We start from the raw sequence: 72,089 nt of genomic DNA, 5'->3' as shown, positions 1-72,089 counted from the left end.
AGGTGATAAAATTATCAAACACTTCACTCTTATGAGCAAGAAAGAAGACCTAGGTGTAGCGAAAAAAATCATCAATAAATGTGAGAACATGGTGGGCCTTACCAAATGATGGTACTAGAAATGGGCTAGCTACATCACTATGAACTAATTCAAAAATAACAAGAGCTTCCCAAGACTTCCCCTTGTCATATTTCTCTTTGAGATGCTTTCTTGCTTCACAACATGGACATACACCCTCTGAATACTTGACTTGAGGTAGACCAATGACCATAGAATCATCCTTGAGATTTTTCACCACAACTATATTAGGAAGGAACTCCACTTTGTTGCCACATCCATAGTGAGTTATTTGGTAGATGGAAAGAAGGTTCATGCTAAGGTTAGGAACATGAAGAACATCCTTCAAGATGCCATTGTCCAACTCAACATTCCCTTTCCCTTAAACTTCCACATGAGTGTCATTTCCTACAAAGATGTGAGGTACATTTGATTGTTTCAAAGAGGAAAAATGCTCCCTTGAAGCACCCATATGATGTGTAGCTCTTGAATCAAGAACTAATTCCTTAGCATTTTTTGTATTTTCTACCATAGGTTTTCCCTTTCCTTTTGAAGTGGTTGAAGATCCCTTATCTTTATAGGCAATTTTTACATCAATTTTGTGTTTCCTCATTAGTTTTACCAATTCATCAATCTGCTTATCCTTACACTCATGTTCATCATGACCATTCTTCTTATAGTAAACACAAGTTTTCTTCTCCCTTTTGTTGGACTTGTTCCCCTTCTTATGATTTTTGGAAAAAGACTTTCCTTTTTGTAAGGAAGATTGATGTGAGGAAGATTTTTGTTAAGAGGAGGATTGTTGTGTGTCATCTTGTGGCTTAGCCTTCCACTACTACTTCTTGTTGGAATTTTTACCACTTGAATTCCCCTAATTAGCTACCAAGGCTTTGGTCTTGGAAGACTAGAGAATTCCCATATCCACTAACTTTTCATGTTCTAAGACTAACATTCTTGAAAATGACTCGAATGAGGGCTTAGTGAAGGCACTACCCATTATCAACTTGTGAGTATTATAACTAGAAACAAAAGCTGCATATTTAGGTGGAAGATGAGTCATCACGTGTTTGATCAACTTTACATCCTTTATGGGTTCACCATAATCCTTAATTTATGCCCTATACATGTCTACTTGAGTAAGATAATCTTTGATGGTGTCAAAATTCCTAGGATCCAACTTGAGAAGTTTTTCCTCAATGGTGTAGGCCATATAATCATCTACAGTCCCATATGATGATTCAAGTTTAGCCTAGAATTCTATTGGATTGGTAAGTTTCCTAATGCAATATTTAATGGGATCTAAGATATTCTTTAGCAAGGTTCTTAGGGCCATTTCTTGCTTGGATTCCCAATCTTCTTTTCAAGCCTCATCAACATCGGTAGGAGGTTTCTTTGCTACACTAGTTACATAATGCAACAAACCTTTTTCAACCAATGCTTCCTTTATGTTTTCTTTCCAAGTATCATAATTATGTGGAGTTAACTTTGAAAAAGAACACATAATGCAAGAGCACAATATCAAGGAAACAGAAAAACACAATACACATCCCCCTTTTCACTCAATCAAACACCCCCCCACCAAATAAAAGATTTTGGCACTTTATATTTAGTGTGTTTACAATAGGCCACTTATAAAAAACGGACAAAGTGGGCTTCTAATTTTTCTATGTACAACCTCTTCTTAGAGTTCAAATTTGGAACTTTACAATGTAGCTCAGAAATCCAACAATTTTGAAGCAATACAATGTAAATTAGGACCTATTTCTACAAGTAGTATTTTTGTCCAGACAAGCCTATAATCTGATTGTAGATCTAGAAAGTAGACAAAAAAAAATGTGCTTTCAAAATAATGGAACCTAAAAATGTGTACAAATGAGCCCATATAAAGCATTTGAAGTTGCAAAATGTAAGATTGGATAGGTATAGCTGCTAAAAGATGCTATTTCTGACAAATCTATGTACCAAAACTAGAAAGAATAACACCACTAAAAAGTTTAGGAAATTCTACCCAAATTTAAAAAGATTACACCTAATTTAGAATTTGGATGACTAAGATATGGCCTCCTAGAGGCAAACTATTAAATCAAAACTGAATCTGGAGAGAGGTCTATAGAGGGAAAAACTATGTTAAATTTGATGTCTAAATGGCCATCATGGTAGTACAATCTAAATTGCTAATGATGATCAAATAGCTATCAAATTTAACGCCCTAAAAAGCTAACATCAACAAAAAATAGCCTAGCTAATGTGTTAGATGACTAAAATTTTAGTGGCTAACAACTAAAGTTTTGTGATTAGTGGGACATCACTGGAGGAGGAATTTTAGTTACTGGCTTATTGTAGAAGATAGGCCAAATTTCAAATGTCAAATGCTAGGGATGCATGGGAAATTTCCCACATTCACAAAGTGAAACACACAACAAATGTATTAAAAAAAGCCTTATCGGGGTTGAAACAAAGAAAAGGCCGTAGGTGGCTTGTGAAATGCAGTCCACTAGAGGGTTATATGCTAGTGTTGTCACTGAAAATTGTAATGTAGTCCTCAAGATTTGTGAGGAATTTTCTCACTAGTTGGAATATGTAGTCGTGAGTTGCAAGAATTATAGAGTATATTCCTCAAATATGGGGGCTAGGATTTCACCACCCAGTTCCTACAAAAATAATTTCTCTGCAGGCTTGATGGCCTAAATTTTTTTTTGAAAAATTGCTCTAAAAAATGTAGATGAATTACAGAGAAAATAAATTTAGATCTAAAGAATAAATTTGCAAATCTAAAAAATGATCATACTGGATTTGCAAATCGAGCCTTTGGGTATGGGTTTGCAATAAAAATTGTCTCAAATTTGACTAAAGCCTACAGTAGGCATATTTATAGTCAAATTTCACTAAATTGATGCTTTAGATGCAATAGTGAGGCCCACTTTAGCTCTAGATGCTACCAATGATTGTAGATGCTTTGGATCTAAATTGGGTCCTCTGAGAGGTGAAGCAACAATTGTCTCCAATGGCTATGTAAAGAGAATATCCCTCAACTCTGATACCATGTAAGAATTTGCCTTTGAGAAAGATAACAACAAGATCAAGAGGCTCAAACACTAGCAAAGAAATGGCCTAAAGTATGATTAGTATAACAATAATGAGAATTCTCTCTATTGTACAATACACACTAGGAGTGCTTCTATATAAAGGCCTCTAAGATGTCTCTAGAATAAACTAGGAGATGACCATGACAACTAAGCACACATCCATCAAAAGTGGATTATCCTCCATTGTGCATGAATGTACATGAATCAATGAGAGGATAAGTATGACAAGGTGTATCTTTTGTAGAGATGTTGTAGACACCATGTGCTTAAATTAGATGCTAAATCATGTGTTGTAGACACCAAGTGCATAAAAGAGTTGCTAACTCATGTGTTGTCAACAAGACAACTCAAATGAGTACACATACTCCTAGGTTACTACCTAATAAATGATAAAATAATATGTTAACCTAAGTAAACTTAAGTAAAGTCTAAATAGTAAATATGTATTTACATGAACACTTTTATCAACAAGTTTCCATAAATGCTTGGTACAAATGGTAGATTGATTTACATCAAGTTGATAGTGTGTTGTCCACTTTACTTGCATTGATCACTCACTATAGTCTTCCATCACTCAATAACCATATAAAGTTTAGTTATTTATGACCTCACTCAGTAGAGTTTGTGACCCAACCTCACTCGGTAAAGAAAGTAACTCGATAGATACTAGTACCCCTTTACTCGGTGATCCCTTTGTATCTTTAATATAGATTTGGATCCTTTTGTCCTTTCAACTAGAACTAATTTGAATGTTATCTTTGATAGACTAGTTCCAATTCTCCTTTGAGAGATCAAGTGGAAATAATGGAGTCACCCAATTCTTGAGTGACTTGCTCATCATTGTTTAGATTTGTATTCTTGGTAGACTTTGAAACCCATTGTTGTCTCATCTATTTTCTTATGCTATCATCCTTTTCCTTCTTTTCATCTTTAATTCTACTAGTATTCATAGAGCTCTTAGCAAGATAACCAAGTTTTGTAGAAATGAAACATCTTTTAGTAGTGTCTCTTTTCCTCATATGATGTTTTACACAATTTATTCCAATGTGTCCAAATTCTCCACAGTAATGGCATTTGCACTAGGTGTTGTAGTCCCAACCAAATATAGCTTTTACAATTTGTTCTATAGGATGCAATATCTTGGTGTTACATTCTAATGACTTGTGTCCATGTTTCATAATTTGTGACATTTGCCTCCAAATTTTTGTTTCTCTTTGCATTCATTATCCCTATGACCATGTTGGTTGCAATTGTAGCACTTTCCATTGAATTTTCCTTTTCCATTGCTCCAACATTTGTTTGATCTATGACCTATCTTACCATGGTGATTGCAAGTAGGTCATTGATTCTTTTGAGCTCCTTGTTTAGAAGATTCACCTTCTTCTTTGTATCCAAATCTTGTTTTTCCTTTTTATCTATAGAGATTTTTCTCATTCAACTTATTCATGTCTGCTTGGGATTTGATCGTTCTTTCATTGATTTTTCTTTCAAAGTTTAGATCATTTTGTAATCTTTCATTCTCAGATCTTAGGTTCATGATTTCTTCATTTGCATTAGTGAACTAATTAATGAAGTCAGTTTACTAAAGAGATAGATGTTGAATCTCATTATCTTTTCCTTCTATTTCTACTTTTATATTGTTCTTCTCCTCCATGATTTCACATAGCCTTACTGACTAAATTACTTGCTCTCTTATTAGTTTTCTCTCTTCTTCTTGTAGTGAACCATTCTTTTCCAAGAGTTCTTTGATTGCTTCATTTGCTTCATTTGAGCTTCTTGATGGATGAAGGTCTTCAATTCTTTCTTCAATGTAGAGATGATCATTCATTTGAATTGCAAGATCTTTTCTTCTTTTTAGGGATTGAGAGAGTTTCCCCTTTTCTTTTTTGAGTTTTGCAATAACCATTTCCAAATCCAAATTCTCATTGTCAATAGCCTTGTCAAGTTTGAATATCTCCATGGTCTTTGATCTTTTCTCAAGCTAATAAAATTTCTTTGAGAACCACAAATCTCTAATACCAATTTTTGGAAATATTAAGAAAGGCTAAGTTACTGAGAGGGGAGGGGTGAATCAGTAACTTAAAAACTTTTACCTTCAATTATCCAACTAGCATTTAATCCTTCATATATAATCTGATCTAATTGTATGCATAAGAAACAAAAATTATGAAAGCATTCATAACACATTGACACATGGATTTTGTGACCTAGATACCTTCAAATAGAAAGTAAAACTAGGGTGGGGATGATACCCACAAATTTTAGTACTGCAACATAAAGTTGGCCTGTTAAGGCTTACATTGATCACTTATGATGATCTTCTCTATTAAGAGTAATAAGGACTAATAGGCCCACCTTGTTAAAGTATTTAAAAATATACAATGAAGTATACACTTAGTAAAGAGATTTGCAAAATACTATTAGGTCCACCTTGTTAAAGGATTTGATTGATCCACCCATTACGATGAAGTAGTAGCTAATATCTAATCTGCAACTTGGTTTGCTGAGTGAGATTCTTTTATGTTAAAATCACCTTGGTGTGATAGATATGTCTTTGTTGCTCCTTATACTATTGTAGCCTTTATAATTCACTCTTTCTACTTTCCTCTTATTACATTCAATTACATTGCATTACACACACACTTGGATATGTTATAATTCATTACATATATACCAATCCAATTATATAATTACAAAGTCAGCCATAATACAAGTTTACAGAAATATTACCAAGTCAGCTCAAATGTAGACACTCAGGTTCTGTAGACTGATTCAATGAGGTACTAATACTTGGCATCATCATGCACTTGGTAGACATAGAAGCTTGGTCTATACTAATCACTTCCAAGTAGTCTTGAACTTGGTTTGCACGGGTGACTTGGTGAATATTGTGAAACTCAACATATAGACTAAATCACTTGATTCACACTATGTGACTCGGTTAATGCTTCATCTATGAGCTCAGTATAAACTGAATCACTTGCCTAATACTAAGTAGCTCAGTTAACACTGGATTCACATCACATCAACTATGAACTCAGTAAGCATTGCACTACTTGGTTTACACTGTTGATATTCACACTAATTGTAACTACTTAGCATACACTAAAATTTGTCCAAAGGTCTCAATAGTAACTATAGATTTTGGTAACAATAAAAATGCTTGGTAAACGCTGATAACTGTAAAATAAGCATGGTAGATACTTACAATATGAATAAGTGTACGAAACTAATAATATATCTTGTAAGGGGTGCTTCAACTTTATCCCATGAGAGGTGTCACCCCTTGACCCCTAGCAAACCCTAATAAGATGAATTGAGGGGAAATTACACTAAAGAAAGTGGGGAAAATTAACCTTCAAGTTTAATTATGCTCCACATAAAAATAGTTCCTAGAGGATATGGTTCACATAATTGACTTTAGATCTCCTAGAAGCTTTTGACTGTAGGTTTTTCAATCTAAAATCACATTTCATATAGAATGTTCTTGTATATAAGGAAAATTGATTTTTTGTTGGGGTAGAAGCTTTCCTTAGTAAAGTCCCCATTTAGGAATTAAACTTTAAAGGGAGTAGTATCAAAAATCAAGTAAATAGTTAAGATGAATGCTACTATTTACCTTGATGACACCCTAGTTAGGAAGCGTTCTTTTATTGTCAGATATTTTTATGTTCAGTCTTCAATGAGAATTTAGCAATTATTCATAAATCTAATGAATCTAATCAATACCAAATCATGGATCCATGGATATATATGTGCAAAAACAAAGAAGAAGATTAATACCACAATGTAGATCTCCTCCCTTGGTGGAAATGAAATATTTTGAAGAGGAAATAATCACAATAGATCCTTGAATCTTGAAAATGTTTTGAATGCTTGACAAATACTTATAATATATTTTCTAAGAATACTTGTATTTGTGTATTTGAATTTCTTTGTATGTCTTTTTATGTCCTAATTAGCTTAAGATGCCAACATAAAGTGACCAAGCTTCCATATATACTAGTTTTTAGGATAAAAACATAAATCAAGCCAACTCAGGCACCACATTTTAAAATATAACCAATTGAGGAAAGATTAACCCCAACACTAAAATAGGGCATGGTACAGATTGACTTGGTCAACCTATACTAGTACTATAGACACCTATATCTAATTACATCATTTAAGGAATCCTATTTAGTAATCTCCCAAGGCATTATTGATTAAGTATTTAATATTTAACTAATCTATTATCACCCCCTAATTAATTAATCCAACTAATCAATTATAGCCCAATTGATAAAATCAAATGATAACCCAAAATCAATTTAGTAATTAAATACCTATTCTTTTGTTAAATTAAATAAATGCAAAAAGTTATTTAATCTAATCCCAAAAATTACCTTTGATTTAATAAATTCCCAACCCCTAACTATACCCAAATTCCTACTGTTAGCTAAATCCAACCCATTAACCCATGCTAACCCCGCTCAACCAACTAATTAACCTACCTCATAAATTCTAGCCCACTTGCATCCCTCTAACATGTCACTTGCACCCTAATGCCCTCCTAAGCTAAGCCTAATCCTTTCCCTAAGCATGTACAAAACTTTAACCAATGGTTAAGAAAGTCTTAAACCAAACCAAAGTCAAAGTTCTATCCTATCCCACTTGCATTCCTATCCAAGAGCCTTAAAGGCTCTTACACAACTTTTAGGCTCCTTAAATTCCTTTTACACCCATTTTCTACACTCATCTTCCCTCATCCACTCTTATCCTCCCTCATAACTCCCTTTGAACACTCATCTTGACCATCTATCCAATCCCCTTATGACAATTCTCACAAGGCTAGAGCTTTGAAGAAGCACAATCTAAGTGCTCTCTTCTCCTTACATCCTAGCCCTCCTTAACCAATTCCCCTTCCTTACATCTTGACGCTCCATCTCACTACCCGTTGGCCTATAAATAAAACACTTTCCCTTCACAATTCATAATCGACTTCCATGCAAACTTATAATGCCCCATCAACCACCATAGAATAGCCATTTACATCCTCACCATGTCAAAATCCATACACACCTCGATTGTTGAATCCTTCAACCACCTCCACACATGATTAGTTACCATTTGGAGCTCGAGTATATGTGAGCACACTTCCCACAATCATTGGACATATTGACACCATCAAGGTCACACTTGGGGAGCCTACCATTCTTGGTTTGCTTTCCTCAAACATGTTTCCTTCATCTTAGCATGAAGTAATGTTTAATTTCATTTAGTCTATAAACATTTACTTAAAATTCTAAATGTTTCTTTGCATACTATTTTAAATAAAGCACTACATTTTGGTACACTTGGTGGGACCAACCCACAACCACAAGGTAAATTATTTTTTATTTCACCTTTCATTTTTTATTACATTTTTTGTTGTTCATGTTTTCTTTAATATCTTTATATTTATTAAAAAAGAAATCATTTTGGTTACATGTTTTTCTGTGAAAATCTTGTGTGTGTGTGTGTGTGTGTGTGTGTGTGTGTAACATTTTTTTTTAAATCTTAAATTACACGACCACTATGCAACCCTAACAACTCTATACCACATGGCCCTCTACCTCTACCCTTTTCCTCTATGCCCTGACCTCTCTCCTTCACCGTGCCTTCTACCTACAACTTCCACTCATAGCCCTACAACCGTCAAACCCTTTTCCTCTATCATTGTCACCACCAACAACCTCCGTTGTAGCCTCCATTCCCTCCCTTCTATCTATACCTACCACTCCTCCAACACATGCAGAGCACTATCTCCCTCCAAACCCTTGTGCCACCACAGATCCACCCCTATGGCCACCACATAATAGCCCTAGCAACAATCTCCACCCCTCAACCAACAGTTGGCCACCAGACACATTTTTGGACCACCGACTCTTCTTTTCAGCTATCAAGCTTAAACTCATATATTGTTGATGTCATGAATGCATAAGCCTTCTACATGCTCTTTTAGGCCATAAGGAGTAATGTTTGGTGTTTTGCTCATAACTAGAGCATCTGGACTCCATTTTTAGAAATGAGATATCACCAAAAAGATGGTTTTGAGCCTGTCATGATGATGTTAATTTCATCAAATTTTAAGGTTGTTTAGATACTTGTTTTTGTTGTCAAAGGCTGAAATTTATTTTTAATATTCTCATTATAGGGTTATTTCATGTTTTTTATATAATTTTTATGCCCTAACTTAAGGTTTGTTAGGGGTATTTGCTAACTCATACTTGCAGGATGTGTAGCTAAAGACTTTAAACAAGGAAGAAGTCATGAGAAGACTTTAAATTAGGAAGGAATGAACTTAATGCTTAAACATTTTTCTCTGAATGTATGTTGCACTTAATTGGATAAATGCAACATGCTCTTCAATTGCTAAAGGTTAAAAAGAATGAGTGCAATAAACATTTAATTTCAAGTGGAAATGAACATTATGTGTAAACACCTTGACTTTTGAGCTTAAAATAAACAAAACTCAATCTTGAATATATTAAAGTGAATTTTCTCTTATTCTTATCTCTTTCAACACTTTCACTTGACCAATTTCTTTTTTGTTGAAGCAATTTCTTATGTTGACCCTCATTGTAAGTTGGAAATGAATCTTGCATGTTAAAATCATGTGTGTCTTCCAATTAGTTAGTAGGATACACTAAAGCCTTTCAAACTAGAATGAATCAGGTGCCTTTTGTGTCTTGAGATTGTGCCCTTTAGAACGTCTTTTACTTCTCTATTGTTCATAAATTAGAACATCTTTTACTTCTCTATTGTTTGAAAATTATGATCTTGCTAACTCCTCCAACATCTTGATCTTTTACTATGAAGCTCGATGAACATTGTATGCTTGGTAGATACTATTGGGATGTACACTCACTTGGTAGCTTCATGAATGCTTAGTATGAACTGCTTAAGTGATGAACCTACAATGTAACCACTGAATGCTTAATATACACTGTAGAATGAGTGATGAACTTAGTAATCATTCAAAATCAAATAAGTGCTTTTACTAATGAAAAATACAATATAATGCCAACAATCTCCCCCTTTGGCATTAGTGACAAAAAAACTTATGAGCCAAACATTGTGTACACTAACATATTGAATTTGATTTTTCAAAATTGATCTTTGTAAACCTATTGTATATACATTTCTTACATGTCTTTACATATCTCCCCCATACATATGGCATGGTATATACATAGCTTATCACTGTACATATATCAATATATTCTCTCTTATTTTCTCCATTGTCTCTTACTCACAATAATCCCCCTCTTTTTGTCAATAATGCCAAAGGTAATCATACTTATATAGAGACACCAAAATGTGAGAAAAACCCAAAATGTACCTTAAGAATAAGAGCCAATGTCTTATCCCAGTTCTCTTGCAAAATTTTTCAGGTGGAGAGAGCTACTTGAACTTCTACAGAAAGTTCAATCATTTGATCTGCTATACAAAAATTGTTATCATGGATCAATGTTTTTGAATAAGCAATGTGCTTTTGCATTGTGTCCATGATAGGAAGGATCATGTTTTGGATGTCTAATAGTGTAGACTGCATCCATGCTTCCTCTCTCAATAGTTCTGCCTACATATCTAATAGGAGTTTGATCTTTATGTGATTTGCGGAGCTTGAACTAGGGTCAAGCTACAACTTTTGAGCACCTACCTTCAGATATTCATCAATTTTACTCAATTTTACATTTATTTCTTTTGTGTACTTGGTAACATCACATAACTTGGCAAAAAGGGATGTTAGATTTGTAAAATAATTTTCAAGATTGCTCAAAATTGAAGATAGTTCAACTTTCTTTATTGAAATGTGTTGAGCAATGTGCTCAAGCACTTTATTTTCAAATTTCTTTTCTGCCTTTTCTATAAGCTTCTCTTGACCAGAAGTGTCCTCATTGAACTTTTGTACAACCTCTTCTAATTGTAACAAAATGTGTTGAGATGAATCCACATCAACACCTATTGCCTCAGTAATTATATTTTTAGCACTTACAATTATAGTGAATTCTTTATCTCTCTCATCTCTAAGTTGTTTCTGCCTTGCTCGTTGCTCTAAACACTGACTGACCAGTCTCATTTCATCAACTGTGGTAGTATCTAGATCTATCTAAGGTATAATAATTTCCTTATCCAAGTCTATATCCTCATCAATTATCTTGCCAGTAAGTAGAAGTTTTAGTGGAGTCTTTGGTTTTATTTCAGTGCTTATAATAGTTGATGAAGTTGGACTAGCAGAAAAAACTTGAATTGAGCTAACTGGAGGAAAACTGAGAGAGGTGCTAGCTATATTCAAAGTTGATGTGCTTCTCAAAAATGAAGTATTAATAGGTAATGTACTAGCTAGAATATTTACAACTAAATTACTAACTGGAACAAAAATTGATGCAGTTGAAGCTATGGATGACAAAACTATAGAACAAATGAGAAAAATTACTGTACAAGCTCCAATAGATGACTTAGGAGCTGATAAATAGGGTTATAGCTTAGTAGATGAAGTTCTTGACACTTCCATTGAAGATACTTGTAGCTGGGAGATTACAGGTGATGATTGAGCTATTGATGTGGCAATTGTGCTCATAGTCTCACTTGCAGAAGCTATCTCCATAGTAGTTGCAATAGTCTTTGGTGGAGAGTGAGGAAGGGATGCAATACAAAAGTGGCACATGGAGCATTATCTCCTTCATCATTTTCATTGTCATCATTATCATCTTTGATTTCTACAAGATCAATACTAGTCTTTTGCAGATGATAGATGTTCTTCCACATGTTTGTTGCATCTCTTATAACATGCTCAATGTCCTTAATTAAAATAAAACATGTGTGGAATCTAATCATCATTTTACCTTCATTGTTCTTCATTGTTGCCTTTATTTCTACTTCAGTAAGACTCAGTAGAAGATTCTTCAAGGATTGCTCATATATGTCCTTGGCCATTTGGGTGGCTGACTCCCACCTTGGTTGCAATCTCACCAAGAGCTCTTTGAGGATTTGAGGGGCAAGCTAGTCTAGGGAGTATTTCCATTTTACCATCTTGTTAAGTACCAATTCCTCAATCTGCATTTTCTCTACATTAGTCCTTGTTTCAAATTTCAATGCCTTGAAATTTTTGATGCTAGCTCCCTCTTCCATTTTTTTCAATCTTTCTTGGAAGGTCAGTTGGGGCTTGCTAAATACTAATTCACCTTTGTTCTTACCTTTTTCTCACCTTTTGAAAACAACTGTGGAGGCTTTAGGTGGCTTGGTAATGATTACCTTGCCCTTCTTTTTGACTGGCTCTACCTCCTTCTCTAATTCTTCCTCTATATCTTCTAGTTCTTGCTCCTCATCTTTTCCTTCAGTAATCATTAGGGGCTCAGTAGTAGTTTTTAACTTGGAAATCTTTCTCTTGCCTTTAATAATTTCTTGAGGAAATTTGATTTCAAGCTCAATTCTAGCCTTGGCCTCATCATATGTTCCAAAAATTGGTTGCTTTGGATCTACTAGCTTATTCACTAGTGCTTCAATAATATCCCTAATTTTATCAATATTCACCTCATAAGGAAGAAGTTTCACCCATGCAACTCAGGGCCTAATTGCCTGAATGTATACTTTATCACAATCAACCATAAAGCATACATCATCTTTGTAGTCTTCAACCAATTTTGGTGGAATTCAAAACTTGTTATTCATCCTTTTCTTGAAATCTTCAAAATAATTATCCATGATGCTATTAAAGTTTACACCCATTTCTACTCCAAGCTCATTTATTTGATATAGAATAGGAATTTATTTTCTCCACACAATAGTTCCTTTGGATGATTTTTGTACATAGAAGACAAGACATGTCAACAAAGAACCAAATTTTCAAGGGTTGTTCTTTGAAGTCCTAATGTTGTCCACATTCTTGTTTAGTTGTATTAACAGTAATTCTGACAGATCAAATTCCAAATTTTTCTTTAAAACCTTGAATGCCAAATCCATGGCCTCACAGGGCACATTGTTCAAAAAAATCAAGCTATAAATCTTGTGAGCAATGATGTGAATGCCAAACCTTAATTCAACATCAAAAATAGTGCTAACCTTCAAACGTCTACCTTCCCATTCAGTTAGGGTTTTCTTCTAAAGTTCGTCGCAACCTAGGGTTTTGGTAGTTTTTTCTTTACTTAGCATGGGGAGACTAGTAATCCTATGAATCATCTTCTTGTTGATTAATATTGGCTACTCTAACCATAGTTGACCATTGTGCACATGACTAAAGATGTACCTAATCTACTTAATCTAGAAACTTCTTGGCATATGCGAGATATGGGTTAATTCTTTGGTCTCTAGATGCTTATGCTTGGGTTTCAAAGAGCCATCAACACTCATTTCTCCTAGGGCATTTTCCATTTCTAGGTTTCCAATCTCTTGAATAGAACATCTAAAATGAGTACGAATATCATTGATAAGAAGTACCTTTGGTGGAGTTTGCGATTGAGCTCCATTGGGGTTGAGTGATTCTGTAATTGCTGGAACTAGTTTGAAATTTGGCGCCTTCCACTCCACACCTTTAACTAGAATTTTTGAACCTCTTTTTGTCTTGGTACTCCTACTACTCCTGGATGCCATTGATGCTTGGTAAAAGATAGAATTTTTTTTTCAAACAAATCCTTCACTAGAAAATTGCCTGAAATTGCTTTGAATTTGCTTGAGTGCACCTAAAAATCTCTTAGCCCTAAAATTGCGGTGAAGAATGAAATCAAATTTTTCCTTTTTGACAAAAAATTTGTTATTAATGCTTTGTACGAAAGTAGCTGAGATGACATAGTGATTGGCAATCTATCATTCATTTACTTTCTCGGTAGAAGCTTGCAACTTAATGATCGAACAAAACTTTTGTTACTTCTGACCTAGCTCGGTTGAGTATTTGACTGACCTTGCTCGGTATGACCTGATTTCTTGTGACCCTTTGTATTTGAAATACTAATTGGATTTTTTTCTTTCTTTCATTTGGAACTACTCTAGATATAGCTTGATGATACAGTTCTAAATCCTCCTTTATGAATCTAATTGGAAATGGTGGAGTCACCCATTTCTTGAGTGATGTGGCCATCATTTGAACTATTTTTCTCGCTAGATTTAGGAATCCATTGTTGTCTCATCTGTTTTTGAATGTTATTAGCTTTAGCTTTCTTTTCATCTTCAACTCTTCCTATATTCATGCAATTCTTGGCTATATGACCAAGTTTAGTGCATGTATAACATCTTACTGTTGTATCTCTTTTTCTCAAGTGATGCCTTGAGCAGTCTTTGCCAATGTGTCCATATTCTCCACAATAATGACATCTACACTAGGTATTGTAATCCCATCCAAAGATTGCCTTAATAATTTGTTCAGTTGGATTGAATAATTTTGATCTACATTAGAATGCCATGTGAGTATGCTTCTTGCATTTGTGACATTTGCCTTCAAATTTTGTTTTTTCCTTGTATTCATTAGCTTTGCAACCATGTTGATTGTAGTTGTAGCATTTTCCATTGAATTTTTCTTTTCCACTATGCCAAAATTTGTTTGATGTATGACCTAACTTACCATAGTGACTGCAAGTAGGTTTTTGATTCCTTTGAGCACCTTATTTGGAAGATTCGCCTTCTTCATTATATCCAAGTCCTGCTTTACCCTTTTGTCTATGAAGATTTTGCTCATTTTGTTGATTTAATTGATTCATATCTTCTTGAGACTTCATCATTATCTCAATGATTTTCTTTTCAACATTTAGGTCATTTTCCAATCTTTCACTAATTTTTCTTTCAATGATTAAATCAATCCTTAGGATTTCATTTTCATATATTAGATTCATGATTTCTTCATTTGCATTGGACAGTTGATTGATAAGACTTTGATTTGCATTGATCCTTTCATTTGTCACAGTTTTAGATTTGTTTCTTTGTTCCAAGATTTCACATAGCCTAATTAATTGGATTGCTTGTTCTCATTTAAGTTTTCATACTTCTTCCTGTAGAGAACCATTCTTTGTTAGGAGTTCCTTGATTGCCTCATTCGCTTCATTTGAGTTGCTTGATGGTAAAAGGTCTTCAATCTTTTCTTCAATATACTGATAGTCATTCATTTATCTTGCAATTTCCTTCCTTCTCTTCAGGGATTGAGAAAGATGTTGCTTTGCTTCTTTAAGTTGAGCCATGGCCATTTCCAGATCTAGCTTTTCATTTTCAATTGCTTTGTCAAGTTTGAATATCTCCATTTGTCCTTTAGCTCTTTGCTCAAGTTGTCAAACTTTGTCTTAAGAACCACAATGCTCTGATACCAATTGTTGGAAATAATCAAGACTAGCTAGGTTACTAAGAGGGGAGGGGTGAATCAGTAACCTCAAAAACTTTAAATCAATTCAATACTTGATCCATACATCATTCATTCATCTAATCTACTATATGCATGAGAAAGATAAACATTTACAACACATGAACACAAAATTTTGGTGACCCAGAAACCTTGCAAATAGAAAGTAAAACTAGGGTGGGGATGATACCCACAAAACTTTGTTACTGTAGTATGAAGTTAGCCTATTAGGGTATACATTGATCATTTCTGATGATCTTCCCTATTAAGAGCAATTTGGACTGCTAGATCCACCTTGTTAGAGGATTTACAAACATACAATGAAGTATGCACTCTGTTAGGAGATTTATACAAAGACTGTTAAGTCTACCTTGCTGAAGTATTTAAAAAACTAATTCACCTATTAGGATGAAATAGTGGATCTACTTACAACTTGATTTCTGATTAGATCCTTGAAGTACATATCACCTCTTGTGATTGATGAATCTTTAGTGCTCCTTGTAGACCTTGCTGAATAATCTGCTTTGTTGTTGATTCGCTTTTATCCTTCTCAAAGAATTACATGTCCATTCCTTTTCATACTCATACATTGCAAATGATATAATACATTACATATATACCATTCCAATAATTACAATTGTAAGGTCAGCCAAAACACAAGTGAACAAAATATTATTGAGTCGGCCAAATAGTAGAAAACTCGGGTTCTTCAAGCTGACTTGGTAACCTTCTGATACTCAGCATCCACTACATTACTCAGCATCGTCATGCACTTGGTAAAAGTAGAAGCTTGGTAAAAACTAATCACACAATGTAGCTTGGAACTTGGTGACCATTGGAGACTCGGTAGATATAGTATCACTCAGTAAAAATTGAATCCTTCATTTGTCTTTCTTTCACTTGGTAAACACTACACTTCCATCACTCAGTAAACACTAGCTTCCATCACACAAACTAATGACTCGGTAGACACTATGAACCTTGGTGAACACTATATGCTTGGTAGATACTACTAGGCTAGACACTCACTTGGTAGCTTCATGAATGCTCGGTATGAACTACATAAGTTATGAACCTACAAGGTAACTATTGAATGCTCAGTATACACTATAGACTGAGTGATGAACTTAGTAATCATTCAAAATCAAATAAGTGTTGTCACTAATGAAAAATATAATATAATGACAACAAGTATCATAATCCTTGTACAAGGATCAATCCAAGCAGATTACTCAAATCACTGAGAGATTTTTTACACCCACCATCTATACTCTACAAACTGCAAACTTTCATAGGGTTTCTTTGAACTTGAGGTTCACTCATCCCCCAACATGTTAGTTCTTGTGTGATACTTAGTGTGGGAAAGGATTTTTTTTACTAGATCAAAGTCTTATTAGGGCTAAAAATGTGCTTGAATTGTCTTACTTGTGCAAAAACCCTATAAAAAACATTTGTAGAACATACACAAATATGTGTTTACTATCAAAATCCATTTTTACTAAAGAGATCATTTGTCTATCTCTCTCAAAATTCCTTTGTCCTTTGATAGATTGTATGTTCACAATATGCCATATCCAAAAGATTTTTATTCTTGTTATCTCAAAGCAATTGTTAGCAAGTCTATTTTGAAACAAATTTAGTCTAGTTGGTTGTGCTTTACCTATTCTAAAAAAAATGTTGTTAAGCCATATTTTGATAGAACTTTCCACATATACATTCAAGATCATTCCTTTGTTAGATAAAATTTATCTTTTCCATCTTAAAGTAGTTGTTAGCAAGTCTATTTGCAACAATCTTCCTATGTTCTATTGTTATTCCTTGTAGTTAAACGAAACGCATTTGTCTTCTTTGATAAACACCATTTTCTTAGATCTATTTTGTCATCCAAGAGATCAATTTTGTCCAACCTAAAGTCAAAGGTATACTTACCATTTTCACTACCTTAAACCATGATTTGGATCAACCTATTAAGAATATCTCATATCAAACCACTCAAAACACAAGAGAAAAAAGATCAAGCTTCCATGAATTTCAATTTATATAGAGATAGAAGAAGAATGCAAAAAGCATACACCTAATCCATGACTTGCTAAACTAGATCAAATTGAGAAGGAAGGTGCTGAAGTTTCTGAATACAAACTAAGTGGAACCATAAAATTTAAAACTTAAACTTAAGATGCAAAGTCAAGAACAACCTTATCAACTACACTAGCTATACCAACTTTGACTAGGATCTCCTTCTTTTGCACATACTTTTACACTTAACACGTCATATTTTAGGTGTTCATCATTGCTTTAGGTCTTCATATATGTCTCTATCCTACTTAGGCATTTTAGAGCCATCATCTTTTGATCATATTTTAGAAATCCATAATAACACATCATAGATCAAAGTCCTACATTGCCCTCATCATACTTGAGCACTTTTTGTCCTATTGTTGAGAATTGTATACCCTATATCCTATGTCCATCACACTATCTTAGTTATGCTTTTTTTGGGGTAATCTATCTTCATCATGTGTGTCCCTAATCACCTTGAGAAAAATGTAGGGCTCGACACTTGATCATCATTTTGTCTTCCCAAATGTCATTAGTCTACCTTAGAGTTGACATCACCATCATATCTTGAGCTTACTCATAGGGAAAAATATCCTCTCTTTCACTTTGGCATCACATCACTTGTCTTTAGGATCATATCATTAGAGTATCATATCATTAGACATAGGATACTCCTTGCACATCTATCATACATCTTAGAGTATCCTTACATCATAGTTGTTATATCCTTTAGAACATTTTCATAAAACCATCCATCCATTTATCTATTACACCTTGCACTTCCTCCTTAGGAAAACTATCATTTCATGCCACCTACCACATATCTTGGTAAGAATAAACAAAAGAAGAAGGACATAGATCCTAGTCTTACTAGTAGTTCAAATAGTACATATTTATATCCCATAGTTTCCTCAACACCACATGATCCACCATCAAAAATTTCAGAAGAATTAGGTCCTACACTAGACATAGATGCTTTCATGAATCAACCTAGTCATGCAACCATTGTTAATGCCATCATAGATCAAAATAGAGAGACCATCATGGAAAATTTCTTAAGGGATAATGTCAATGCCTTTGATTTTGGGAGACCACCACCTATTAACATTGCAGATCCTACACATCCCTTGTTTGGATAGAAACCATCACCCATAGGGCCATTTGCCCCTCATGATCCCCTCCTTTTATCAAGATATAGATACCAATAATCACAAATAGAACCTGTAGATCCAAATATCCCTTCAACCCAAATTTGTACCCCTATCCCACAAAACAATGAACCCAACATCACTCAATCCTTAATCCACACCACAACCCAAACAACCACAATTATACCATCTACACATCCATCTACCACCCCTATCCTAGTTTCACAATACATTCTCTTAACACCTACCAATATTGCATCTTCTCTTCCTCCACAAGCCACATCCAATTATTTAGGTTGACCACTTCATCTTCCATCCCACCCAACATCACCATCAACCCATTTATCACTAGTCAAAGTACCACTTCTACATTTTGACTTGGACCTTGGAGTTTTGGGAAAGCATAAGGGTCTACCACAAGTATTCCCTTTCGTACTACATCCATACCTATGTTTCAGCCACATTCATTCCTTATGCCTCAAGTATATTCATTACCACTCATCACCAATTACTTTTCTATGCCACCCTTAGGAAGTAGCCAAACCATCCCATAGTCACAATAACTAGTTATAAGGACCATTCCCTACACCAACTATTTAGCACCTATTAATACCCAATTGTTGTCACAAGAAGGAGAACAAACAACATATATTGGGGTAGGGTATAAAATCTCAGAGCATGTCCCATGTATTACCTACACTACCACCCTTTTAGCCACAATCATCACACCAACAATATACCTAGGCAGTTATCTAGAGTTATTTATCTAGACATTAATCCCATACCTTTATATCCTAGCCACAAATCCCATACCAATAGTCTATCCAAAAAATGCAACAATATGCCCAACCTCCATTCCAACAACCCATAATGTCTACCCCAATAGTCCTACAACCCATATTCTAACCATCGCCATATGATAGCAAAGGTTTTCCATATCAACCTATAGTATCCACTGCATACCTCACACTAAGGGCACTAGGATTCAGGGTACCAATGTAAACACTAGTCAATTGTGAGTGGGAAGAGATGAAAAGTGCCCTAAAATCACTCAAGGATGAAATCAAGTCCAAAACCTTCAAATTTGAAAATGATTGTCCATATCCATTTGACAAGACTATAACAATGATGCCCTTCTCTAAACACTTTGAAATCCCAAAATTTAATAAATTTAGAGGGAAAGGTGATCTGGTCACACATGGCAAAGAATTTTATATGCACTACCAAGAGGTAGCTTACAATGATATATTAATCATGCATCTTTTTTCAAAAATTCTAGGAGGCCCTACTCTTGAATGGTTTTTTCACATACCCTAGGGCATTGTTGATCTCTTAGAAACCTTTTTTGCCTAGTAAGTTCATTTAGTCAAGACTAAGTTCTTTGTAGTGGATCTAGTTCATACCAAACAAAAAGGAGAGGAAAGCCTCACAAATTATCTACAATGATGAAAAACTCTTACCACTTGGATTTCCTACACCATACCTAAATGCCATCTTGTCAAGATGTTCATTAACAATGCACATCTTAGTCTTTCCCAACACATGGTAATGAATTTCTTGCAAACATATAAAGACATCAAGATAAGGGAATGGACCTTGAGCAAGGTCTCATTAAGGATAATGTCATCAAAATTTACAAGGAAACACCCAAGACCAAGGGCAATATAATGAAAAACCATGCTATTGGAATAAAAACAAGAACATAGTCATCAATGGTGCCATTGATACATGAAGTGTTCATATGGTGGGAGCTATGCCCAATGTACCTGGTGCTCCATATCAACAAATACCATAACCCCAATAGTCTACTTATCAACAAAATGTGTTCCAATAACTACACCAATAGTCTTTGTCACAATACAATCAACTCATTATAGAATCATCAAATCTTCCCAATTAGACTAATGCCATTACTCTCACAGAAGGGTCAAGGCCACATTTCCAAGGGAAACATTGAGTATACGCCCCTTTGGGTGAACCCCTTGATGTTATTTTTGAGAAATTATCCAAAGATAACCTTAGTCAACACCCACAGACACAACCATTAAAGAAAAATTAGTCTAGGGCACCCTAGTATAAGGAGAATAAGTTCTACAAATTCCATTGTGTCAAGTTACATGCCACCCTTAAATGTATGTAGCTCAAAGACTACATGCAATATCTTATCGATCAAAAGGAGATCATAGTGGGGGCATAAGCCTCACCAAATGTAGGTTTATTGATATATCAAAATGCATTTACTCCACATAACAAAGGTAAAGTTGCTGCAAACAATCACATCACCATCAAACCAAACAATGCTCTAGCACAACGGGGTGATAACTGTAATAAATCAAAAGACTATACTTTGTCCTATCTAGATTATGGAAATTTGATTGGATACATATCTCAAGAAGAGCCTTCTATTCATATCATCAATATCAAAGGCCTAGATGCACAATGCACAATCACAATTATAAGATCTCAACTCAACATAGTTGGATCATCTGTACCTACCCCATCCTGACCATCTCCATCAAGACCATCCCCATCAAGGCCACATTATAAAATCTTGGAATACCTTATAAATATGTTAGCCCAAATATTCATTTTAGATCTCTTGCGCACAAGCCCACTTTATCAAGAGATCCTTGATAGTGTTCTTCTTGAGTTAAGCATCCTTACTGATATCAATGCCCTAGAATTTCATAATCTATTAGGACATCTATCTACCTCATGTGTCTTATCTTTTAAAACTTTTGACATCCATGATGTTGAGCTAGATCATATACTTCCACTTCGCATAGTTTTCATGGCTTTTGACTTTGTTGCCAAAAGGGTCATGATAGATAATGGATTGTCCTTAAATCTTTTTTCTTTAAAATTCATCAAAAAAGTAGGGTACATCGAGGCTGATATTATAAATGAAGTCATCACTATAAAAGCCTATGACAACTTGGAATGAACCACCAAAGGGACTATCTTATTGCCCATTAGACTTTGCCCAACCACTAAAGAAATAGTATGTCATGTAGTTGACCTTAACCTTCCATATAACATCCTCCTCAATTGACCATGGATTCATTTTATGAAGGTCAATTCTCTCTACATATCACTAGTGTGTCAAATTTCAGCATAATGGCACTAAGATAGCCATCCACACCGATCCTAAACCCTTTGCTTATTGCAATGTGGTAGACGCCTCATAGGATAATCATTGTCCTCGAATCAAGATCGGTAATACCATGGCTAACTCCTTTAGCACTTGCCATGATCTAGATACCATCTTAGGCTCCACTCTTTCCATGGTTAAGATCAATTACCAAGGTTGTGGGGAATATAGTCTTTCATATTTTTTTGTCATTGGTGCTTTACCACTGGACCCACATACTAGAGGACACCCGATCTATATATTAGGGGCCAAAACAAGACACCACTCCCCAACTCACAACACTTGGGCATACCATAGTTACAAATGGGATCCTCAATGGAGAGAAAACAACTCCTAATATTAGCACATGGTTATACAAGGATCCACCTTCAAAAAGTGAAGAGCTTCTTGATCACTTCAAACAAAAATGCTCATGGTAAGATCACATTGCTATCGAGCAATAGGATTATCAAGGAGGTGGTTTAGCCATGAATATTCAAGCATTAGAAATCTTGTTGAAGCCTACAAAAAAGAAAAACATATAGGCTTAGGCTACATAACTCCCCGCAAATGGGAGCACTAATAAGGATGGTCATGCTTTTTCAAAAATCCAAAACAATATCATTGAGGTTGACGAAATTCCTAAGGAAATAGAAAAGAAAGCCTATGATGATATCTTCCTTGATGATCTTATCTTAGGAGCCTCTATTCTATACCAACTATCCCTTAATCTTATAGATCTACCACTCTCTCACCTTGAACTCATTGATTAGGACCAACCAAGTGTTATTAGTGTCAACGAACTCTCCATGGAGCATGTGCTCCTTAGATTCATGGGAGCAAAAACATCACATAAACAACTTCCACCACAATCAATATATGTCTACAAGTTGGATCCAAAGGGTTAATTCAGGGAGGAGGAAATATTTAGTCACAAAATGGGACAAAGAAAAGAAAAGAAAAAAGTTTCCCCTAGTGAAAACTCTTCTAGAGCACCATTGAATCATCCAAAAAATGAAAAGAAAATAAAGGATGTATCCAATGGTGAAAACCTTTCTGAGGCACCAGAAGATGGAGATTTCATCCTTCCCCCACAATATCATAGACCTATAGTGTCATCAATCCTAACAAAGGAAACAAGAATAGCCAATATCAATCTAACAAAGATATCGAGGATCATACACATTGCAACATCTTTACCACCTAAGCAAGTAGAACTTCTCATAGAGGTCCTCTGGGAAAATATTGGTCAATTTGAATGGTCCTACCATGACATGCTAGAGCTAGATCCTAAGTTGGTGCTGAACAATCTAGCCTAGATCCAAAGGCTAAACTAGTCAAACAAAAACTCTGAAAGATGCATCCTAAAGTTGCTTTATTGGTCAAGGAAAAGTTAGAATAACTACTAGATGCAAAGATAATTCACTCAATAGACTATTTAGATTGGCTCTAACATGATACCTACCACCAAATCCTTTGGTGATATAAAGATTTGAATAGACTTCAGAGACCTCAATAAAGCTTGTCTAAAGGATGATTTCCAATTACCAAATATAGACAAGATTATCGATCTCACTGTAGGCCATGAGTGCTTTTATCTCTTATGGATAATTTCTCTTGGTACAATCAAATATAGATAGAAAAGGAAGACCAACATAAGATGGCATTTACCACCCCTTGGGGAACCATTTGTTATAATATGATGCCATTTGGGCTAAAGAATGTTGGGGCAACCTATTAGCGAGCCATGACAGTCATTTTCCATGATCTCATTGAACTGCCTCACAATAGGTGTTTCATAGTCATGCGCTAGGCTTGGCTTAGGAATAATCTATTCAAGCTAAGGACTACTTTTCCCCTAACATGAGGTGCATTTAGATTGTCAACCCAAGGACATATACTTGAAATAGTTGGCACAATATGTGCACTAGGTACCTTGGTGAGTCATTATGCTTGTGTTGCAGGCAAGTAAAAATGCAAAGGAAGGAAACTACACTACTACTGTGGAAAGGAAAATACTAAATCTATGAATGTTGAAAACACAATGACAAGATAACAGAGATTCCATCTTGACTCATCCATTAGACTATTCTCGCAAATGCTGCAGGAATGTTCATGAAGTGTGATGCTATAGGAAGGAATTAACTAGCTACATCTTACTTAAAATACTGGTAATGCTAGTAAAATGAATCTATTCTATCCTAATCTAATCCACCTTCCAAGTGGGCCCCTTTGGTTGGCTTCTCGAATCTACCAACGCAGGATAGAAGCTAAAGAGAACTAATTCATTTCATTAATCAGTCATTACATAATTCAGAATTGTAAAACACAACTGCAACAAACTATGAATCAGTGTTCTCTCTTACTCGATAAAACTTATTAAAAACCAAAAACTAAAAAACTAAAAACTTCACACACAGGAGTCAATCTTGACATATATAGGGAATCTACTCTTTATTACATAACAAAAAAGTAACTATCCTAGGTTAAGTTCGTAGGAGAGAATATAGGAGAACAACTGAAATCGGAAAGGAAGGATAACAAAATTGAGGAGGGAGAAATGAAGTCACGGCATCCGCTTGTTACAACGTAAACAAGGAGAAGGTAATGGCTTGTAAAAGCTCCTCCTTATTCGTTGCCATGTTTCCTAGAGTGTTTATAACTTCCTTTTCGTGGTTGTTCCTTGATGCTCGTTTCTCCTTGAATGTTGTCGGCAACCAACTTCTAGATTCTTTCGATCATCCTTTAATCCTTATCATCAGGTTAGTTATGATATAAGACATATTTGCAAATAAACATCCATCAAACTAAATTCAAGCATAAGAATGCACATTTGGATATTTATATGAAATACTGTATATTAGATATAATTTAGGCAAAAGATGACACAATTTTTCTACCCCATAAATCATCAAAGGTTTATCAAACATAGGCTTATAAGTGTTAAAACAAGGATAAACAGAGTATCACAAAGTATCTTAAACATAACAAAATAAAGGCATTTTCTAGACTCATCATCTGCCCCCTGCTAAACTAATGCTTGCCCTCAAGCATTACACTTCTTTGTCAAAGATCTAAGCTCCCCAACTTCTGTCTTTCCATTTTTGCTACTCTTGAAGGTGTAATAGAATCCTCTAGTCCTTTCCCATACTTCTCGCCTATGGTCTTCCTGCAACTTATCAAGTTTTTCAACATTAATATCATACAGGGGTCATAAAAGCATTGGAGGTTGCATGGTTAAAGGACACCATAGCTCTGGCCTTAGTTGCTTTCCCAGTTCTAAATATCTTGGAACTCTATATAGTGTTGCTTCCAAATTAATAGGACTGTGTGCCTCTGATCTCTTGAGAGAATCAGGTAACCGTGCCCATCTACCTCTTACTTTGATCATAGCTCTCTAGAATGCAAAGTAGGGAAAGTTTTCATATTCGGCATACACTTTAGCTCTCACAGAAAATACCTTCTTTCTAACTTCTGGATTACTTTTCCCATAAGTTAATGTAAACCAGTCTCGAAGCATTTCTTTTGGTTGTTTACTTTCTGCCCTCAAGGGTAAAGGTTTTGTTCTCTCCTCATCTCTGTAATTAAGCAGTTGTCTGTTATAATTCACCTTATTAGACATCCATAACATTAAAGCTTTCAAATGCACATCTCCTATATAGAGCAAAGGATTCCACTTAGTTTTTGCAGGAATGACAAAATTATGAATATACAACTCACACAATAGATTTTGCTGCCATGGTGGTAAGGTTTGATACAACCCATAAAACTCTTGTGCAGTTTTGAATTTTGCATTTACATTTCTGAGGGTTAACATCAACTAAAACAAAAGATATTGTTCTTCCAAACAAAAAGCATATACTCAAGGAGGTGGTCTGCAAGAAACAACTTGATTAGCTAATTTAAGTGCATGTTCCATGTGTTGTTTCTGTCTTTCTAGTTGTTCTTTCAATTCTTCAATCTCCTCATTTTGTGATGTTATGATCTTGCTCATTCTTTTCTTCTCCTCTTTCCATAGTGCTTCAACAAATAAATGCTGTCCATATAATTGGAAAAGGAGTTTTTGCAAGGTGATAGCGTTGTTATCCTCTTCATAATCCTTTTTCTTTTTCTGTTCCTGCCATAGATGTTCTGCCAAACTATTGATCCATGTTGACTTATATGGGACTAAGGCAGTATTTGAATCATGACATTCAGGAACTACTTCATTCTCATGGCTTGAAACACCTGGTAAATCCATTAAGGTTTCATTAATTTCTTGCTCACATGTTGCAGGAGGATTACCAAAAGCTTCTGTCATCTCAGTGTGAAGGGAAGAATGGTCAGAAATTATCTACACAGGAGACTCTGGAGCAGGTGCTTTAGACAATATAGGATTTTTAAAAATCTGCCCTCTCATTCTAGGGCTTCTCCATGAAGGAGTCTCTTCTTGTACTACTATCTTTTTCCTACTTTTATGTTTCGGTATCACTACTATAGGATTAGTTGTTGCAGGAACCTTCTTTGTTTTCTTCTGTTGCTTAATTGCAGGACTAGGTTTTTGTTGAGCAGCAGTTTCTTCTAGTGACTTCCATTTCCTTTTAGCTTGACTAATAATGGGTTTAGGGATATCCTGTTCAGGTGGAGGCACATTCTCTTGAGTGGAAGCAAATTTTGGTTCAATCCCTTGTGCATTTTCTATTTTAGCTCCCTCAATATTTTGTTCTGTAGGCTCACTACTAGGAACTACATTTTCCTCACCCTACCATTCACTAGGGTCAACTTGGGGTTGTAGGGTTTTAAATTTCACAAAGTCATCCCATGTCAAAGGGGATACATCCCTAAGAGACCTTTCTATTAACAACTTAATCAAGGCATGGTGAGTGATAGAATTATCTTTCCCTTTTTTAGTCTCTTCCGCACTAATACAGAGCATATTATACAAAAAAATTGGAAGATTTACAGAAATATTATGCTTTATACAACTAAGCAACTTAAAATGGTGTGCATGTAAGTGAGAAAATTTGCCTTCACAAGTAAAATACCTGATGACATGCATTGTTAGGTCAGGGTATGGAGGCGGCAAAGACAATCTCTTGCACCCCTACTTTGTAACATCCAATGGAGGGTCATGTGGGGTAGTGAATTGGGCCCTTGCTGACCTACCGTCATGCGAGCTCGGATAATGCTCTCCAACAGGAGGTAACCCTATTACTTTTGTAATTTATTCTTCTGTTGCAATTACTGTCAAACCCCACACAGAAGCTTCACCTTCATCAAATGTCTTGGTGAATTCTACAGCTGCTTCTTCATCATATGCTGTTAAATTCAAACAATAACCTAACCACCCGCATGCATTGAATCTTCTTACTAGTTCTACGTTAGAGAGAAACAAAATGTGCTCGACCAACTCTTTTCTCTATAAACCTCCTTCCATTTCTTGATACTTCTTCTGCTACTCCATTTACCTCTCCCTTTTTGAATGCAAACTTCAAAACTCTGCGTTATTTCTCAGATGCTTCACCGCTTTTTTTGGGGAACATTAATTGCCATAACCAATTGTTATGTGCCATAATTAAACTTTAGGTAAAATTAGATCATAAATTTGCATGGAAATCATCTGGAAACATGGTTCAAATGCAATTTTTTTTTAAAATAGGTCACATCATGGCTTAGCATGAAAAATTTGGCACGGAAAAAAATTCATTCAGAAAGTGGGAGTACAATACTTGACATGGCATACTTATGGCAAAAAGTTCTCATTAATAAAGGTTAATGCCAAGATTTTTGAAAATCATCACAGTTAATTAGGCATGTCATTATATAGTATGACACTCCCTTGCCCCTTGCTAATTTTACGACAAGTGTCCTCACTTGTCAGACTAGTATGGGTGAGGGACTGGAAGATGTCATAATTATACAGACTATGCAATATTATATATAATTAACAAAATCTGCAAACTTATAAATGAATAATAGTTTGAAAATGTTTATACCTATCAAGTGGATTGTCGCATGCTCCAAAAAAAAGGTGGTAGAAATAATGTAAACTGCAACATCTATCAGCATGTGCAGATTTGATTGAAAACACAAAAACTTAAGTATGTAGAAAGTGAGTGGATGGAAGATTAAGAAATGGAGTGGGGTGGGTGGATGGAAGATTAAGATATGAATGGAAAGAAATATCATGAAAAGAAAATGGACTTTATGTGAACATAAAGTTATTATTATGGACATGCAAATTAGAATTAATGTTGAAGAGGAGCAGGCGGAAGGTTTTCACCTTCTGCTGTAGGAAGAGATACTTGAGTTGTTGTTGGATCTAGTTGTTCGAACTATTGCATGAATTTAGCTTTTGTTTGAGGTTGTTTGTAAAGTTTAAGTCGATGACCGTTGATCAGCATTTTGAAAGGCACATCATCAATTGTGGTTAGTTGAACTATTCCATTGTCAAAGACATGGATGATTTGATATGGTCCTAACCATCGCACTTGCAGCTTCCCTGGCATATCCTTAAAGCAAAAATCATACAATAATGCCCAGTCACCAACTTTGAACTGTTTGTTGAGGATATGAGAATCATGCCAATATTTTCTCTATTTTTGTACCAGTTCAGTGTGTTCTAAAGTGGTCTTGTGCATTTCATCCAAAGAATTAAGATGTAGGAGGCATTCTCTTTGTGCTACAGGAAGATCAATATCTAAGGTCAAGGCTATTCTTAAAGTCTTGTGTTCAAATTCAATTGGAATCATTGCCACTTTCCCATACAAAAGCTCAAATGATGTGAATCCAGTAGTGGTTTTCCAAGTTGTTCTATAAGCCCAAATAGCTTCTTGTAATCGGCTGGTCCAATCCTGATGATGCAAATGGACAATTTTAATTAGAATATTTTTTAGCTTACGGTTGGTAACTTCTGCTTGTCTATTGGCTTGTGGATGATAAGGACTAGATTTGAAATGCCTGATGTTATACTATTTCATCAATTCTGAAATCAAGTTGGAAGTAAACTGTGTGCCTTGATCAGTAGCCAATTCTTTAGGAACTCCATAGCATGTAAAAATCTCTTCATACAGGAATTCGGCAACTTTTTCATCACGGGCATGCTTCATAGCCTTAACCTCAACCCATTTGGTTAGGTAGTCAGTACAAACTAGAATATAAGACTTCCCATTGGATGGAGGATCAATAGGACTGATAAAGTCCATTCCCCATTTGTCAAATGGTGTTAACACCACTTGAGGATTCAGAAGCATTTCATCTGTTTTGGTTGGGCGACCCATTCTTTGGCATTGGTCACAGTTCCTTGTATAATCGATTGCATCTTTATGAAGGGTAGGCCAATAGTAACCAGTGGATAAGATTTTGAAAGCTATTCTTTTGGCTGCAAAATGTCCTTCGTAGGGCTCATTATGACATGCATGCAAAATATCATATGTCTCATCTTCTCTTACACATCTGCGCATAACTTGATCAGGTCCAGTATAGAACATAAAATTGTCTATCCATGAGAAATAGAAGCTTTTCTGTATGAGAAACTTTCTCTCCTTATAAGAAAAATGCGTTGGTGTCTTATTAATTGCAATGTAGTTAGCAATATCTGCATACATGGAACTTTAATAGTAATATGAAACAAATGTTCATCTGGAAATGCATCATCTACTAGAGTAGTATCAGTATCATGATGATTGATTCTTGACAAATAATTAGCTACGACATTTGTTTTTCTAGGCTTATCCACTATGGTTATGTTAAATTCTTGTAACAATAGTAACCATCTTGCTAACCTACCAGTTATAGCAGGTTTGTTCATGAGATATTTGATTGCTGCATGATCAATATGAACATAGATAGGATAACATGTGATGTAATGCCAAAATTTATTTAGAGCATAGACTACTGCTAACAATTCTTTTTCAGTCACTGTGTAATTCAGTTCTAGACCATGAAGACTCTTACTGATACAATAAATGGCATTCTCAAGATTTGAGTGTTTCTGTGCTAAAACTACACCTATGGCATAATCAGAAGCATGGGCTATGGTCAAAAGTTGCTTAAGTTGTAGGAAAGCTTTATCACACTTACGTGTCCAATTGAATTCATCTTCTTTTGTGAGGAACTTGTACAAGGGACTAGCTATTTTACTAAAGTCTTTTATAAAACGCCTGTAATATCTAGCATGTCCCAAAAAAGATCTGATATCTTTTAGTTTAGTGGGTATGGGTAATGTTTTAATTACCTCAATTTTAGCTAGGTCCACTTGTATACCTGCAGTAGATATGAAATGACCGAGTACCACACCCTCTTGCATGAGCATGAAACACTTTTCACTATTTAGTGCCAAGTTATGTTCTTGACATCTTACCAAAACTTTTTGAAGATTTATCCCTGCTTCTTCAAAAGTAACTCCAAATGTTGTAAAGTCATCCATATAGATTTCTATACAATCATGTGATATATCAGCAAAAATACTAATTACAGCCCGTTGAAACGTTGCAAGATCGTTACAAAGACCAAATGGTAAAATAGAGTATGCAAAAGTACCCCATGGATAGGTAAATGTAGTTTTGTCTTGGTCTTCAGGAGCAATACTGATTTGAATATAGCCACTGTATCCATCTAAAAAGAAGTACTTCTTTCCGGCTACTGTATCCAAAACTTGATCTATGAAGGGTAAGGGAAAATAATCCTTTTTAGTAGCCTTATTCAACTCCCTATAATCTACACAAATTCTCCATTTTCCTCCTTTCTTAGGTACTATAACCAGTGGTGATACCCATTTACTATCAGATATAGGATAGATAAAGCCAGCATCAAGCAATTTCTGCAATTCTGTTTTGACTATTTCTCTGAGGCTTGGATTTATCCTCCTCTGAGGTTGACGAAGTGGTAGACAATCTTCATTAATGTATATCCTATGGGTACACAGTGTAGGGCTTAATCCTTTCATATCACCATAATCCCAAGCAAAAGTCTTATCATGCTTCTGAAGCAATTCTTTTAATTGTTTCATCTGTACAGATGTCAATTCGGGGTTAACATGTAGTTTATGGCCTTTACTCAGTTCAATAGGAATAGTGGATTTTACCATAGCAATTTCAGAGATTGGGCTTCCTTCTAATTCATGGGGAAGTAGTGAAAAAATATTTTTAGGTTCCTTAAGTAAAGTACAACTTGTATCACACTCCTCATATGTAATCAATTCTAATACAGAGCTTTCAGACACATCTTTTCCTACCACACAGGTGTTGGTAAGGATGCTCTAGATTACTGAATCTTCTTTTTGCAACTTTAGAAAATATTTCCTATGTAACATCATAAGTTGTACTATGGAATTTATCTCTTCTTCTTCATCTCCTAAATCTAGCCAAAAAGATGTACTCAAATCTAGTAATGGTTGTGCAGGAGGATATAGATCAAATTGCTTGGTTGCTTGGCCATTTGATATGGTCATGTTCCTTGATCTGCAATTTATGTTTGCATCAGCTGTGGCCAACCATGGTCTACCTAGAATGACAGGATAGCCAGATAGGTTTACTTTAGGGGACAAAATCATGAAGTCCACAGGATATTCTAGGGAATCTAAGGTCACAACAATATTTTCTATCATTCCATCAGGAATGACAATGGAACTATCTGCAAGCTGCAGAATAGTTGGTGTGGGTCTTAATCCTTCTATTTGTAACTTCTTCATGGTTTCTTTAGTCATCACATTTATAGCAGCTCCCAAATCTATTAAGGCATTTTTAAAAAATTGACCATTTATGCTAACACTTACTACTAGACTCCCTGGGTCAGAATATTTTGGTGAAATCACTCTTCCTAACATGATATCAGCTAAATGTCCAACAACATGAACTGTGGTAGGATCCTTCTTCTTCCTTCCAAGTTTCTTTAGACAAGCTTCCCTTATAGCTTTTTCATAAGTAGGAATGTCCTTAATAGCTTGAAACAAAGGTATTTGGACATGCATATTCTTTAACTCATTAACAATGTCAAAGGGTTGTTCCTTTCTTTGTTTAGGTTCCTTTTGTATTAGTTGGTTTGGAAAAGGAGGCTCTACTACTGGTTGAACTGGTATTGGTATGGTAACATTAGTTGGGTCAACATATTCATCAACCAAAGGTTCTGATGTTGCAGGAGAGTCTGATACTTCAGTTATAAGAGGTGGCTTTGGTGCTGGTAAGGTCATTCCAGATCTCAAATGTATATCTGTGACATCTAGGGCATAAGCAGGGTACTGCTGGGTATCGACACTATACATGGGCTATTGTGGTTGGCTATTTGGATTTGGCTGAGGCTGTGCAGGTAGCTGTGTTTTCTTTTGAGGTCCATTATTTGCAGGTGGTGGCATTAAAGCAGGTTGTTGAGCTGGAGGGGGTAATTGTGGAGCACCAATATTTTGGTTAGGCCATTGTTGAGATCCCTTCCATTGGTTTGGAGATTTACAATTCCCTTGGGGTGCTTGCCATTGGTTCTGGGGCCATTGGTTATTCTGCTGGTTAGGCCAAGGTTGTTGGAAATTTTGAGACCATTGAGACTGTTGTGGGTTATTTTGCCCAACATTATTCCAATTGGGTTGGTTTTGTGGAGAACCTTGGGTATTGCGGTTTTTCCATTGATTACCATATGAATTTGAATTTTGCAAGGGGTCTTGAGGCATACCTTGATGTTGAGCCCATGGTAAGCGTTGAGCAACAAAGAATACTTGCTCATTATCCCCATCTATCTTTACATATTCAGTTGGAAGATGATGGTTCTCCATGCTCGCAACCAATTTATAGTGGCAATCCTTCTTTTGCTTTCGACAATCACGACAATACTCAGCTAGTTGTAACTCAACCTCTGCTTGCTTCTTCTTTGCAGTCATTGTATCCAACTTTTTAGTGACATCATTACTAATGTCTTGTTTGAAATCTGACAATAAATTGGATATTTCAAGTTTTGAAATGCCTTAACTAATTCCTTTTGTAACTGTAGAATGGGGTCCTTGACCTTTCTTCATGGTTGACCTTGAGTAGTTTTGACATATCTTTTTGAGGTCATCCCATTGAGCTTGATATACATCTCCACTGGCCATCAGGTCCAATGCTTCCAAACAGTCTTCATTCACTCCTCTTAGAAAGACTAGTTTTTGGGAATCTTCAGACAATGTGTGCTAAGGATTCTTTTGTAGTGTATATAAAAATTGAGAAACATAGTCTTCTAATGTCTCCTCCTCCTTCTGTGATATCCTAAAAATATCATCTCCTCTTGTACCAGATGCTTTGCAATATTCTTTATATTTTTCCAAAAACAAGGCTTGCATTTCATCCCAATTCACAGCTGCATTGGCTCCTAAGCCCATGAACCATCGTAAAGTTGATTCTTTCAATGTGGCTAGAAATAATTTAAGCTTATGGGCATCAGTGTTGTAGTCAAAAGTATGACAAAGGATGTCGAACTCAAACAAGAAGGTATCAGGGTCTTCAGTTGCAAGGCCATAGAACTTCGAAAAGCAATGGGAGGTATATTCTTGAGATTGGCATTGGTTATGAGACTTGGAAGTGGAAATGGAAAAGTGGGTTGTTCCATGACTGGTGGGACTAGATTATGAGGTTGCTGCTAAAAAGGAATGTTAGGCACTGGATGATTAACAACTGGTGGATTCAAGGTAGTGTTATTGAGAAGACTGGTCAATATTTCAGTGAAAGGTTGGAGACCAGATATATCTAGGGATTCAGCTCTTGATGATGATACTGTGGGGAAAACAGGACTTGCATCTTCAAAGGGCAACTCAACTTCTTCTTCAACTTCTTCATTCAAATTAATAGATCCTTGTGGAAGAAATCTACCATATTCATCTCGTCGTCTTCCTCTTTGATGCATGCAACTAAAATTTTCACACTGGTAAAAAGAACTTAATCTAAGAACTATGACTCAAAAATGCTCCTAGCTTGACACCATCCCCGACAACGGTGCCAAAAATGAACCGCCTCACAATAGGTGTTCCATAGTCATGCGCTAGGCCTGGCTTAGGAATAATCTATTCAAGCTAAGGACTATTTTTCCCCTGCCATGAGGTGCATTTAGATTGTCAACCCAAGGACATGTACTTGAAATGGTCGGCACAGTATGTGCACTAGGTACCTTGATGAGTCATTATGCTTGTGCTGCAAGAAAGTAAAAATGCAAAGGAAGGAAACTACACTACTGCTGTGGAAAGAAAAATACTGAATCTATGAATGTTGAAAACACAATGACAAGATAACAGAGATTTCATCTTGACTCATCCATTAGACTATTCTCGCAGATGCTGTAGGAACGTTCATGAAGTGTGATGCTATAGGAAGGAATTAACTAGCTACATCTTACTTAAAATACTACTAATGCTAGTAAAATGAATCTATTCTATCCTAATCTAATCCACCTTCCAAGTGGGCCCCCTTGGTTGGCTTCTCTAATCTACCAATGCAGGATAGAAGCTAAAGAGAACTAATTCATTTCATTAATTAGTCATTACATAATTCAGAATTGTAAAACACAACTGCAACAAACTATGAATCAGTGTTCTCTCTTACTCGATAAAACTTATCAAAAACCAAAAACTAAAAAACTAAAAACTTCACACACAGGAGTCGATCCCGACATATATAGGAAATCTACTCTTTATTACATAATAGAAAAGTAACTATCCTAAGTTAAGTCCGCAGGACAGAATATAGGAGAACAACTGAAAGTGAAAAGGAATGATAACGGAATTGAGGAGGGAGCAATGAAGTCGCGGCATCCGCTTGTTACAACGTAAATGCAGAGAAGGTAATGGCTCGTAAAAGCTCCTCCTTATTCGCTGCCATGTTTCCTAGAGTGGTTATAACTTCCTTTTCGTGGTTGTTCCTTGATGCTCCTTTCTCCTTGAATGCTGTCGGCAACCAACTTCTAGATTCTTTCGCTCATCCTTTAATCTTTATCATCAGGTTAGTTATGATATAAGACATATTTGCAAATAAATATCCATCAAACTAAATTCAAGCATAAGAATGCACATTTGGATATTTATATGAAATACTGCATATTAGATATAATTTAGGCAAAAGATGACATAGTTTTTCTACCCCATAAATCATCAAAGGTTTATCAAACATAGGCTTATAAGTGTTAAAACAAGGATAAATAGAGTATCACAAAGTATCTTAAACATAACAAAATAAAGGCATTTTCTAGACTCATTACTCATCCATAAAACTCTTGAAGATTATGTGGATGACATTTTAGTCAAGTCTCTTAATGCCCTTGATCACTTATCTCACCTTGAGGAAGTGTTTGATTAGATAGCTAAGTATTGTCTGATGCTCAACACTAGGGTTCATTATGTCACGATGTGGAATTGGGATCGACCCTAAAAAAGTCAAGGCCATCATGGATATGTCTTCTTCCAAGACATATCTCACAACTAGTTGTTGAGAGAGTGACACTAATCTACTAGTTGTGAGACAAATCCTCACAAAATTATATAACTATACTCTCATTTTCACTATCATGTTCCCCAAATCTTCTAGTCTTTACAAGGAATTGTCAGTTTTGGGATGATTAGCACTTTGTTTTCTTCAAAATTTAGTTAGATAAATTTCTATATTTCATCAAGGAGATTGGTTTATGTTGGCTTTGGTCTAATGGGTTCCCCAATGATTTGGTTATACTATATATCTAGTTATAATTCGCAAAAGTCCAACTATTCCAAAAATCCACAAAAAAAATCCGAAAACATTGAAAAATATCTGCAAAAATAATCCAAAAAAATCAGAAAATATCTACATAAACAATCCAAAAATATTTATAAAATTTCAAAACCCAAAAAATAGTTTCTTCCAACAATGGAATAAACTTTTTGTTATCTTCATTCCAATATTTACGAATATTTATCTTCCCAATGATCCAATATTTTCAAGTTTATCTAGTGTTTGCATATAATTGCTACTCCTTCAGACAGGTTTTGTGTACCTCGACTAGGTTTATATGAAAATGTTGGTGAGGCCCCAAGCTAATGTTTTCCAAAGTTCTTTTTGAAACAACACATTTTAAAAAAATAAATAGTCATTTGAGATGAGGAATAAGCCAAATAAAAAAAATCCACTACTACCTTTTATTTATTAAAATGTTCATTGCTTACAAACTATCCAAACAACAAACACATGAACACTTGTTTAAAAACACCTTCACACAAACATCATAAACAAGGTAAAACACACTACAAAAAAAACAAACACATGCTCATTGAGCACCCCCTCATAGAGGTGGAACATTCAGGTTTCTTGCAAAGGGCATTCCCACTTGCATAGTCCTAGATAATGACACCTTGGAGTCATCCTCACACCTACCTAGACTATATCCATTGGCATTTAGATGTTACCATGCCTCAAGAGAGTGTTTATCTACTCCATAAACTATTTCTTAGAGTATAGCACTCCTCTCCTTTACTCCAAAGGGATCGCTTGGTGATATAATCCCATGTAGTATGTTTCCTCTTGCGCCACTTTCACAAACTATTCCATGACATCTTTCATTTTCGTCTATAGTCTTTTTGCCCCTAGAATAGTTACTATCCTTTGCGTAATATCATGTTCTCTTTCATATCTATTCACTATCATTTTCATTGTCTCCCTCTCATGCTTCACCATATTCATTTGATTTTGATACCATGTAATACATGCATTACTTGCATTTAGTTGTTCTTGTGCTCCTTGTGATAAACTATTGGTCTGCACCACTGTCTCCCTAAATGCTTCCACTTGTGAATGCAGTAGAACCAATTTATTCTAGATCCTTTCCACAAAAACTCTCTTAATAGCTAATGACACTTCCATAGTCTCTTCCCATACTTGTTTAGAAAATAACATTATTTCCAAGCATTTGACTTTTGCCTATGCATCATCCTCTCATGCTCTTTCAATTAGGCCTTGAAAGAACTTCACTTATTTCTCCACCTGATCACCCCATTATTTTTCCACCACAAGTAATTCCTCCATCACCACTGTAGCATCATGTGCCACTTGTACTAGAGCATCAGATTTCAACACTCAAAATGGCTAAAATGTAGACAACACTAGGTAACCCTTTTGTTCCTTAGAGCTCTACATCATGGCCCCTAGAATGCTTTTTCCCTTCCTCCATAAGGTTTCTATTAAATACATTACAGATCTTTGTTCCCCTTTTGGTAGAGTCCCTTCTATAGATGGATGATCTTCTATACTTGTTCCCTTTGATAGTACTCTTGCACCCAGAGGATACATCTTCTTTTCATTTTCCCTCCTTTCTATTCATTGCATCACACCTTCTGCTAATAGTTGCAACAAGGTCAAATCTTCTTCTCCCTCTTCTACCTGATCCTACACTAGATTGATTTGGCTAACATCCATTGCTTCTTGCTCACACTGCCACATGCTTTGATAAGGAGATGTTTCCCTCCCTTCATGTTGGCTCCTCTTTATGACCTATTTCTATCTCCTTGGCCACTTTCTATTTGCTTGGATTTTTTTTCCTCTTCACTCCATCCCCTCGTTCCTCCTTCTACCACTTTTGGCTTTTGCTAGGCTTTCTCTTGCAATTTTTCCATTGATACTTCATAAGGATCAAGTTTTTACTCACACTTCTCTTATGCTTTGAAAGACACTCAACTCACTAGTCTTTCATCATGTTCACTCACCTTTTATAGAACCAACAACATTCTCCGTAACTTTGATTACATGTTATCAATATCTTCAGCAAGATCCAATATCCACCATCATAATAGTCAAGTTGAAAACCACCTCCGTCTTGCACACACCTCACCTCCCCAATAGTAATATTATATTATATCCTATCTCTTTCTACTAGCTTCTCATCTTAAGCTTTTCATCCCCTCTATCTCTTCATCCTAATCCTTTTTCTATATCTCCTCATCCTTAACTTTTCATCTGCTATATCCTCATCCTGAGATTTTTTAGCTATCCCCTCGTTTGAAGCTTTTCTCACTATCTCCTCATCCTGATCTTTTATCACTATCTCCTCATCCTAAAATTTTCATCTTCTATCTCCTCATCCTAAGATTTTTTCACTATCTCCTCATCCTAATCTTTTTTCACTATCTCCTCATCCTGAGCTTTTCCCACTATCTCCTCATCTTGATATTTTCATCCACTATCTCCTCATCCTAATCTTTTTTTTCTATCTCCTCATCCTGAGCTCTTTTCACTATCTCCTCACCCTTGAGCTTTTCATCTGTTATCTTCTCATCTCAAGTTTTCCACTTGCTATCTCCTCATCCTAAGCTTTTCATCCACGATCTTCTCACCTTGAGCTTTTCTCCCACTATCTTCTCATCCTAAGATTTTTATTCACTATCCCCTTTGTAAATATCATGTTCAATTTATTGTACATCCTCCAAGGTCATTCCTTCTCCTAGGCCCATTGTACACACCTTATTTCTCTCATATCAGTGCATGTTTTGATCACAAATTGTAGTTCTCTTGGTTAGATGCTTCAACAAATCCGTGTATGAGATCTCTTGTCATCAAAGTGTTTTCCTCAAAGGTTCTGATTGTCTATCTCATTCTAGTTCCTGATACTACTGATAGATCCTTGCAGGATGCATCTTTCCTCTCATTTGATCTTGGTCTCTCAGTATCTAGACCTACCGATCTCTTTACCAAAAGGTTACCTTTTTTTCATGGATTTACATTTTCTTTTGATTTCTTTTCTTTTTGGGATTTCCATATTTGGTTCTTAAAGTATATATTCAAAGAAATTGTATTTTTCCCTCCTCAAGGTCACCATAATCTTCTATATCATGGTTTGCTGTGAATGGGCCAATTCAAGAGAAAGGTTTTGATCAGGCCTTTTTCATCTTCTTTTCTACTTGTGAGTTAGTCAGATATGACCCTTTCATATTAAAAACATGTGATCACTTGTGCTTACATGGTGCACTTGGGAAATATCATTTCATTATGGGTTACCTAGTATCATTTCCATTCTGCTTCCTTCGAGATTCATGTGGGATACTAAGGCAATCCTTGTGTGTTTGTTTCGAGTCAATCCTATTTAATATTGGTGAAAAGGCATTGATGCTCTTGGTAACCTTGGCATATATCCAATATTTCTATATCAAAATAAGTGTTCAACTACATGGTGGTGCTCCCCTTTGGAATACCCCACACTCAAGCTTCATGAATTCTTTCACACCTCACTTCCATTGGTAACACAAGCCTTTTTTTCCACATCCTATCCAAGCCTCTCCTCCAATCAGTCCTATGATCATGATCCAGCATATCTATCAATCCCATAGTATCCCAAGTCCTCCATCTCCTTTTCACCTCCTATGTCACTCACCCTCTAATCCCCACCCCAATTCCTTCACAAGGCCTTTGTCATCTTCTCCTAAAGTGGGAGTATGCATCCATATTAATCCTCTCTTTGCCAATCTAACTTCTCCCTCTTACACCTGGACTTATTGTACCTTTTCAAGAAATCATCGTGCCTCTTTTTCTTTCCCTACTGCCCTTTTGAGGGGGCATCACATAGCCCATTCTCTCCTCTTGTACTCAAGAATAGGAGAACCATATTGCCTTAAAAATATTTCTTTTTGTCATCTAATTTCAAACTTCTTTGAAATAGTATTGTTCCAACACTACCTCAATGAGGGGCAAAATGTAGACACCTAAATCAGATTACATCGTTTAAGTAATTTTATTTAGTCATCTCCTAAGGAATCATTGATTAAGTATTTAACATTTAATTAAACTACCCGAGTTAATTAATCCAATTAATCAATTATAGCCCAATTGATAAAATCAAATGATTACCCAAAATTAATTTAGCAATAAAATTCCTATTCTTCTATTAAAATTAATTAATGCATAAATTTTTTTAATTTAATCCCAAAAATCACCTTTGATTTAATAAATCATTTTAAATCAATTCCCAACCCCTAACTATACCCAAATCCCTATCATTAGCTAAATCCAACCCATTGACCCATGCCAACCTTGCTTAACCAACTAATTAACCTAACTCATAAATGCTAGCCCACTTGCATCCCTCTAATATGCCACTTGTACCCTAATGCCCTAAGCTATGCCTAATCCCTTCCCTAAGCACGTGCACAACTTTAACCAAGGGTTAAGAAAGTCTTAAACCAAACCAAAGTCAAAGTCCTATCCTATCCCTCTTGCATTCCTATCCAAGAGCCTTAAAGGCTCTTACATGACTTGAAGGCTCCTTAAATGCCTTTAACACCAATTTTCCACACTCATCTTCCCTCATCCTCCCTTATCCTCCCTCATAACTTCCTTTGAACACCCATCTTGACCCTCTTCTCTATCTAATCCGCTTGTGGCACTTGTCACAAGGCTAGAGCTCTGAAGAAGCACAATCCATGTGCTCTCTTTTCCTTGCATCCTAGCCCTCCTTAACCAATTCACCTTCCTTGTATCCTGACCCTCCATCTCACCACCCCTTGGCCTATAAATAAAATCCTTTCCCTTAAAAAGTCATAATCAACTTTCATGCAAACTTATAATGATCCATCAACCACCACAGCATAACCATTTACATCCTCACCATGTCAAAATCCACACACCTCCATTGTTGAATCCTTCATCCACCTCTACACGTGATCACTTACCACTTGCATCTTGAGCATATGTGAGCACAAATCTCTCAATCATTGGACACATTGACACCATCAAAGTCACACTTGGGGAGCCTACCATTCTTGGCTTGCCTGTCTCAAATATGTTTCCTTCAACTTATCATGATGTAATGTTTAATTTCATTTAGTCTGTAAATGTTTAGTTACAATTCTAAATATTTCTTTGCATACTAGTTTAAATAAAACTCTACAAGTATAGTCAATTGGCTTGACCTATAATGGTATTATCTAAAGGAGAGAGAATCCCAGGGATTCAAAAAATTCATACATAGAATCGAGAGAAAAGAAAAAGAGAAAAAGAAAGACTCATTTGAGAACAAACAATGTATACATGGAGAATAAAATTACTAAAGCATGGGAGCTAAAAGGTTTTAAGTGATGGTTGATAGTGTTTTAAGATGGTACAAAATCATAAAATTTTATTGATTATAATTATAATTATAATTATATTCTTGCAATCAAACTAGAAAGCTCAAAGACCCCAAATTTTATCTATCTCACGTTACACTAAGAAGAATAAGTACCTCTATGCTTAAGGGGACTCAAAAATTGAATTTGTATAAGGGTTTATTTATTGCTAAGAGTGGATGGATTAATTGTTGTATTTTGGAGTGAAGAAATGGAGTAGATAGGATGTAATGAGTGTATTATGGGTATGAAAAAAGATAATGAAATGATAAAAAGATTTTAGAACTAGATCTAAGTAGCAAAAAATTTAATTGAATTGCAACAAATTTTAATCTTGAATGACCTGTGAGGGGAACCTTGGAGTTTAGGGGTGACTAATCTCTAGTTTAATCTTGGAGGCACTCTTGATCAACCAAGAAGTGATATAGAGGGAGTAGATCTATAGTATACTATTATATTCTCCTATAGCTAAATTATCACTCCATCACATATCACTTGCAAATAAAAAATGGTAAAAATATCAAAAGAAAGGGGTTTTCATTAGTCAAGCTCCTATGTGAGAATTAACCTTTTAAAATAGAATTGAAATTACATAATTAATAAGCATGATATTTTTTCCATATGCTTGAAAAGATGTTATACAAGTCTTCATAAGTGTTAGATTTCTCACAAAATGCTTAAAATTTTTCCTTGATGTAGTCTTGATCTTGGATCCAAGATAGAAAAAACATGAATTTCTTTGAACATGCTAGTGTCTATACATTTCTCCATACCTTCCATGATTGATGCTTTAATGAGATTTATTTTTTGAATGCTTGAGTTCTTTTTTTAGATGGGAACATAATGTGTGCTAAGAAAATTAGGTTCCTCCCAAAATGATGGAAGTAACCATGTCACCTTGCAATTTTGGGGATCAAATCTTGAAGGAGGCCAACACAAAATTAACATCACATATAAAATAAAAAGATCATTCTCTAATTTATATTTGATCCCCATTTTTGTACATAAAGGATGACTCCTAAGGTAGGAGGTAGCCAATATTTCTAGGTTGAGGGTCAAATTTGAGATGAGGTTTCTGAAAATATATGTAAAATCAACGTATGATCAAGCATAATGGGCATGAAAGTGTTAGACACTAAAATAGGGCTTAGTTAAGGGCCAAAACTTAAGTGCTTAAAATTTAGGATGCTACTTGTTTGTGTATAAGGTCCTATTTACTAATGCTAGTCTCTTTGTCTTTTAATTGATTTGATGGATTATGTATACAATTTTGGTTTTTAGATCTTCCATTTTTCTCTAAAATAAAAGATGAATTATACAATTCATAGAAAATGTTTAGAAATGGTCAACAATTGTAAAAATATGGGCATATATGTTTTTATCAGACCCTAATATTTACACATGGTAAGGATTTGAATATTACATTTTATTTTCTTGTCACTTAATTTTTTTTTTCTCCTTTCCAACAATGAAAGGGTTGTGGTGCATCATGTATTTTTTGTTTAAAAATAATATTTTCCTAGCTTGAAAGGTGTTTAAATGTTATAAAATCTTTGTATTGGCTGATCACTTTAGTTTAGCTTTCTCTTTGAGAAAACCCTTCATTTCCTTCTCCAAAACCTATACAAATAAAGAGTTGACTTGTCAAATCCTAAAGGTTGTTTTCCCAGTCACATCATGTCATATGTCTATCAAACTTTTTGATTGCCCTTATTTAAGCTTGAGTCTCTTAGGGTTCAACAATAATAATAAAATGTGTGTGTGTATTTTAATAGATTAAATCAACTAAATAATTAAAAAATAAAATTAATACAACATGATTGAATTTCAATTTGACTTGACCATATGAAAAGACTCAAACCTAAATTAGATTGAACATTATGATAATCAATGTCTAATTTTAAACATTCAAAAATACTGTGTTGAGTGAATTTATGTTAAAGATATTAATAAAAATAATATCAAGTTTGAATTACCACCCATGAAAGCTATAGAATCTACCAAATGTCAAGAGGGTGTTCAATATTAAATATAGTTAATTGATTAAATAAAATAATACAAAATTACCTTGAATATATTTGCTATATTTTAATTCAATGATTATAGTTTTCCAAAATTATGGAGTATGTTAAAGAGTTTAGTGATTAGCCTGTAAGTTTTTGAAATACATACCTAACTCTCATTGTGAATAGCTTGTAAATCAAACAACTTTGTATTATGAGAATAGTATATTTAGAAAACTTAATGATATTTAACTGTCTATTTAATAAATATTTGAAAATTGTAAAGAAAATTAAACATAATCATATATGAAGTACAATTCTAATGAGTATAATTTAACAAATTATTTATTTAGCTTTCTAGAAATTTATATTTGATCATATTATTAATTAATTATTTTTTTAATATTGCAGATAATTGAGTAACCATAGTAGAAATCACCTAAACAAAATCAAAAGTTACAACTTATTTATAAACCATGTCTACATAGAAGCTCAAAATGCAATCTAGCAAGAGTCACAACTTAGAAATCCACTTATTCAGAAACCACCTAGAAATGAGAAACCTATTTTTAAAAAAATAAGGTCACAACTTAGAATTCCATGTTAGACGTTTCAATATACCAACATAGTCATCAATCAGTTACAATTGTGATGAGTATCATTTAACATATCAACTAGATACAACATCCTAGATGTACAATTGATCATATTTATTAATTTATTAATTTTTCACCTTATTGATCATTCAAAAATATTTTGCTCAATGAACATCAATGTAAGACCAACATAAGTTCTTTTGAGCACAACAGTGTGACTAATATATAATTACCTCCAAACAACCATACTAGAAATTATCTTAGAATTTGAAACTAAAGTAATGAAAGAGCAAGAGTCATAACTTAGAAATCCACACTAGAAGAAATATATTAATTGTTTTAGCAATCATACTAGAACCTCTCTATGGGAAACCAAGCATCATAGTCTAGAAATCCACACTAAAATTACTTATAGAATATCATTATCTATTCCTTCTAAACAAATATCAGTTCTTTTCTAACAATCACACTACAAATCACTTATGAAGACTAAAAATGAGTGCTTTGAAATCTGTTAATTAGAAGTCACTTTCACATTAAAAGCCAAGCATTAAAAAACAAGATTAGAACTCCATATTAATTATACCATGGAAATTTGATCTGTACATTAAAAAATCAACAATATTTTTTGATTAATTAAACTCATCATTCTAACTAATAAAATGAAATTCAAAACATTATAATTTGTAGTCGAAAACAACAAAAAATTTAAAATTCATAAACTTAGGAAAAACAAAATGTCAACTTTATTTGTCTTTAGTGCATTTTGGATAGAAATTAGCCTGTCCCTTAGACTATTGGATAGGCATTACCATTCGAAACATTTGGTCAAATGAACAAATGCGAAATGTGTATGGTGGAAAACTTAACTACCCGCTTTGTTTGTATCGCCGAAAGCTCTTCAGTTTTAGAGTTTCGCGGTGTTTGACAATATAGAGTGTTTTGTGCACAGGACAACGTTTTCTATACTTTTTATTAACGGGTCTTAATCGGTTCTACCTAAAAAAGGCAGTGGATAAACAATTTTTAATCCTCTTCACTGAATATAGAAAGAAATTTGTCTTCATAAGATGAATAAAAAAGCCATGAAAGAATTCTTCCACTGTGAGTTGTTAACAGTTAGTTTAACAATCGTTGCGCAAAAAAAAAAATTCAGGTATAACAACCATCACTTCCAATCGGATCGTGTTGCTCAAGGCATCCATATACGCGTAGAAAAGGACTGTATATATACCTTCAAAATCTTTCTTCTATATCAGCAAAAACTTCCGCAAAAACTTCAGAAGGAAGAAAAGGGAAAAGAATCATAAAAGTGTTTGAGAAATATGGGATACAATTGGATTTTGGGTTTGGTTTTAGCAACCTTTTTATCTGCTTCGCATTCCTTTAATTTGCTGTCTAATGATTATTATGAGAAATCATGTCCGCTAGCACTTTCCATCATAAGGTCAGAAATGAATATAGCAGTTGCAAAAGAAGCTCGTATGGCTGCCTCCATTTTACGTCTACATTTTCATGACTGCTTTGTTCAGGTAATGTATAATTTTCAGTTGTTATGATATTGATCAATTGTAAGCTGTTTATTGGATTTGATCGTATTCATATTAGGAGAAAAGATCTACAAGCCGCTAGGTTAATTTCAGGTATTAATTAGAGCTACCAAATTGTAAGTTCAATTTTGTCAATTTTTTCAATATATTTCTGTAGATGAGCGAAGAGTTTAAAGCTAAGGTTTTGACTTTTGGGTATTCATGGATCTCTCTATAAGAATCTGAAGTGTAAAGTAGTCAAAAAACGTCATTTCAAAATACTTGTGAGATATCCACTATGTTCATATACCAATAGTGGCTCATCCAAAAACATCAGTACTTCTTGTTAAATGTCCCAATAGTCTTAAGAAAAGATTGATACATGTGTGATTCACTACTGGTGCATGTGTTATCGTCTTTTTTTATTCTTTTAAGAATGAATTGAAAGATATCTATAACAAATCTATCACAATTGTTGTACCCCTATTTTGATTTTTAGATCTCTTCCCCTATAAAAATAAAGAAAAAAAGTCCTTATAATTATGATACAAATACATACTCAATCAAATTCAGAAAATAACATACTATTGATTTCATAGAAATCTACATGCTTTTGTGTTATCAGATATGATATTTCAATTCCATAAAGAATTTTTTTTATTCTTCTTATGATTAGTGAAGGGTCATCCTTAAACATCACACATAAGGAAGAAATTAAATCTAAGACTTTGACTATTTAACACTTTTAGTTTAGAAATCAAGTCTTGATGTGATGTTTAAACCTACCGATTGATAAAGTGGGTTATTATAGATGATAAATATGTGGTTTTTATTTTTTCTAGTTTATGAATTGTTACAGGGATGCGATGCATCACTTTTGTTGGATGACACTCCAACTTTCACAGGGGAGAAGACAGCCAATGCGAATATAAATTCAATTCGAGGACTCGAGGTGATTGATGGGATTAAAGAAAAACTGGAGAGTGCTTGTCCTGGCGTTGTTTCATGTGCTGATGTACTCGCTGTTGCAGCTCGTGATGCTGTTTTGCTGGTAATAAATATTATGCATCAATCTTGATTTTTCTGAAAATGAGAATTTTGCATTTCATCTGATTAGCATCATTGCAATTGTGAAACAAAAAGTTTTATGTTGAATTTGAATTATATTTAAGGACGGCAACCGTTTACAATTGTTTTTCTCAATGTTTCCAATCATATTTTTCTAATTGAATATATGTTTTGGATTCAATTGCACCATGTCAATTTGTTTATATCAACAATGTATATCATAATTTCTGATGGTATCTTGTTAAATTGTTTTTTTATATCAGTTTTGTATCAACATTTGAGAACAAGATGATAGAAAGTAATCAAATGAAACAAATTATATGCATAGCTATTTTATATAATTATTTATCATTTTGAAATTTAAGAAGAGTATATTGATTATAATAAGGTCATTCTAAATATTAGTGTGGGATGTTTTAAATGAACTAGTATAAATTTAAGATTTTCTAAAGAAAGACTTTAGATCACATTCTATGATTTACAATTAGAATGAAAAGACAAAATTATGATAATTGAACATAGAGTATGAGTATCATTTATGATTGACATTATTATTTGGAAAGTTTAAGTATATCATGTGGTAATGAAATTAGGATGGGGGGCCATATTGGGATGTTCCTTTAGGAAGGAAGGATTCAAGAACTGCAAGCTTGGATGAAGCAAACAATAACATCCCCACCCCAAATTCAACTCTATACAACCTCCTTGGGAAGTTTTTGTTTCAAGGTCTTACGCCCACTGACATGGTTGCACTCTCTGGTAATGTTAACTGTATTTTATTTACTTTTAACATGTATATTAGATTGAATTAGTATTATTTTATACACATATAGAAAAACTTTGATCAAATAATACAACTGCAATGGAAATAGAAACTAAATAGTTATGCAATTGTTTACTCACTATTCAATATACTCAATAAAGAAGTCCATTATTTTTTCTCTTTATCATTAAACTTGTTTTTCTCCATGACAGGTGCACATACAATTGGACAAGCTAGATGCACAAGTTTTCGGGACAGAATTTACAACTTAAACGAAGCCATTGATTCAGATGATACATACATGTCTGAATTGAAAGAAATATGCCCTCAAACTGGTGGTGATAATAACCTATCTCCCTTGGATTTTGTAAGCCCTGTGTTATTTGACAACTCTTATTACAGAAATATAATTAGTGGGAAAGGTCTTCTTACCTCTGACCAAGAGCTAAGCACACATGGAAGCCTAACATATGACCTTGTAGAGAAATATGCTGAGGACCCATTAGCATTTTGGCAGCAATTTTCAGATTCTATGGTGAAGATGGGAAATATTGTTAACCCTCTTACATTTGTCACTGGTGAAGTAAGAAAGAATTGCCGCCTCGTCAATGGATGACACATCAAGGAGTTTGTAGTCTTTACATTATGAAAAAGGGTGAGGAATCATATAGGCATGGGTAGGTTTTATTTCTTTTGGGTTACCTTTTACTCCCCAGTCTACCAGGGGTTCTCTCTGCTTTGATATTAAAGCTAGAGAAGACAAATCTCTAGGAGGGTGCTAGTTTCTCAATATTCTTTGTGCTTTGGGCCTTTGTATGGATTGGATATTTCCAAATAAGGATTGAATAAATTTAATTTATTAATTGATTTTATTGGATATTTTCTATTATATGATTATGTTTATTTTGTATGTTTTTGTTACAGAGTTTTTTGTCATTATAGATATGTATAGCTAATTAGGAAAATATAGTTTTCAGTTAAAAATTCAATGAAGTATGAAATTAGATAAGAATTAATTTAAATTAATGTTATTTGTAATTGTCATTTAAATAATGTAAATTAATTTTTTATTTGTAAATATGACTTTTTACTCATTTATTTTTTAATCTTTCTTATGCTTTCCTTACATCACTAAATATTGAGGTGGAGTTGAACAATTAGCATTGAAAAGTCATGCTTCTCTTTCTTGTAAATTTATCACTCTATTCTAATTTTAACATAAATCATTCCATTACAAGACAATATCACCTTCATTCGAGAGTGATCATAAAATTTAAAAATACAAACACAAATATTTGAAGAATAATGACAAACAATGATATTAGCTACAACAATAACTTAAAAAACTCTCAACTATGATATCTAATGAGTTGTAGCAACACATCCTTTACAAGGATAAGCATGAACTATCAAAAGTTATTCTTTTGTACGAATAAATGGATTACAAAAATTGGTTCATCTCATCTCATTCATTTTTATTCTTAACCATAATTCCACTAGGAATTTTTCATGTTAAAACTTTTTATAAAAGTAAGTCACCCCCTTTAATCTATTTATTGTCAATTGCAATTAACATTCATTAACTATAAAATATCAGCTTATGAACAATACATGATTACATTTCTTTTTTTGGGATATCAAGTGAGTTAAGTAAATCAATAGAATATTGTATAGAAATGTAGCTATGACTATCTATATTTATTCGTATCAATTACATAATTGTTAAGGAGAAGATAACTTTTCATCTATACAAGATGGAATTACATGTCCATTGAATGTGGATCATTCTTCATTATACAATTAAGTATGCAAAACACATGGAGGATGATAATGTCATATGTCCACTGAAGGTGAATCAAACACATAAAATGAAATGTGATAACAACTATCATCACCACCTAAAGTGAAATTTATCCTACATCATGTGTCAATTCACTAATACATAGAGGGGTGGTTAAAGACAATTATTCAAACAATTATCTAGCTAATTATAATTTGAGATGGGAAACAAGTTTTCTATTGCCTTAAATATTATCATTAATCTTTTGCCTTTAATTATTGTCTTTAAATATAGTCCCTTAAAGATAATATAAAATAAAAGTTTTTAAATTGTCTCTTTAAGATAATATCAATTTTGTCTTTCAAGAGACAATAGTTCTTTATTTATTACTATTGTCTATTAAGAGACAATATGAATAGATGTATAGATAGATTATTTTTAATTATTTTTTAATATAATTTTTTTTTGGCAAAAGTGGCAAGCCACTATATAATATATTAATAGAATGAATACTGGTTCAAGGTTCATGGAGAAAGAACCACCAAGAAAACCCTCAATCCCTACCAAGTACAAAAAAGAAAATACAATATTTGAAATGTCATTACGATAACCCAAAATTAAAGATAATCAAATGATATAAAACCAAGAATTTAGCCATTCTAGCTATCCATCTAATTGCTCTTAATAATAAAATGCCTCGTAATGATACCACTAACTGGTTTATGTGCAGAATCCTCACACTCCCTATATTATGTGTGGAATTCTCACACTCCCCGTAATGATACTGCTAACTAGCTTGTACATTGTATTCATAGGCCCATGAAGAATGAAAAATGAAAGCTTTTATCCACCGGTTGTTCTATTTTAAGGCCTACCTTGGTGATTTTCTGGGTGCAAATGAGAATTATTGAGATTGTGGAAGGAGATTTGGTTGAGGAGAAAGTTTCCATGGGTGGGGACCTCAATAGATTGGAGCAAAAAATTGGAGGACTTCTCAAAGAGGCAGACCACTTGGATTATGCTTAATGAAGGAGGGTTTGTACCCTACATGCATGCCATGGTGGGGTACGATGAAAAGTGTTCACAACAGTTTGTCACTACCTGGAAGGATAGGCGGGTGATCATTAATGACATTTCTTTTTAGGTGAATGAAGAATCTATTACTATGGTGATGGGTTTAGAGATGAAGGGAAGGAAATGGCAGAAAATCGCAAAGGTGGTGGATGAGGTGAGCCTATCTAGTTTCTTCAAAGAGAATGAGATGTCGGACTAGTATCGGGGAAGATTTAGGAGAGACAAACTTCCAAAACCCTGGGATGACGTATGTTTGATGATAATGAAGTATTTGATGCTAGAGGTGTTGGGTGATGCGACACGCTCCCCTGCCCACAGGTGGTTAATTATGTGGTGTTCCATGTTCACTAACAGTCATGGCTTTCGGTGCAACGAAAAATGGGCCCTACAATTGGTATCAGAGCCTGGTTTTGGCCTGGTCATGGGTTCAAATCTCCTCGGTGCCTTCCCGACCTGCGTAAGCACCTGGTATGCGCGTCGAGGGGGAGATTGTTGGGTGATGCGACGCACTTCCCTGCCCACAAGTGGTTAATTATGTGGTGTTCCATGTTCACTAACAGTCATGGCTTTTGGTACAACGACAAATGGGCCCTACAAGAGGGTAGGCACAGTGTGTATTACCTTTGTCATTTCCCTCTGCTTAACCATTTTCACAATAGGAAATTTGTTAGTATTCCTTTCTTCATGTTGTATGCCCTTGAGGACATAATCACTAATGTTAGAGAAAAGAAGAAAAAAGGGACAAATTTCACCATTCTCCACCAAGGGCTCATGTTCTACCTCTTCCTATTTCACTTGGCCCTCTGCTCTCCTTGTCTAATTTCCATCGATAACATTCTCCCATGTAGGGCCCCCTACATTTGGAATTTACTAGTGGTAGCCAAGGCCCCACTCCTAGCCAAACCCCTGCTAAGGGAAGGGAAAAAAAATTTGACCCTTGAGCCAGAGCCCAATAAAAGAATTAAAATGGACAAGAGGGTGGAGGTCAAAATTGGTGACTCTGATGAGGAAATTTGTGGGAGTAGAAGAAGGTCGAGAAGAATTGCTAAGACCCAGGGTCAATACAAATAAATGGTCAGTCGCTCTCATGAAGAGGAGGAGGATGATACAACTTTGAGGAGAGTGACAAGAATTTAGGGTATGGTATGGATAAGGGGAAAGAGGAGATAGATAAAGAAGTCGAGAAATGGGATGACACCCTTGATGGTACTTGGAACTTTGAGTTAGACAACACTACTAAGGACCCCTCCCTCGACCCCACACATGTCTTTGCCACCATCACCCTGCCTTCTTCTATCAACAAAAAACACCCCAATATCACCAATGCCTCCCTTGACACTATTTCCTCCCTAGTTGGTAAAGAGGGCTAGGAGAACCTATACTAGCATTCCTCATGTGCAAGTTAAGTAGAACCACTTGAAGAATTGTAATAGGACCCTAAAGCTGGAAACCGAGGAGAGTGAACCTATTACCCACAAGGAAGACAAGGAGCTGATGGATAGGTGCATGGCAGTGGAAGAAGAAATCAACCTTTTCTCCATGTTCACTCTCAAAGTGATGCACATGGTGGCTACCACTCTTTAGCTATTGGCTAATAAATTGGAGGAGGAGAACCTTGGAAAGGAGAGACAAAGCTTCTTTATAGCTTCCTCACTAATGACTAGGCCAAGGTTCTCATGGCTGGGAAGAGAAAGAAAAAGGAGGCTAGTTAATGGCTTCCTAGTTTTTGTTGTTTTTTTTGGTACTCTTCTGGTCTCTCCCCATCTGTTGTTGATGGTTCTTTTTTTAATGCTAAACTTGTTTATGGATTGTAGGTGGTATGATGCGATGACCACCTACATGTAGTTTTTTAACTTAAACTTTACTGGTTTTAAAAGTAGGAATACTAGTAATGCTATATTCTTGTTTTTTTTTTTATGTTTTTGATATGAATCGTTAGGGGGGCTATTTGGTTGTGTGAGCTAGTTGCCAACTAGTTTTTTGTTGGTTGCTAGTAGGTTTTTGATGGTTGTTCCACCACTATTGTAAAGGGCTAGACCCCTAACTTTTGGCTAACTTTTATCAAAAAAAATAAAATGCCTCATTGTTTATCACTTTATCACTAGCCACATGTGCAATAACACATACACTATACCAAAAAATAAGCCTAGAATTCCATTTTATGTTATGATTCACATACATAGTATATACATTATGTATTAATTTCAACATCTTTGACTAATCCTTCATTGTTATGACATAACTTTTTTCCCCAATAGCTAAACCAAAAATGGTCTTAGGTTGTTTTGTTGACATTCCTTGCATTTACCTTCTACCTAGTTTGGCTTCATCCTATGGAAATCCATCAGCATCAAATCATTTACATTGTTGCTACCATCCTCATAGTCTTGGTCTTCCTTAGTAGAAGATAGTCATCCTCAAAAGAGATGATAAGAAAATTTTGGACAGAGCATAGTCACCTTTCCCTTTCTAAGCATCATCCTTTAGTTGCCTCTGTCAAACTAAGTAAAATCATGATAGTAATGAGATCTTTCCCACCAAAAAATACCATTATTGATATTAGTAATATTCTAATAGAGTATCGAGTAATTTAAGTATCCAAAATTCCTGAGACCAAAGGACATAATCATGTCTATGCATCAAATACACTTCTTGCAATCATTAGACAAAAATAAGTTCGACAAAAATCTCTATGTTCTAGATCTATTCTTCCATCAAATCCCAATACCAAGATTCTTAGCCTAAAAAACTCTTCTACCATATCTTCCATAGTTGATTCTTGGTATAACAATGCAAAGAGACCACCCCTAAAACTAGAGGAATGTCTAGAAAGTCAAACTGCTTCAATAACATCCCCATAATCCATCGACCAAACCTACAGTAGAGAATGATAAGCATGAACAAGAAGAGTTAAAACTGCTTGAATCTTAACAAAAGTAGTGCTTTTCCATTCTAGTGGAAAATCCCTACCCACATCTGGCATAGCTTCTTCAAGAAAAGAAAAAAGCCTTACCCAAATTACCCTTTTAAGCTATTAAGAATATTTCTAAACTTCTCCTTATGCACAAGCGAATACTACTAGAAAATTATAGCAACCCAACCTTCACCATTCCAAATATCATATTGCTTTATAATCTTGATAAGATTCACATTCATCCTAATCTAAGGGGCAAGAGCTAACAAAGAAACTTCTAGAAATACCCAATTTTGAACCATGTCCGTAACATGTGAAAGGAAAATAGAAGCAATTTGTAATGGGAAAATGAACCTACCCTACACTTGAGATATATATTCCTCACCCAGAATAACTTTTACTCTTTTAAAGAAGAATGGCCATGAATAGTTGAAAGCTTGAGCTAGATGCCCATCTTGTAATTTTTCCTTAAATGGTGTTTTCCCACTTGGTGAAATGTATCTGGATTCGATATTTTATGCTAGGAAAGCAACAGTTTGGAAACACTTTTTGAATGCAAAATTTAACAAGAAAATTATGCAAATGTGTAGGTAAATAAAATATCAAACATATCAAACATGAGACACAAAGAAAACACCAGATTTAACATGGGAAACCCTTTCAGGAAAAAACACACCACTCAAAACCTCGAGAAAACTTTTGTATTATAGTAAATAATTTACCTACAATAACTCCATATTTTTATAGTCTCATATCGCCTTTATAATCAACCTGATTTCCAACTATTGTCTTCTTTACAAATCTTGCAGTCATTAATACATCCTTCAAATTCATTACAGTTCGATAAAAAAATGGTTACATTATAGAACTATCAACCATCTATTAGTCATAACGGGCACCTTTCGTGATGTGGACATTTTAGTCATGTGGATGCTTCAATCACTCCAAAATGTTTTGGTCACAGGGATGCTTCAGTCACTCTAGAATGTTTCACTCAAACGGATGCTTCAATCACTCTAGACTCTTTTTTTGATCCTCAGTCACACAGATGTTTCAATCACTCCAGACTCTTTTTTTGATCCTCAGTCACACGGATGCTTCAATCATTGGTTGAGAGCATCACTACATGATAGACACTACTCCATGTCCAACTCACCATACACACCAAAAACATCGTACACACCATATCTCACACTCGTCATATCTCACCATATGGTTCACCCCTCACCATACTATGTGAAATTTGCCTCTATGGTATAGTGGTCTTGTTGTATGGTGAAGCTCATTTAGCACTGTATGGGACACTCCATATTTACATTATTTTCTAAAAATATCCCACTTGATGAAGTATGGAGTTACTCATCATGACTAACAAAAGTTAGGGGCTTTAAGCCCCATTGAGCTTGTCAACCATTTGAACTTAGTTGTGTTCAGTGGCTTTGTTAATGCATCTACAATATTCTCCTAAGTGTCAACCTTTTCTAGATTTATATTTCCATCTTCAACCATGCAATGAATGAAATAGTACTATACATCAATGTGTTTTTTACTAGCATGGAAAGTAGGATACTTCACCAAACATATTGCACTCCCACTATCACAAAAAATTGCAATTCTTCCTGCATCATAGCCAACATTAGTACACAAACTCTTATGCCGAATTGCTTCCTAAGATGCACAAGTAGATTCCATATACTTTGCCTCAATAAATGACAATGCAGTTACACTTTGTCATTTGCTCATCCAACTGATAGCACTACCATTTGCCATGAATATATATTCATTGGTGGATCTTCTCCTATCAATGTCCCCAGCCCAATCTACATCAACATAACCTTGAATGCTAACCAATCTATTAGATCCCACTGAGTTACCATGATAACATAACACATACTATGACATACACTTCAAATATCACAAAACACTTTTCACAACATCCCAATGTGATTTGCTTGGACTCACCATAAACTGACTCAATACTCCCACTTCTTGCACAATGTTTGGTCTTGTATTAACCATTGCATACATGAGGCTTCCAACAACACTTACATAAGGTACTTGCTTCATGTCTTCAATCTCATTAGGAGATTTCAAATTGTCATTGATTAACAACTTCATTCCATGTAATAGTGGAACTACCTGTTTCTTATAGTCAGTCATATTAAACAACTCCAGAACATTGGTAATATATTTTCTCTGGTTGAGCCAAAGCTTTCTACCAACCCTGTCCGTTTTGGTTCCCATGCCCAAAATAAAATTTTCCAACCCTAAATCTTTCATTTCAAATTTTAGGGACAATAGAGATTTTTAATTTTGAAATCATTTCTTTACTATTGCCTATAAACAACACATTGTCTACATATAGAGTAATAATAAGTATCCGTTCACCTTCAACTTTATAATACACACAATGATCTGATTTAGATCATTTGTATCATACTTTTTTGTACCACATTTTGGGTGACTTCTTCTATCCATACAGAGACTTTTTTGATTTACATACCAGATACTCTTTACCTTTTTTTGCAAAGTACTCTGTTTGGGACATGTAGATCTCTTCTTCAAGATCACCATGAAGAAACATCATCATCACATCTATCTTCTCAATTTCAAAGTCATATGCTACTGCAAGTGACAATAGAAATCTAATAGATGTTAGCTTAGCTACAAGAGAAAATATTTCTCCATAATCAATCCCTTCTTTCTGAGAATACTCCTTCACAACCAATCTTGCCTTGTACTTGCCAATCATTCCATCTAGACCGTACTTCTTCTTAGACACCCATTTACATCTCATGAGCTTTCTACCTTTAGGCAAGGGTACTAGATCTTAGGTTTCATTCTTCTCCAAAGATTTCATTTCATCCTTTATTGCTGACAACCAAGAATTTAAATATGGCATATTGATTTCTTTTTCTAATAGTCCTAGGCTCATCAACATCCATAAGAAAAGCATAGGCACAACTAACATTCAACATAGAATGGGTCAGTGCAAGAAGTTGGGTCTCACTTTTGGCCAAAAAGTGGAAGTGTTTTTCCTGTTTTTGAATTTTTTTGTCAATTGATGTCAAAATTTGAGGTAATTAGACATTGAATATTAAAAAACTCTAGGAATAAAATTTTTAGTGTTCGGAATCTAGTTTTTGAATAGGTAATTTATTTGTGAACGCATATGATAGATTATTTTTTTGGTATGGATCTTTAAAAACCACTTTTTCAAAATACCTGTTTTAGGACCATACCATGCTCATGTACGGACACCATAATTTGACACAAATATAATGAATTTTTGCAAATCCTTTTAAAGGAAGTTACCTAATACACCTAAGATTGATGACAATATTTTTCCTTAATTTTTTATTGAATAAATTTTTTATTATTAATTATTAATTGGCCATAAAGGTAAATTTTAGAACCTCTCATGTACGAACCACATAATTTGATCAAAATCTCACTTTTTTCAATTTTTTTTCTTTTTAACATCAAAAGAATTGTATGTAGATTGATGAAATATAAATTAATTTAAGAAAAATTATAAAATAAAAAAGTTATTAAAGTTTTAGTGAATGCCACTTTTTAACGTTTAGGATATAGTTTTGATTAATAAATAATGAAAAAATAGAAAATAAACTAATAACACTATAAAATTTACATTTTTGAAATAAGAATAGTAAGACCTATAATGGGTTTTTGTCTTGTCAAAAAATTCAATAGGAATGACTATAAAAAAATTACGACAGCACCAAAAATTGTCGATTAAATGCCTTAGAAAAAAAAGGATCACAAAGGCATGGCTTGGTGGGACCAAGCCTATGCCATGCCTTTCCCCAAGGCAAAACCCCATGCAAAAGTCAAGAACCATACCAAATTCCCTCTCACGTCTCACGAATCAGGCACCCGATTTGTAATTCAAAAATTGAGTGCTTGATTACTTTGAACTATTGTACCCAATTTCTTTAAAATCGGGCACCCAATTTATAAATGGGTACTTGATTTTTAAAGAATTGGGTGCCCAATTTTTAAGAAATCAGGTACCCGTTTCTAATGTACCCGTTGGGCCCCAAAAGCTGCCCCACCGACCCAATTTCAATAATTGAAATGATTGAACAACAATTTCAACCTGCAACACCAAATTTCACCACACTTATTCTATTTTCTTGTCCTCTTATACAATTTGCAGGCTACTGATTCAAATTTAAAATTGGTGCAAACATGGGATCAAAACAACAAAGAAAGAAGAAAGCAAGAGTTCTGACAGATGAGGAGATTGTAGCAAATAAAGAGAATTAAGCACAATGTCAATGAGAGAGAAGATAGAGAATTAGAGACTTGAACAATGTTTCAAAGGAGAAAGACATTGAGGATACCACAATGGATGAAGAAGTCAAAGAAGAGAACCCAATACAAGAAAATTTAGGTGCACATTCTAATCATGCATTCAATACAGGTGTGTCTCCAAACCCTCAAATTTTCTCTCGTGATGAAATTGGTGATTTTTTAGAAGCAAGTTATGATTTAAATGATTTCAATTTTTTTCATGAGAAACAATTGTCAAACGATCATGCATAAACCACTCCAATTGAAATGCCTACCCTGAAAGAAATACCAAGAAAATTTGAAAATGATATTCAAATCCCAAATAACAGTGAAAATAGTAAAGTGTCTAAAAATAAAAATTGCATGAATGTAGACATAGAAACACCAACTACTGAAAAAACATGTCAGGATGATAGTAAAGTGTCTGAACATAATTTTCATATTCCTAATGATGTGTTAGACAATCTTGAGGGATTGGTTTCATGGAGACAAATTAGGACACATGCTAATAGATTGTATAGGCATTTTTTTTAAATAAAAAATTTGGGTTTCAATGTCAACTAATGTTGCAACTAATTAAAATGTCTAAAATGCAAAAAGTAATGAGAAAGTTGGGAATGTATGCAAAACCCAAGAATAAAAATGAGTCTTTAAAACAGGTTGCATCCACTATTGCTAGTGCTTTTGATGTTATCGAAAAGAGAAGTCGGTCTAAAGATAAGAATGCAACACGATGAGCAATAACAACAACTTTAGTTAACAACTCAACATCTGACAAAAGATTGATTACCAACATAAGTGGATATCTTAATGTGAATCATAAGGATTTAGAAAGAGCTGTAAAGAGAAGGGTTAACTTTGAATGTGATCCAGCAAATATTTTATGGACTTCTAGTGGTAGACTCCCGAGATGTGATATGAAACTTACTAGTGAAATCAAAGGTTTGATTGAAAATTTTTGGCATGATAATACAAGAGTATCACCTAATTCAAGAGATGTTCTTAAATTGAGAATTGGGTCAAAAATACGTAATCCACATCCTAAACACTTTTTGGACATGACTCAAACTGAATTGTTAAAAAAATTTGTAGATGGTAAGGTATTAAATATTACCATTAGTCAAAGATCTTTTGAAAAGTGTAAACAATGGTATGTAAGGATTAACAAGGAAAGAATCACATGTTGTTGTAAAACTCATATTCAGTTTTGTTACCATTATGATGTATTTCAATCTATACGTGGTACCATGCATAGTAAAGAAATGTTGCAAGAATGTGGTATAAAAATACCACCTCAAACTATAAAAGATTTCATATCAGGTTTGTTTTGTAAGCCACCTAATGATCAATACTTTCTTTTCAATGCATGTCTTTCTAGTACATGTGATATGTGCGGCAATCTTTCTTTGTTATATGAATGTTTGCATGAAAATGCTTTGACTAATTTTGGACAACAATTAGTTGAGGTAAAAAGATTCAAAACTATTGAATATCCATTGAAGGATGGGAAGATTGGAATAAGGTGTGATCTAGTTACAGATAAAGTTAGTTGTCATGCATTTATGGATGAGTTTAAGAGTGTGATCATACCAAAATATGTTAAACACTCAATATTCTAGATGGCTTGATGGACAATTTCGCATATGTAAGAATACATTTCTAATTGGTACTATAGTTTCAGTTGTTGACTTTTTAGAGAACTACATGCTTGCACTGCAATAAGAGGTACAACCACAATATTACAATTCAATGCAAGTAACAATTTATGTTCGTATAGTTTATAGGCATGCACCTGATAGTATAGAGGAGGATCGAAAAATATTGAGAGAGTACCATTTTTATTTAAGTGATAATAAACTGCATTCATCTGAGTCTATCCAATATTGTTTCAAGGTCTTTTATGATCATTTAAAAGAGAGACAAATTCAAGTGACACAACATTGGATATGGTCAGATAATTGTACAAGACAATTCAAGAATGCTAGAATATTCTATTGGTTGAGTAGGACACATAAGCAAAATAACATCCAACATGTGTGGATTTTTTTTGAGGCTGGACATGGTAAAGGAGAACATGATGGTGCTGGTGCATGTGTGAAGAGAGCCCTTAGTAGAGAGAAATTAAAATTTGAGAAAAAAGCTAAATTCAAAAATGCACATGAGATTGTCAAATGGTGTAACAAATATTTATACACGGGATCAAGTCAAAACTCTACAATCAAACGTTTCTTCTACCTAGTTGAAGAAAATAATATCCCTTCAAGATATGATTGTGATACAATTAGTGGTTCAGCTAAATGGCATTCATTTAGGAGTTCAGATTCTAACACTTGGACTATATGGGTTAGGGAGCTTGCTTGTTTTTGTCAATTTTGTCTTGTAGGTGAATGGGAAGAATGTGAGAATATAGAATGGGTTGAAGATTGGTAACAAAGATCATTAGCACCTATTGACATGCATTTTGAAGATGATATAGTAAACGAAGGCCAGAATGTTACTTTTGCATCAGAAGGCTATGATCGTATTTCAAACCTCATAAAACCTGGTATGCACAATTTAATTAGATTTTTTTGCGATCTCATGCTTCAATTTATATAATTTGCATATGTACACTCATGTGATTAAAATGTTTCTATACTTTATCTTATCTTGTAGGACATGTTTATGATGTTATTGCACCTAGTGATAATGATGAACAGACTAAGTATTGGCTAGCTATATGTGTGGAACCTAAGAAAAAATTGACATGTCATCAAGTAGATGATGATGGTTTTGAGTATCAAATCGGGTCTGTTGTTGTAGCTGGCACCTGGCTACATAGATACCTAACAAGAAGAAATGGTTTGCCAGCATTTGAAGACTACCAAACCAAAAAGAAGATTTTACACTATTCTTATTTGGTTGTGGCAACAAATATCAAATTAGAAAGATACAAAGGGAGACCTGCCAATAAGGTATTATGAACAATTTCAATGGACGAGCACGAGACAATCATAGATGCATTGCACAAGAGAGAGGATGCAGATGGTACAGTAGGATGACTATATTTAAATCAAACACATGTAAATTTTTTCGTTATTGTATTATTTATATATATATATGTACTTATATAATTTAATTACATGTATGTTTGTGTTGTCAATACCAATTTAGAGAACTTATATACCTCTTATTCAGGTCTCAATTACAATTTATGCAAATTTAAATGTTAAAGTGGATCGAACATCAACATCTTGTGCAATTTCACATAGTAAGTACATACAAATTACACATATATATTTACATAGTTCAGATACCTTGAATATTAATTTGTGTTTATTAACATGTGTGTTTTTGTTTTACATTTTTATTTTATAGGACCTCATTTGAAGAGATGTGTTCAACTAATTTTATGTTTCAAATGAGTTCACTGAACTATAAATATATCATTGACATTGTCTTACATATATTTTGAAATATGTTGTACAAACTAATTCAAAAATGAGAGTTTACTTCTATTTGAAAGTCAAAGGTATGTGCACTTGATAAATTATAAATTAATTGTCAATTTAAGTAATGACCTCCTATTTTGTTCCATTACTTTTACATTCAAGCATGTTTAAATTAATGTTTGTTTGAAGTTTCAAATTACTATTGATTGTAATATTAAAAACAAGCCACTTGCACATGATAATTTAAATATCATTACTCATTGTATTCATTGTATTGATTATATCTTACATTACCAAACAACACATTAAGATCACTTATGATGTACATTGTTAGGTACGTTATCCATACATGTGTGTCTTAAGGGGACATGGGAGTCATAATAGGTCATGTTATGTTTGTTATAGGCTATGATAGGTATTCATATGTTTACTACCACATAATAGGTCTTATTAGGTGATAATGAGTCTTACGCTACCAAACAACACATTAAGATCACTTATGATACATTGTTAGGTACGCTATCAATACATTTTTTAATCTAATAGGTCAATTTTATTTGTATGAATCTCAATGGATAAATTTGATGTGATATTTATCCAATAATGCTCTATAGATAGTTAAAATTATTGTTCATCTTGCATATATACTTACAAAATGTGTCATATGTTCATGAATAAAATATGTCAAAATAAAGAAAATGGTTTGAATATACTTAACATGGTGAAACATAGTAATATATGTACTACATACACAAGCATGATAAGAAGTCATAAAAAATAGTACATGGTCTAACATACATCATAACATGATCTATGAAGTGAGAAAATACATGGTCTAACATACAATTTTAACTATCCTAACACCAAGTGTATACATCATAAATAATATATACATCATAAAAACACAATCTATAGGTGCCAAAAAGACCTAATCTATCTGATCGAATGTCCTCTTTTCTCCATGTGAAGAGGACTCAGATGGATCATCATGTGTAATATGAGTCATCTCGTCATGTTAGACACCCTGTGAGGTAGATGTATCACCCTATGTAACATGAGGCACGTCTCACCATGTACATGCTTAATTGAAATGGGTCTCAAAATCTAGCTTGCAAATAAATTAAATATTCACTACATAATAAAATAAATTATACCACATGAGATGGGTGTCCCTCAGTAACGGGAGGAGGTACACTGTCAAAACTACCAAATGCAGCAGTGGTGAGGTCTTGTAATTTAAAATACATACAATTTTTTAATTTTATTTTAGAGCATAATGAACTATACATTATGTACATAAATCACAATACTGACCTCAAATGACGATGTAGGTACCTCCATCTGGCTAAGTCATGTGCTCTCAGCAAAACTCATGGTAACATAGTCCTAAAATTATGGATACATAAACGTTTAGTCAAAATTAAATATACATGAATAATTACAAAGTACATAATTTGTACACTACATTTTTTATACACTATAAATTTAACTTGTATGTATAATGTATATATCATACCTGAGAGGTAGCCAATGTCACAGATGTGTCTATAGGTATGCTAGCACGATAATCATAAGATGGAGTCAAAAATAGACTATACCGAGGCCTGTATGGATGAGTATGATATTCATGCTCCTGTTCATAAAATCAAAACACATAAAATATATATACATGTGAGTCAAAATTGTTCAGATTATAAGTTAATAATAATGTACATACATAAAAATAATACAAATTATTTGTCTTCAATCAAAAGTTCATACCGCATGTATTTGAGGCTGTGCCTTAGTAGTAACTGGAGTAGGACTTGTACTAACATCAATATGTGTAGATGTAGACAATCCCTACAAAATCAAATAAAAAGAACATATGAGAACATGTTATTAAATTTGAATTTGAATGTACATTTTTACAGTGTAATCCAAAGTGCATACCGTATAAGGGACGCCAACATCTGTAGGTCTTGGAAAAAGACTATACTGCCTCCTAGGAGGAACAATATCATCCATCCTCTATTATTTGAAAAGTACAAATTAATATAGTTAATACAATTACACATGTATGTAGAAAGCAAATAATTATGTGCACTTTATATTTATATTGAAATTAAAATTTTACCTACTGCTCTTGACTCTCTCTAGGCTCTCCCTGCTGCATGAGGTCAACAAATGATGACACGTCTATCTCGTCACTACCATCACCACGGGCAGCATATACATCATCATCAAAATTTGCACCCTCAGCATAATGGCCATCGTGTGCTACACCATGATAGCTCTGGGGGCCTATGCATATGCCTCCACAGCTAGTACAAACATGTCCAAGTGGAGGAGCATGTACCGCCTACTTCTACTACTGTACTAAATTGCACAAATGGGCACTCAAATGGGTAAAAGCAGATGAAACTGCATGATGATGGTGAGGAGCAGGCACAACAAGCACAGGAAGAGGTACAAGGGGCTCAGCTCACCTGCGATTTCTCGTTCTGTCACTCAACTTTGCCCTAGGCCTATCCTGAGGCATCCCTCTACCAACCCCCTAAAATGCTTTCATATCAAAATAGTTGGGTTTCAAACCCAACTCAAACTCAGCCCATAAATTCCTAAGGAAGTACATGGGCACCTCATGGTTAGCATGTGGTGGATGGTCAAATACCATCCACCACAGCTCCCAAAAATGTGTTGCTATGTGCGGATGTGTACACCACCTAATGGAAATGTGAGGCTTCTTATCACTAATTGGTTCACTCATCTTAGGGTTTACAAAATAATGTTAAAAATTCCCTTTACCTATATGCAGGTTATAAACCTCTCTGTATGATAAGCCATCAAAGTAAAAGGCATGCATGCTTTCCCTCCATGATCTAAATGAATCGATGTCTAAATCAAAATGATTGATGGAGTCAACCATGCCTTGCATGCTATCTACAAGACATAGTAGGTGAGGGGGGGTGCCTCTCACGTCAGATAGCCTCTATATCACTAATGAGGTCATTGAGGTTACGCCTCATGGTCTCACGAAGCTCATTTGCGGTGGGTGGTGGAGGTGTGGGTGGAGGTGGAGGTGGAGGTGGAAGTGGAGGTGGAGATGGAGGGGGTAGAGGTGGGGGTATGGGAGGGGAAGGGGGTGGCAGTGGGTCCATCAAATATAATCTGCATATATATTTAAACAACATAAAACATAAAACATGACAATATTACTATTTAATAAAATTTAAATCTAAAATTTATCAATTAGATCTATATAAATGTGCATATCTTTATTAAAATCATATCAATTAAATAAATAAAGTTAAACACTTAAGTCAAATTAAAATTAAATACTAAATTTTTAAGTCTAATCATAAAATAATAGTCCAAAAAAATATATCTAGGTTAGTTCAAGGTTTCTTTTCTTAAAGTAGGAGCCACCAAGCTAATTTTTCTTTCATGTACACTTATTTTGTGACACTAGGGGATTGTATGAACTCATTATGGATTATACATGTTCATGTCTCAAGACGAAACAAAGTTAAGATTATGACAAGGTTATGGTTTACAATTTTGTTATGTTAACAGTTTTCATGATGACTAAGCTTAAGATTATTATAATGATTGTGATCCTTTAATGTTAGGGAACTTACCTAGGATTATGGTTTTAGTTAAAATTATATTTACCTATTTCAGATATTTATTATGGTCCTATTGTTTATAGGATATATAATAGATGGCATTAAGATGAGAGTTAAGGTTACAATTATCTAATGAAAGCTTAGAGATAGAATTATGATTTGATTAAAAAATATTTATGATTGCAGTTTGAATCCTAACTATTATCCACTTTTTAATGCAAACTATAAGTCTAGATCATGTCAGGTAATGAACTAATACATGTGAACCCTATCCCTAACCATATAATAATCCTAATTCTAATCATAATTCATAATTCATTACATTATGAAGCTTTGGCTATTCATTTTATTGCCATAGTAATCCCTTGGCTATCCACAAAATGTTCCTAATAGATTTATATAGAAGACCAAATTGATTTAAATAAAATGAGCAGGAAGAAGAGAAACTTGCACCCAATATTCAAGGAGAGAATCTTTTAACATACTTGAATTCTACCAACCAAAGTGAGATAATTAGAGTTCCAGTTGTTGAGTTTTCCAAAGATTTTCTTGTTGATATAAAGACCCATTTCATTTATATGTTAGGGTTTACTACAAATGGAATCCCTAGGTACCTAACCACTTAATTATGAAATCTCCATCCAATACCATATTTACTACACAAGGTAGGGGACTCAATATTTAGCCCCAATAAGATAGATGTAGAGACATAAATCTTACTACCCAATACAAAGAAAAGAGGTCCAATTTGATCATTAAATGACTCGTGTTGTACTCTTCTAGCTTAAAAAGAATACAAATATGTTATCAAAAAACTATGTACATTAGATAGTTATTAATTATTTGTAGAGTAGATCCTCTAACTTTTAGAGAAAATTGGTTATCTCTAAGGAGATAATGTAATGAGTCAATGTTCAACAATAAAAATTAAAGAGGATGCAAGAGGACACCCTTTCATAATTGATCTAGAGAGTCCTAAAAATTATGATCTGACCCCATTAATTTCTTTACTAAAACCGTGACACCAATCATAAGAGAGGACGCCATTTGACATTTAATATTGGATGGAGGGCTTGCAACATCATCATAGTGAAACTCCATTCCACCCTTTTGTAGACATTTTCATAATCAATTACTTGAGCATGCCTACACTCTATCCTAGAAATTTTCTCAATCCAAAGTCTTCCAATAGGTTATCAAGTTCTCCAATATGCATAAATATCCTTAGCAAAACACTTTTGTGTAGGGTTAATGATCTTGGGTAGGATATCTTCTAGTCTAGAGGCTAAGACCTTGGCAATAATTTTTTTGTATGATATGTATTTAGGAGTGTCCTATCTCTAATTTTTAATGAGATTCTTATCTCCCCTTGGGGATCAATTGATTACTTGACCTGGGGATTTTATGAGCCCTCCGTTGATCACTTGATCAATTTTATGAGCCCTCCATTGATTACTTGATGTAGGGATTTCTCATTACTAATTTTTTGGATGGAGGAGTTGATTTATGATAGAAATGGGTTTATCACTTGGAATAATGCATCTTCATTCTAGGAATGATGGTTCTCATTTTATCCCTATCTTCTAAATCATTTTGAACTATCATCATCTTCTAACCAAAAAAATTGATAGTAAAATTAGGAAAAAGATCTTACTATATATATCACTAGGGGGTGGGTATTTCTTTTTATAGAATAAGGCAATATTTTTTTATGTGGCCTTCCATTCTACAAAGGTAATAAACATTTAGGCTACCCATACATGAAAATAGGAAACAAATAGGGGAATCTCCAATCTCCAAAGAAAACTTTTAGGCACTTCCAACCCAAGATAAATAGAAATTAGTCCACCCTAACATAATTATCTAGTTAGGGATTGGGGTGTTAGAGTGTTTCAATACCCTCCTAATTAGATATTACATGATGAATACTCACTTAGGATATAAAGGTTTAGGCATCCAATGGAAAGACAAGTTATTCACTTCTTTAGATATATTCTTAAGCATCCAAGGGTCTAGTCCGGGCTCTTACTCGCACTGATGTGGACACCTCCACCTCTTGATGGTCAGGGAGGGTTACTTAATTAGATGCCTAATTCATTCAAGTCTCTTCTAATTTTTTTATGATCTATCATTTTGAGACCTTGATATCAATGTTTAATTAGTTTTAAGATTAGGGTTCAATTTGGGTTGTACTGTTTGATTAGGTTTACATGCTTAGGTTTCAGTTAAGACAAGAGTTAATAAATTGAATTAAGATTTAAAGTGCTAAATTTGGTTTTAGATATAGAATTATAGTTAGAGCTTTTAGATTAAAAACCAACATTAATTCAAAAAAGTTAGGTTTGAATTTTGTTTTAAAGTGTTCAATATATTATTGAGTTCTAGTTTAGGGTGATTTGGTTTAGTCTTAAGGTCAATGTTTAACTTGGTTCAATCTTCTAGGGTAATGGTTCAATTTGATTAATGGTTGGGGAAAGGATTTTTAAGGTTAAATTCAAGGTTTCTACTCTTAAGTTGGGATATATAATTAGGTTTATGATCATGGTTTAATTCAATTTGGTTTATAAGTATAATATTAATTAGTTAAGGGCCAGGGTTACCTTTCAATCTTAGGGTTTGACATTTATAAAATTAGTAGTCAAGGTAAGATAGGAAAGTTATTTAATTATTTATATATTACCTGGTGTAGGTTTTAGCAAATTAAGATTAAGGTTAAGATTATAGTAAGGGTTATGATTAGAGTTAAATTCAATACAAATTGACATTATAGTTAATCCTAAATGACGCCCAGCCAAGGGATCCAAAGAACTAATCAAAATTTTTACTAAGCAAGCAATAACATACGTACAATAATTTACATTTATAAAAAATATAAGAGATTGCATTCCTTAATGAGAACATTTACATTTCATTTTTAAATAATTATAAACTACTAAAAGTAAAATAAATAACATATCCACATGAAAGAATATTAACTACTTCAGTTCAATCCATTTAAATAATTTATATACATTTGTTCCAAATGCCACTAGGCAAATTAATTTAGAATGCACAATCATCCACTATACATGTCACAGGGTATGAAAGGCTGAAAGAATATACATTTATAAAATAGTTTACATCATCCATTTTCGATCCATGAAATAAAGTACAATACAATTTAAGTAAAATCATTTTAAATAATATAAGTTTTTTGTTTGGATCCCTTGGTGAGCTGTTATGTGATTAAGTACTTTATATATGTTTAGGGTTTTATTTATATGGTTAGGTCGAGATTATAGTTTAAACAATGAATTTAGGTCGAGGTTATAGTTAAAACAACGTCATATTTATTTGTAAAATTACATGTTTAAACAATGAATTTACATCTAATCTAATCATTCAACATTGTAATAAATACATAAATTAAATACATTTCAAAACATCTAAAATAATATTTTTTTAAATAAACATTTACGAAACTATATTTTAATTAACAAATACAAAAATTTAAACATCTAAGTTCGTTAACAATGTAAATTTACAATTTTATGTACATATTAAAAGTGAAAAAATAATAAATTAACATACATATTAAATTCAAAATTGAAAAAAATAAAGTAAAATAGTATAAAACATATTAAAATACCTGGTGTATTGAAAACTAGCAGCAAGGGAGTAGTTGGTAGGGTTGAAAATCGGGCTCTCGTATGTGTCTCTAATCGGGCTCCTATTTTTGAGGTCATGAAAATGACCTCAAAAATGCCAAAAAAGTGGTTATATAAGCTTTTACAAATCGGGTACCCGATTTGTAAAAGGGCAGGCACGCGATATTTGAGCGGCTCAGGCACCCGATCCTGTTTTCAATATCAGGTACCCGATTTTTAAAATTTGGCTCGAGTGCCCGAAGCTTAATTTTTGAAATGGGTACTCGATTTATATAAAATCGGGTACCCATTTCTGAGAAATACAATTTTGCAAATCTAACTTTCGCAGAATTGTGACCCAACTTCTTGCGGTCCCCTGAATACAAAAACCTCTCTATTGAATAAATGTACCTATCAAGTTGTTGCCTCACCCAAGTAGATCTCCTCACTTCCTATGGTGGAATTTCTTGAGGAAGTTCAACATGAGGTTCAGGATCATGTTCTTCTTCACTTGTGTGACTTCTCGAATTGTCTACATCCACATTCTAAGAAATTTATGGATCTTCATTCTTAGGTTCATTTGGAATTTGAAATATCTCTCATCTAGAAGCTAAAGGGTTTTGAATTGCTTCCTTTCTCTTTTTAGTCTTCCCTAGCTACTCTAGTGAGATAAGCCTCATCTCATGAAAGATGAAATTCTTGTTGTATAACACCATTTTAGTGAGAGGGTTCCATAATTTGTATCCCTTCACACCAATACCATACATGATGAAGATACACTTCACTACTTTGTAATCCAACTTCAACCTGCTCACTTCAGGTACATGAGTATAAGCTTTAGAACTGAAGAAACACAAATGTCTTAATGAAGGATTCTTACTAGACCATGCTTCCATAGGTGTCTTGTCAGCTAGAATGGTTCAACAGGTAACACATTGTTGCTACTGCTTTGGCCCAAAACTTTTGTTCAAGACCAACACTTACCATTGTACTCCTTCCTCTCTCCATCAACAACTGATTCATCCTTTCTACTACTACATATTTTTGTGTACTATAAGGTGTCATTTTATGCCTCTTAATGCCATGATCTACATAGAATTTGTCAAAACTGCATTGCAAAACTCACCACCATTATCTATCCTTAAACATTTAATCTTTTCCCCAATATGGTTTTCAACAAGGTTTTTAAATAACTTAAAATGACTGAACACTTATGATTTGTTCTTCTAAAAATAAATGAATGTTCTTCTCAAATAATAATCAATAAATGATACATAATATCTTGACTTAGACAAATAAGGAACATCCATAGAACCAAATACATCAGAGTGAATGTAGTCCAACAAACTAGGAGATTTTTGAGAACTAGAATAAAACTAAACACGATTTTTCTTTCCATAGATGCAATGTTCACATAAATCAAATTCAAGGTTACAATCAACCAATCCCTCAACCAAGTTTGTGTTGTTCAAGGTTTTTAAACCTCTCTTGCCAATATGGCCAAGCCTATAATGCTAGAGCATTGATTTCTCTATAGAAAGTTTAACTTCCATCGCATTTACACCATGTGTTGCTATATTGATTTTATTAGACTTGACAGAGATGCTATTACAACATTTAGGTTTGGCATCTAAATTATATAGTGTTCCAATGTGTTCACCCTTAGTTAAAATAATAGATCCCCTAGTCATCTTGCAACTACCATGGATAAATATTACCTGGACTCTGACATCATTCAACTTACTAACATAAAGTAGGTTTTGAGCCAAACTGGTATGTGAAGTACTTTGTCAATTCCCTTCATTCTGTCACCGGGGGACTAGATTCATACTCATCCTCTTCTAAGGATCTCCAATGTGGAATCACTCACTATGAACACCTTTCCACCATTATATGGTTCATATTTTGGAACAACTCTTTGTGAGATGTCATGTGGAATGATGCTCTCGAATCCACCAACCATACGTCATCGAACATAGGCATTGTCAAGGCTACTACGAAGGCATCAATGTCACTTTGAGTAGATTTAGTGTTAGAATTATATTTCTTCTTTTCCTTTTTCTCCTACTTGTAGTCCCTTTAAACATGGCCTTTCTACCCATAGTTCTAGTACTTCACCTTGGACTTATTTCCAAGAGTGGCAGATTGCTCTTGAGACTTTGACTTTGTGTCCTTCTTCTTACTTTTTTCCTTAGATATTCCTCATATACTTAGAGCTTCTTTGGCTACCTTAGAGGACTTCTTTTGCATCTCCTTAGATAGAAGTGTAGCAACTACTTTGTCTATTTTCAACTTGGTAGTCATACTTCTGATAGTTGTCACCAAATGATCCCACAAATTAGGTGATGAGCATAATAGTAACATGCACCAATCTTCTTCATCAACGGATGCACCAAAAAATGTTAACTGTTTAATCACCATATTAAATGAATTTAAGTGATCTGTTATAGCCATTCTTCCATCCATCTTTAAGGAGTACAATTTTTTCTTAGGAAAATATTATTTACCAAAGATCTTTCCTAATAAATGTCTCCTAATTTCTTCCAAAAGGAATGTCTGGTTTTCTCTTCATGGACATTCAATAAAACCAAATCTACAAGATTCAATCTTATCAATCCTCTGGCCTTTCAATTCATTAGTTCCTAATCTTTTTGTTTCATGCTTGAAGGCTTAATGCTAGACCCAACAATCCATGAATCTTGATCAACTAGTAGATCTTCTACTTTAAGTTTTCACAACTCAATATTGGTGCCATTGAACTTTTCAATGTCCACAAGTCCTGATGTACCAACCATCTCAATTTACAGACAAAAATTTTGCAAACTCCCACTGAAACCAAATTGGCACAAAAAACCAAACCCTATGCGACAAGGATAATGCAACAAGCTAGGCTCTGATACCACTTGTTAGGAAAGTAACGATGTGGAAACGCTTTCTAAATGCCAAATTTAATAGGAAAATATGCCAGAACAAAATTAAAGAGATGTGCAGGTAAATAAAATATTAGACATATTATATGCGAGACACAAATAAAACACTAGATTTATTGTGGGAAATCCTTTTAGGAAAAAATTCACCACTCAAAAACCCAAGCAAAATTTTTTATTACAATAAACAATTTCATACAACAATTCTAAATTTTCACAATGGGCACCTTCAGTGATGTCGACATCTCAGTCATGTGGATGTTTCAATCACTCCAAAACATTTTGGTCACATGGATGCTTTAGTCACTCTGGAACATTTCGGTCACGAGGATGCTTAAGTCACTCTAGATTCTTTCGGTGATATTTGGCCATGTAGAAGCTTTAGTCACTAGCTGAGAGCATAACTACATGGCATACACTACTTCACATACAACTCACCACACTCACTGCACACACCATAGCTCACACTCACTGTATGTCACTGTACGGTTCACCCCTTAGTGAAAATTGCCTCTACCATATGGTGGTCTAGTTTCCATACAGTGAGGCTCATTCAACACCATACAGTGCACTCCATACTTACATCATTTTCTAACAATTTCTAGGGAAATATTCAATCTTCAACTTATGAATAGGGCAATAGCGATGCCATTGAAAGAGACAGAATGTATGAAATATGTCAATGTGTCGCAACCAAACATTGGATGAATCAAGCTTTCCTTTCTAGCATGCCCATTAATGATTTGAGTTTACTTGTGTTGAGGTACTTCACATAGTCTAAGATGCCACTAGAATGATTGAGAAATATAGAGCATTGCTAGAAGATGTCCATCATTATCAAAGAACAAGTATAAATACAACTTGTAAAGTTATTATGAAAAAATCCTATGGCATTAATACAAAGAAATTTTATAAAAATTTCTTATGATCATGTGAAATGAAGAGCTTCCTACATACACTAAGAAATTAAAAGACCCTTATTACTTTTCTTGAAGTGGAATTTATGAAAGTATGAACTAAAATCTCTAAAAAATCCAACCTCATGAAAGTGACAAAAGCTTTACTAACAAGTTATTATATATTCACTATAATTAATGGAGATGTATCAAATTCCATGCACCACTAACACTTCTCTTTCTATTATAGAAATCACACAAGATAAAATTTAATGCTTAAATCACTCTATGTATAATGACATGCCTAGAGGAACCAATTTAATCAACAACTCCCTGCATAATTCAAACCAGAAATGGAGATGCTTCCCCTTGCAAACGCTTGAAATCTTTGGCTATAGTTCCAAGAAGATGTAGTAATTCAAATAGATTCTCTATGAAAACTAACAAATCTAGGAAAATGTCATCACAACCCAAATTTTCCAAATTGTCTACTACGCAATTTCCCTCACAAAGGGTGTAAGACAAAGAGACCTCAAAAAAAGAATCAAAATTAATTTCAATGGTTTATTTAGGATTCGAACATTCTTCCAATTTCCTAATACCCTATTAATACACACATTTATAACTACCATCGAGTCTCCCTCAATATGAATCTTTTTAATATTTAATTTCCTAGCCAAAGCCACT

General features: G+C 34.2%; 1 protein-coding gene across 1 annotated transcript; it reads left to right on the top strand.

The window, feature by feature from the left end:
- Nucleotides 1-44,733: 44,733 nt before the first annotated feature.
- LOC149562616 (peroxidase 4-like) lies at nt 44,734-47,701 on the top strand. The gene is made up of 4 exons (XM_089826095.1): nt 44,734-45,001; nt 45,858-46,049; nt 46,660-46,825; nt 47,042-47,701. Exons 1-4 carry the CDS (start codon nt 44,795-44,797, stop codon nt 47,443-47,445), a joined length of 969 nt encoding a protein of 322 aa, XP_089682221.1. The 5' UTR covers nt 44,734-44,794; the 3' UTR covers nt 47,446-47,701.
- The last annotated feature ends 24,388 nt before the right edge of the window (nt 47,702-72,089 follow it).

Source organism: Cupressus sempervirens, chromosome 4, assembly GCF_028749045.1.
Source record: "Cupressus sempervirens isolate cs-2001-9-10 chromosome 4, ASM2874904v1, whole genome shotgun sequence".
In the NCBI taxonomy this organism is placed as follows: Eukaryota; Viridiplantae; Streptophyta; class Pinopsida; order Cupressales; family Cupressaceae; genus Cupressus; species Cupressus sempervirens.
The sequence above is the reverse complement of the archived record's forward strand: the minus strand, read 5'-3'. Positions and strand labels throughout refer to the sequence as shown.

Coding starts and splice junctions, on each gene's coding strand:
- LOC149562616 (XM_089826095.1), top strand. CDS start 44,795: ATGGGATACAATTGGATTTTGGGTTTGGTTTTAGCAACCTTTTTATCT. Junction 46,050..46,659: donor CTCGTGATGCTGTTTTGCTG/GTAATAAATATT, acceptor TAATGAAATTAG/GATGGGGGGCCATATTGGGA. Junction 46,826..47,041: donor TGACATGGTTGCACTCTCTG/GTAATGTTAACT, acceptor TCTCCATGACAG/GTGCACATACAATTGGACAA.